The 72,089-nt window shown below is 33.7% G+C and overlaps 2 protein-coding genes, 1 long non-coding RNA gene, 1 other non-coding gene and 3 pseudogenes across 4 annotated transcripts; 3 read left to right on the forward strand and 4 right to left on the reverse strand.

The window, feature by feature from the left end:
• Positions 1 to 425: 425 nt before the first annotated feature.
• On the reverse strand, positions 426 to 2,170 carry LOC136226714 (probable UDP-glucosyl transferase 73B6; annotated as a pseudogene).
• A 10,454-nt stretch (positions 2,171 to 12,624) lies between these two features.
• LOC136226713 (scopoletin glucosyltransferase-like) lies at positions 12,625 to 14,385 on the reverse strand (annotated as a pseudogene).
• Positions 14,386 to 31,732: 17,347 nt separating this feature from the next.
• On the forward strand, positions 31,733 to 33,444 carry LOC136227345 (UDP-glucose flavonoid 3-O-glucosyltransferase 7-like). The gene is given in 1 exon segment (XM_066015986.1): positions 31,733 to 33,444. A coding segment is annotated over 1 exon segment (1,548 nt). The 5' UTR covers positions 31,733 to 31,751; the 3' UTR covers positions 33,300 to 33,444.
• An 896-nt stretch (positions 33,445 to 34,340) lies between these two features.
• On the forward strand, positions 34,341 to 36,964 carry LOC136225899 (uncharacterized). The gene is made up of 3 exons (XR_010687372.1): positions 34,341 to 34,393; positions 35,503 to 35,800; positions 36,620 to 36,964. It is a non-coding gene; the product is annotated as an uncharacterized lncRNA (long non-coding RNA).
• Positions 36,965 to 45,959: 8,995 nt separating this feature from the next.
• On the reverse strand, positions 45,960 to 48,364 carry LOC136225727 (succinate dehydrogenase subunit 7B, mitochondrial-like). Its single transcript, XM_066013830.1, has 4 exons — positions 48,216 to 48,364; positions 48,056 to 48,124; positions 47,477 to 47,597; positions 45,960 to 46,196 (listed from the first exon to the last, which is right to left on the reverse strand). Exons 1-4 carry the CDS (start codon positions 48,351 to 48,353, stop codon positions 46,099 to 46,101), a joined length of 426 nt encoding a protein of 141 aa, XP_065869902.1. The 5' UTR covers positions 48,354 to 48,364; the 3' UTR covers positions 45,960 to 46,098.
• Positions 48,365 to 53,963: 5,599 nt separating this feature from the next.
• Positions 53,964 to 57,871, forward strand: LOC136227068 (probable UDP-glucosyl transferase 73B6; annotated as a pseudogene).
• Positions 57,872 to 67,220: 9,349 nt separating this feature from the next.
• On the reverse strand, positions 67,221 to 67,294 carry TRNAN-GUU (transfer RNA asparagine (anticodon GUU)). The gene has a single exon. It is a non-coding gene; the product is annotated as a tRNA-Asn (tRNA).
• Between the last annotated feature and the right edge of the window lie 4,795 nt (positions 67,295 to 72,089).

Below are 72,089 nucleotides of genomic sequence, written 5' to 3' on the forward strand. Positions count from 1 at the left end.
AAGATATATTGTTACCCCTAATTTATTGATTCCAATATTTATTTATTCTATAATAAGTTCATTATTCTAATTAATTTTCGTAAACCCGCGTTTTATAGCAGAAAAAATGATGACTTAACGTATGCTGATCTTATAAAATGACATGTAATATTAAACAAAAAAAAATCTCTAGAAAGACATGTAATATGAAACGGAGGTAGTATTTTTTTTTCTTATAAAAAAAAATTATATTTTTTTTTTGTTAAAGTTTTTCTGCCAATGAGCATTACAAATGTGTATAGTTTTAAAACAAATCATTATAAAATAATCAGTTGGTTAAACCCAATTTCATATTAGGCTAATTTTTGTGCAAGGATTTAATCCTAAATATCATAAACTTAAATTGCATTTATAATAAAATAAAAAGTACCACTTGATATAAAACATGAACTATTTTTTTTAGAATTCAAAACAAGAACTATTTTATTGATAGAAAAACTAATTAAAAGTCCTCAAGAACCAGCATTCTAAACTGAACTAAATAACCAAATTTCATATTAAACTAATTAACTCAGAAATAACTAACTAAATTTCTTAATAAAAAACCTACTAATTCTTGTTTTTCTGAACTTCATCAATGAGATCATTAAGAGCAGAATAAGATGATCCACCTTCTTCAACAGCCTTCTTAGCCATATCCCCAAGTTGCTTCACTTTCTTCCTCATTTCATCAGCTTCTTCACCTTCCATTATCTTATTCACTGCCATTTTCACTGTCTCACTCTTGATGCTATCTCCTTCAATTTTGCTCCATTGTTCAACACCAACAGATACACCAATTTTCAGAATTTCAATCAACAACTTCTCATTGTAAAATTGTTCAGCACCAAAGGGCCAAGTCACCATTGGCAATCCAGCAGCAATTGCTTCCAATGTGGAATTCCACCCGCAATGACTCACAAATCCTCCGACTGCTTCATGTTCAAGTATAGCAACTTGCGGTGCCCATCCTCGAATTATCAGTCCTTTTCCTTGTGTTCTCTCTTCAAATCCCTCAGGCAACCAGTCTTTTTCATGTGATTCTCTTATCACCGACCAGACAAAGTCCTTCCCGGAGGATTCGAGTCCGATTGCAATCTCCTTCATCTGATCTGCACTCAAATAAGATAATGTACCAAAGGATAAATAAACAACAGAGTTTGGTTTCTTCGAGTTCAGCCATTTCATCAATGCTTCCTCGATCGATTTCTCTTCAGCATCTCTGTTGCCGAGTGAAACCGGACCGATAATCCAAGCTCCTTCCTAAAAAGTTTCTGTAATGGTCAGCATAAGCCGGTTCGAGCTCGTAAAAGCTATTCACGATTACTCCGAAACTCGTCAGTTCTGATTTTCTACATCCTCCAAGTATTTTCGCAAACTGGCTTTCAGGGTGATGAGCCGGCAATTGCTTACCGGTTATTGTTATTTCATCGGGAAGATCAGGGATAGTAAACGGCGTCGGATCGGCGTTAACATTGGGGCGCTTACGGTAAATGTTCTGCTGAACAGAAATCGCAGCACACATGGCAAACAAACCATTTCCATGGAAAACAACCCTTGGAATCCCGAATTTGGAAGCGGAATCAGTAGCCCAGGGAAAAAACTGATCGGCGACGACAAGATCTGGACGGAGTTGTTCGAGAAGCTTCTCGAGAGGATTTTGAAACAAGGACATAGCGAAGTTAAACTTGTCGAAAACGCCCCAGCCTAACTGTTGAAAATGAAGCAATATTGTAGAAAAGTTAAATTTCAGATTGATCGAAAGATGAAAAAGAAAGAAAGGAAAAGAAAAGATAATAGGTACCTGCAACACTAACTTTCTCTCAAGGATGACATCGAGATGCTCGCAGCCTTCTGGTAAACCGGCCTCGGCAGTCGGAAATTGAAGCAATTGAATATCAATTTCAGTTTGAAATCGTGATTTCTGGATTTTCCGAGAAACAAAAGGCTCATTGTGAGGAGTGGTAACAATGGTGGTTTTGAGATTTCTTGAGGCAAAAAGCTTGGCAATATCTATCATAGGAATCATGTGGCCATGAGCCATGTATGGGAACAAGAGAACATGGAGCTTAGGAGCTGAATGAGTAGCCATGATTGGATCTGAAATCTGAATAGAAAGAAAGATGGATCAACTGTAGATTTATAGAGGATAATTATTTCGTATCCATCAAGAACAAGAAAGAAGTAGAAGAAGACAAAGTTACTCTGCCCTGCCAATGTAAAATTACAACTTTCTCTCCACGCATGCACTTGATCCGTATATATTTGACGTTATCCGAGTACGGTTGAAATTGTGACTCACATCACAGCACTGATAATTTAGGATTTACATTAGATTTAATTATTCAACACTTAATTTAATTATTTTTAAAATTTAGTAATTAATTTTATTATTAGTAATTTTGTAATATTTTAATCCTATCCAATATTTAAAGGATATTCCAGGATTTTCAGAGGAAAAAGAATATATTTTTTTTTTTTATGATAGACTATATAGGCTATAGCATGTATAGTAATACATATCTGTTCCATTTTTTAATACAATATTTTGTTTTTTTATTGGAATATATTTGAAACATTTAAGTTGCTCGATATTCCACAAAAATTAAGTTATATAAACTCAATTTTTGATAACTAAATCACAATCCATTAGGCATACAAAGCCTAGGTAGGCAACGGGATTTTATTCTATTTAAGCCTAAATTTTTAACATAACCAATCAAATATCAATAGTTGGTTTTAAAAACCTATTATACATCTATAGTTGGGTTATTCCGATCTTCTATACATAAAATCATTGTCTTTAACGGTTGAGGTGGCAAATGTGCTATAGGAAAAAAAACGCATGATTCCGTCTTTCTCTGTCTCCGTCAACCTCATTCGATTAAGTCTCCCAATTGATCATTCTCTTCCAATTTTTGTGTGGTTCGACCATCAATTCCAATTTCGCTCTTTGTCTAATTTAAAGTTAACTAGTTAATTTGGAACATTGTCAATACCTGCAAATTATGATAGGAATTTAAAATTTAACTTAATTTCAAAGCTTAAAATCATGTAATTTAGATTACAAAGTTCTTTTTCTTTCGATCCATTAATAGAGTTCTTCTTCCGATTGCAATTTCTTCCAATTTGAAGGACCTAACTGCACTTTGTCACAACATATGAAACTAGTTGATGTTTTTTGTAAAACAATTTTTACAATTTATCTGCTGTTTTAACATACTGTCTATTTTAAAATTTTAATTGTTTAGATGAAGGTGGAAAGGGATAATAATTGTTCTGGTGTAGGATTTGCGAAACTTTCAATGGTGATAGTGATACTAGTTAATTTCTATTTTCAATGGTAGGTCTGCGTTCTATATTCTGGACTTGGTTTAATTCATTGGAGCACTTATAAATGTAGCAGTATTGTAAAAAATCCAAAACTTAGATGCTAGGACACATGCTTATCTTTGTTTGCTATGTATACAGTAAGAAGAGTTTCTGGTGTAACATAGCTTGTATATATTCAGTAAACTATGGATAAGAAACATGCATTACTCTTAACAAAAATATAATTTCACGCCACAAATTGCATCAAGCTATCACCTCTTGTAGTGAAGTTACGAATAATCTGGAACTTGGAGTAATTAGATGGCCAGATCCTTCCAAACCCTTTCAGAGCTAGAGAATAAAATAAAACAAGTTTCTTTACCTCAAATGCTCAATACTAACAACATAAAGGGGCCATAGATGTATTTAACCTATAAATTGTGAGGTATTCTGGAGCCCAATTTTTTACTTTTTATGTGTATGGCCTTAGAATCAAAGAGAAGAAACCGTCCAAGAAAAGTTAATAGAGAAGTAGGATAAGAAGAATGAAGAAGAAAAAGGCAAAGTAGGATTTTTTTATGAATGGAAATGTTTAACTTTTGTTATGTTTGAAATGAGGATTAGAAACTGATGGCCCAATAAACCTAAGCAATAACAATCATAAAATTAGAATTAGGAAGAAATTGCAATCGGAAAAGGAAGAGAAGAACTCAACTAATGGATGACAGAGAAAATTTAAAGAAAAAGAAAGACGTTGAAGTTAACAGAATTGAGATTTGAGTTGATTAAACATGATAACAAGTGGAGAATTTCCGGTTAGATTCTGTCTCTGTGGGGGCGTCGTTGGGTTCGACGGGGGGAAGCTCCGATGCCAAAGTCATCAGAAAATTGAAGAATAAACTGAATTGACAAAGGGAGTAGAGAATATCGAATGTGTATGTACCTTTTTATAGCCGTAGGTGTAGGCTATTTATATAGTTGGGAAGTCGTAACTCCTTGGTTCCATAAACGCTTCATTAAGGGCGAGTTACGGATTCTCTTTAAAATGGCCGTTTGGTCAATTGATAACTCATTTAATGGCTTTTACTGCCGTATTTAACCTGACCGTTATAAGGTGAATTGTGTCGTTCCAGGAGATTCGCCTTAGAGATCCGCCCGCGGATCTCATGTGGCATAGCTTTGGAGATCAGCTTATCGAATCTCTTTGATACGGTGTGTTCAGTCGATAAGCGGCATTTTTTGAGGTTAATATCCCTTTTGGACCTCGGGATAATATCACAATGTTATCAGAAGCCCTCCCGAAGTGCCTAAAAGTCCTTTAGGGCTTTTGAGTTTCTCGCGCCGTTATAATTACTAGCATTAATGAATGCTCTGTTCAAGGCGATACGATGACTGACACGTGTCGTCGGCGCGCCGCTCAAGGATGGAGAACAGAACGTCTTTTCCTCTTTCTTTTTCTTTTATTCTCTCACTTCGTTCATTTCTTCTCTCACTTCGTTCATCTGTTCCTATTCTTCTCCATTTTCTCTCAGAGCTTTTTCCTAGAGTTTCAGCTTTCATCGACATTTATTCATGTAAGTGCACCTTTTTTGTTCTATTTCTATCTTTTTCTGAATGTTTAGAAGTTGCTCATCTTCTTCCGAAGCAACTGTTGACCTGTTCGATTTGACCTCCTCTTCCGACGTCGTTTTTAGTTGGACCTCTTCTTCTTCGTCGGAAACTTTTCTTTCTTCTGACCATACAAATAGTGTTGATTTAGTTGAGTTGCGTAACTCGGCGTGTAATAGAAATAGAACTCGTTCAGGTAATTTTAGGAGATTTTCAGGGATGGATGCCTCTTCATCTGTCCCTTCTAGGAGGAAGGCCCCTCGGGCGGATTCCACTTCGTCCCGTATGAGGGACACTGATTTAGCGGATCTGGCGAACCGCTTCTCTTGGTTAAATAATTATGAAACTCAGCTAGCTGAGGCGCATCATCGACCCGCCGATCCGCCAAGCGGTTTTTTGACCGTTTATTATAGTCATGTGGAGAGAGGTTTTCAATTGCCTCTTCCAAAGATGATGGCGGACATCCTCTGTTATTTTGACATTACTGTTTGCCAATTACACCCAAACGGTTGGATAGATTTAGCTCTCGATTGTTATCTTGCTTCCAATCTAGGGGTAGTATTTACGCCGCGCATATTTCGTGCTCTTCATAAGCCGGCAAAGCGAACCTCTGAGTCTTTTTATACTTTCGCCAAGTTTGGTTCGTACGCCCCATTTTATGGTAAAATGTCCAACGTCCATTTCTGGGATGAGAAGTTTTTCTTTGTAAAGATAAAAAAGGATGAACCTTTGGGCTTTCCATCATCCTGGAACTCTAGACATCTTCATATGACTGGAGATATGCGTATTTTGATGGAAAGCGATGAGGCCACGATAGAGACTTTACTGGAGGTGAAAGCGGGCTCATGGTCGTACATCGATGCCTTAGATTTTATGATGAGTGATGTCCCCTTGATCCGCCAGGAGGAGGACAAATTAGTTTATTCAAAGATTGCTCAGTTTGATCAAGGTAACTTGGGTTTTTTCTTTGAACTTTAATTGTTGGATTGTCTTTGTTTGGCAGGGGTGTAACTAAGGCCAATGACGCTATTGCAGAGAAGCGTAGGAAACAAATGGAGAAGGCCGCTCTTAAGAAAGCGGCATGTCCCCAAAAGGACACTAGGAAGCGTCCGGTGGATGTATCGGATGATCCTTCTTTGAAGAAGAGAAAGGCTCCTCCCTCATCAAAGTTGATGGCGGATGCCTTGAAGTCTGCCTCTCCTGCGATGATGGAGGATGAGCAAGTAAGTTTTTTGCTATATTTGCCTTTCATTTTTACTTTGAATTGATTTTAAATGTTTTAACCCTGATATCGTTTGCACAGATGGCGAAGCCTGACTTGGGCAAATACTGGTCCGCCAAGTATGGGGCCCAAGGGACTTTTGAGAACGAGTCGGTTATCAACGACTTGAATGAGGCCTTTGGTCAGCTGGGTTCAGTTCAGAGCAAACAGAACCAAATTTCGGGATCTACTCATGCTCAACGATCCAAGATGGAGCTACTGGCGGTAAGTCTTTTTGTTAAAGAGGTTTCTAATAGGATGATATCCTGATAGAGATTGTTGTGCTTTCTCTTTAACAGATGTATACTCGGATTCGCGCCATGGAGTCTGAGCTTTTCCAAGGGGTGATGGATAAGTCCACCATAACGAGGTTGGAGAAGGAAGCCGCATCCGCCATCGCTCAAAAAGATGTTGAGATCGCCCGAAATAAGGCAACTGAAGATGTTTTACGGTGTTTTTCCGTTCTTCTCTTTTTATGCCTTCGCACCTCAAAACCTCCTTCGGGGAGTCCAGACCTCAGGCGTCGAGGAACGCTAGGAAATAATTCTCGATTAAGTGGTAGAACGCCAGTTGGAATGGTGGTAGTTACTAGGGAATCCGTTGCGTTTGCTTGAAGAAACGAGGAGTTCTGTGCGTTTGGGCCTAAGGCCATCTGATGTGGGTCACGGGGGAATAATCATAAACGACCGTAAGCGATTACCCATTTTCGCTCCAAATTCCCTTTCAATTGCTCCAGCACACATATCGATAAAAGCCTCAGGTGGCATACTCCCCTCCGCCTGATCAGCATGAACAACACTGGTTATTGGTTGACTGAATGGTGTTACTAATGGAGTTTCCATCCCCGAGGTGGGGTGTTGTTCTTCACTTGCCATATCCGTTCGAATGTAGTTGTATAACCCTTGATTTGGTTAAGGGTCCACGTTCACCGCACCAATTGATAACAAGTGGAGAATTTCCGGTTAGATTCCGTCTCTGTGGGGGCGTCGTTGGGTTCGACGGGGGGAAGCTCTGATGCCAAAGTCAGTAGAGAATTGAAGAATAAACTGAATTGACAAAGGGAGTAGAGAATATCGAATGTGTATGTACCTTTTTATAGCCTTAGGTGTAAGCTATTTATATAGTTGGAAAGTCGTAACTCCTTGGTTCCATAAATGCTTCATTAAGGGCGAGTTACGGATTCTCTTTAAGATGTTCGTTTGGTCAATTGATAGCTCATTTAATGGCTTTTACTGCCGTATTTAACCTGACCATTATAAGGCGAATCATGTGTTCCAGGAGATTCACCTTAGATATCCGCCCGCGGATCTTATGTGGCATAGCTTTGGAGATCAGCTTATCGAATCTCTTTGATACGTCGTGTTCAGTCGATAAGCGGCGTTTTTTGAGGTTAATATCCCTTTTGGACCTCAGGATAATATCACAATGTTATCAAAACATTAATAAAGTTGGGATTATATTTAATTACTTATTAGGATTAGGTTGACATATGTAATAAAATAAGTGGGGGACAGGGAATGGGACATATAACTTGGGATATCAGATTTTTATCCCGGCCAAAGGGTATAGTGGTCCAATTTTTTAATATATATATATATATATATATATATATATATATATATATATATATATATATATATATATATATAAAAGAGATAATGTGTGACACATTTCTTATGGTATGACAATGACAAATTTTGTAATTAACCAAGGGAAGGTGACAAATTTGTAAATAAAATGAAATAGAAAATTGTTTTATTTTTTTTTCTTTAAAATGGATTTTTCCGACTTTTACAACCTCGTTTTTCAAAAACTTTTATACTGTTGGACTCGTCTTAATTAGACGATAATTTTAAGATCCCAGAAGCTCAGGTAAAAAAAATTCCGCTAAATAGAATCCGACGATTTGTTTTTCTGTGAGAAAAAAATGCCCAGAAAATTTTTAAAAAATTCCAGAAAATGTAAAACATCATTCTAAGATAATTTAATTCTTGACTCAAAGTGATGTTTCTTACGGTTTCGTCCCAAATCAACGGAATCCGGCGATTAGGTGGGCGTTTTCCGGAAAATATAAAACATTATTTTGAGAAACTTTAATTCTTGGGTCATTATGGTTTAGTCCCAATAAAATAATTTCCTTAATTTTATCCATTTTACATGCTTCCACAAATTACTGGGTCAAAATCGTAATAAATCTCATTTTGAGCCAAGAATTAAAGTTTTTTAAAAGGCCTAACCCCTTCCCAGCCCCTTAAACTTGTAACGTTTTTTTATTTAGCCACCTAAACTTAGAGTGTTCTCATTTAGCCACTTAAACTCAACAATGTTTTTCATTTAGCCACCTAAACTTAGAGTGTTCCCATTTAGCTACTTAAACTCAACAAAATAAGACACCTTTAGCCCTTATAAGCCTACATGACACTTACATGTCACTTGTTGTCTTTCCAAACATTAGGAGGCGCGTAGGATATTAAATTTATATTCCTCTAGGCTGTATAACGGTAAAATTTCACCACCTAAAGTATCACGGAAACCCTCAAATTCGGAAAATTATTTTATGGATGTCCAAATTATGAGGTTAGTTGTTTAATAACTTAATTGGTTATCATGAATTAATAACTGCATTTGACGAATTGCTAATTTTTTAAATTTTGATTTGGAAAAAGAGGCTAAAAGAGTTATAATATTTGAGTTTAAGTGGTTAAATGGGAAGACCTAAAGTTAAAGTGGCTAAATGAAAAAAAGTTACAAGTTTAAGGGGCTGGAAAGGGGTTAGACCTTTAGTTTAAGTGGCTAAATGGGAAGATCTAAAATTAAAGTGGCTAAATGAAAAAAAAGTTACAAGTTTAAGGGGCTGGAAAGAGGTTAGGCCTTTTTAAAATAATGTTTTACATATTTAAAATTTTTTGATAATTTTCTAGACACTTTTTGGTCTCACCTTTCAGCACTATGTGTTGTAATATTTTGTTGGAACAATATAATAATTCTGTTGAAACAATATAAGTATTTTGTTGAAACAATATAAGTATTCTGTTGGAACAATATAACTATTCTGTTGGAAGAATATAAAAATTAGAATTGTTTTCTAAATAATATAACTAATATAAATTTGAAGATACTATATTAAATACTAAGAAACAAAAATGAAATTCAAGATATAAATAATAAAATTGATTTGAAACAATTGGTAAACTGATTTATTATGTTGGAACAATATAAGTATTATGCTGGAATGATAGAACTATTTTATTGGAAAAATTGGTACGCTGATTTATTCTGTTGGAACAATATAAGTATTATGTTGGAACAAATGGTGCACTGATTTGGAACAATTTCGTACACTGTCGAAACAATGTAAGTAGGACATAAAAACGTGCTCAGAAAATCATAAAAAATTCTAAAACATGTAAAACATCATTTTAATAAACTTTAATTCTTGACTCAAAATGAGATTCCTTACAGTTTTGACCCAACAAATTGTTGAAGCATGTAAAATGGATAAAATTAAAGAACAAGTTTTATTGGGACTAAAACGTAAGAAATCTCGCTTCATCCCAAGAATTAAAGTTTCTCAAAATAATGTTTACATTTTCTGAAATTGTTTGAGAATTTTCTGGGTACTTTTGTTTTCGCCAGAAAACGCTCATCCGGATTCCGTTTACCGGAATTTTTTTTACTTGAGCTTCAGGGATCTTAAAATGACCGTCTAATTTAGACATATCGGGAAAATGTATTTTAAAAAAAAGAAATAAAACAATTTTCTTTATCCTCTCTTTCCTTTTATTTATAAATTTGTCACCTTGTCCTTTTTAATTATAAATAAAACTACGTAGTTTTGTTATGTCACACAATAAACTTCTTGTCACACCCTAACCCTTTGTCACACTGGATCTCACCCCTATATATATATATATAACGCAATTTACACTAAAATTAATAAGTATCCAGTTGTTAAGCACATAACTTCGGTTTTGTTTACCTCACAAATCAAAATTTTTTAAGGCAGAAAAGTTATATTAATATTAGGAAATTTATATAGAAATTCAATTTTTTTTTCACATTTACTTTTAAAAACTTATTTATATATTCTAAACAATTGTGAAGATATTAATATTAGAAAGTTGATATAGAAATTCATTTTTAAAAACTTATTTACAATTATATCAAATGATACTTAAATTAAATTATGTAAAACTAATAAAATCATTATTTTTAATATATTTTAAAGATTAAGGTTTATAAATTAAAGATCTAAAATATATTTACTAAGGTTTAAAATTTATGAATTTGGGTTTTAAATTAGAATATAGAATAATACTTTATTTCTTATATATGAAAAATAATGATATATTCGCCCTGTTTGGAATTAGCTGTTAGCTGATTACATTAGTTGATTTGACTAGCTGTTTGGTAAAAATTAGTTGATTGATAATAGCGGTTTGTGTAAAAAGACGAATAAAGACATTTCTTTTTTATTTTGGTGCATGAGAAGAGGAGGAATCTATCTATTAGGGTTAAAGAAGTCTATTAATTTTAATATTGCAAAACGCTAATTGAAAAAGCTCCTTTTAAGAGTTTTTTCTAAATTAGCGTTTTCATCCCAAAACTATCTCCACCAAACACTCCAATCAACGGTTTCAGTGATCAAACCGCTAAAGTTGGTCAAAACCGTTCTTTTTATCCCAAAACGTTCTTTACCAAACAGGGCCATTGAAAAGTAATTTTGATGATATGATTTAATTGTAATTTTATAACCAAATGTGATATTCATGTAAAATGCCCTAAAAATTATTTACGTTTTAAAAGGTCCAAATAATTAATATTTAAAATTTAAAAGAGGTCCAATTGATTTTTTTGAATATAGATTAGAGATTAATTTAAGAATTAAACTTATATTTGACCTTTATGGTATGCAAAAAAAATTTCATATCATTTGGTAATATTTTCCCTTAAAATATTTCCATAAGTGACGTTTAACCCATTTTGGATGAAAAATTAATCGATTTGTTAAATTTTTTTGCCACATGAAACAATTTTTGACAAGTGATATATACACGTAGTAATTGATTTAATTTTTTTTACCAAATAGATTTAATACGTAAATAATAAGGAATTAATGAAATTATTATTTTCTTTTTTTTTGTAAGAAAATGAAAAGAAAAAAAACAAAACAAAACAGCCCTACAAACTAGCCCGAGATAAGCCTCGGAAAGCTCACCCCCACAAGATCATCTGAGAGTAGAGAACGGAGGAAGTCCGAAGGAAGCGAGAATGTTGAAACCCCCAATATCCTCACATGGACCTCTGCAGCCAAGCGATCAGCAACCCTGTTCTGCTCTCTGTAGATATGTCCAAAGATGATGGACTCAAAGAAAGGGCATAATCTTTTGATCCATTTTACTAAATTCTGGTTAACCAAACACATAGCTCTGTTATTGGTGATGAAATTAACCGCTTTAAGGTTATCAGATTCCACCAGAAGTTTTTTCACACTCAGACTCTTGTCAAGCCTAATCTCAAATTATTTTTTATTTATCATGTATTAAATTATTTTTTTAAGTATGATGTTTTTTTATTAAAATGGCCTTTATTTATTATTCCGTCCATGGTTCGTAAATTATCAAGACCGATCCCATTTGTCAAAGATGACAGATCAACGATTTTGCGTACAGAAAATCCAAATGAAAGTTACAAATAAATAGTCTAGATAGATAATGGATTGGATAATTGGTCTAAATATGTAAATAGACATTTCATTTGATCGATTTTTATAATTTTTTCTTTTTAAAATTTAGTAGTTACTTTTATTACTAATTTTATAATATTTTAATCCACAAGATTTTCTTAGAGGAAAAGAGATATTTTTTTTTACGATAAACACAATATCATAATAATAGCGTCTCTCTTTAATTTTTAAATGAAATATTTTGTTTATTTTTAATTGCATTATATTTGAAATATTTAAGGGGATGTTTGGTTCGTACAAGGGTAACGGAATAAAATCAAGAAAGGAAAACAAAGAAAAAAGAACGAAATGACCCTGAATTTCATTGTCTCTTTGTTTCAGTTCCACAAATGAATGATATACCGATGATTCCCTTTGTAGTTGTTTGGTTCAAATGAGTTAATAAACTACAATTGTGTTTTTAACAATAATTCTATACATATATGTATTTATATTAAAATATATCAGAATGAAAATCAATTTATTCAATCATTAAAATCAAGATGAAATAAAATAAATCAAAGAAAATATATAAATATTTTATTTTGAAATGTACATTATGAGATTCATATCTTTTGTTATTGTGAACTCTATGGTACTTCTATCTATTTGTTTTAGACTTATATTTGGTATAAATAGATAAACGGAAAATAACAAAATAGAATTATCATTTTGTATTTTACTATAACTGTCTTGTCCTAAAAGCTGAGATAAGTTCTGTAGAAAATTTAAAAACAAATAAACAAAAACAACCATAGGATTAATATTAACAAAAGAACCTCGGGATCATGTGATATGCACAGACAAAAACCAACGAAGCCACTCCAAGAGCATCAATATTAGAATAAGATGATCCACCTTTATCAACAGCTTTATTAGCCATTTTATTAAGTTGCTTCATTTTCCTCCTCATTTCTTCGGCTACTTCACCTTCCATTATCTTATTCACTGCCATTTTCAAAGTTTCACTTTTGATGTTAACTCCTCCAATCTTTGTCCATTCTTCAGCACCAACAGATACACCAATTTTCAGAATTTCAGTCAACAATTTCTCATTGTAAACTTGCTCAGCACCAAAAGGCCAAGTCACCATTGGCAATCCAGCAGCTATTGCTTCCAGTATCGAATTCCACCCGCAATGACTCACAAATCCTCCAACTGCTTCATGTTTAAGTATGCAACTTTCGGTGCCCGTCCTCGAATTATCAGTCCTTTTCCTTCCGTTCTCTCTTCGAATCCCTCAGGCAACCAATCTTTTTCATGATCTGATTCTCTTATCACCGACCAGATAAAGTCCTTCCCGGAGGATTCGAGTCCGATTGCAATCTCCTTCATCTGATCTGCACTCAAATAATAAGATAATGTATCAAAGGATAAATAAACAACAGAATTCGGTTTCTTCGAGTTCAGCCATTTCAAGCATTCATGTTTGTCCTTCGTTTTTTCTTCAACATCTCTGTTGCAGAGTGAAACCGGACCGATACTCCAAGCTCTCCTTCCTAAGAAGTTTCTGTAATGATCAGCATAACCAGATTCGAGCCCGTCAAAGCTATTCACGATTACTCCGAGACTCCTCAGTTTCACACTCTCCCTTGGAAAACGATTAGCCGGCAATTGCTTCCAGGTTATCGTTATTTCATCGGGAAGATCAGGGATGACAAAAGGCGTCGGATCTGAGTGAACATTCAGATGCTTCCGGTAAATGTTCTGCTCAACAGAAATCGCAGCACACATAGCAAAAAAACCATTTCCATAGAAAGCAACACTTGGAATCCTGAATCTGGAAGCGGAAACAGTAGCCCAAGGAAAGAGCTGATCCGCGACGACAAGATCTGGACGGAGTTTTTCCAGAAGCTTCTCCAGAGGATATTGATAAAAGGCTGTAGATCTGTCGAAAACCTCCCAGCTGCCTAACTTTTTCTCAAGGATGAAATCGAGATGCTCACAGTCTTCTGGTAATCTTGGCTCGGCCTTCCCAAATTGAAGCAATTGAATATCAATTTGAGTTTGCAATTTGGATTTCTTGATTTGCCGGGAAACAAGAGGCTCATAGAGAGGAGTGGTAACAACGGTGGTTTTGAGGTTTCTTGAAGCAAAAAGGTTAGCAATGTCTATCATAGGAATCATGTGACCATGAGCCATGTATGGGAACAAGAGAACATGGAGCTCAGGTGCTGATTGACTAGCCATGGTTGAATCTGATATCTGAGGAGGAGATAGATCTTTGGTTTTGGTACCGGAGATGGAGGAGAAAGTGTGGAGCCATGGACGGAATCTATGGAATAAAACCGGCCGTTGGCCTCCATCGACGATGGTGTAACGAGAGGAATTCAAAGCGGTGGCGCCAAATCTGAAAGCTGCGCGTGCAACATTGGAACTGGTGGCCATGGTGTTAGATAATTTGGTTTGTTGTAAGGAGAGGGAAAGAGTGTCAACGTAAATAATGTTTGGCAAATGATATATACAACCCGAAGGGTTGTATATAAGCATTAATTCTCCACGTGTTTTTAATAAAATAAAATAAAAATCTTAATTCTAAAGTATTTATTTATATTGGAAATATAATTGATTTACTAGTTTTTATAAATATTTTATAAAGTATTAATAAATTTTATTATAAAATTATCTTGAAAACCCAAATTAATACTAATAATAGTAATTAATGAATTTTTATTTCACGACCCATAATGTTTTATAGAAAAGAGATGGAGAGAGTCCTACACATACAAGGACAAGGAAAGACTAGATAAAGTAGAGGTGGCAATTTCTGACACGAAAACACGATTACAGAGCCAACCCGACTGACACGACACGATTGACATGAAAATCATTTTTCTAGCATTTATAACATATAAAGCCATATGGAACATAAATATGAGATAACACGATTTTGACACGAAACACGATAATTGCCAGGTCTAAGATAAAGTAGGATAAATAAAATAATAAAAAAATATATATATATAAAACATTATTTACGTTAAAAGGGAGGAGAAATTTTATGTATATTATGAATCAAGTCTCTGAACTTGCGTAAAATGTAATCAATTGATCACTAAGTCGTAAAAAAAAAGTAAGTTAAATGTAAAAAGTGTATTCTAGCATCTTAGAATGTTATTATATAATTAAAAAATAGATTAAAAATGAAGTTATTGCTTGCTCAACTATAAACTTGTCTTCTCTAATATTAGAATCATATACTCCGATTTTGATCTTTTATTTTTTTAAGACTCGTGGAATACATTTTCTATATTTAACTTACTTTTTTATGACTGAGTGATCAATTGATTACATTTTGTGCAAGTTTAGGAAGCTAACTGAATATTTTATGCAAGTTCAGAACTATCAAAATATTTTAAAAATTCAGAGGCCAATCAAACTTTTTGAACAAATTTAGAGAACAAATGATGTATTAAACCTACATCTTATCTAAAAACAATGGATAATATATATATTATGTCAGATGATGCATGCATAACAAACATTACCTTATTTCATCCATGTGTAAGGTTAAAACGGAAAAAAGGGTTAGGAATTCATGTACTTCCTAATAGCTTTTACATGGTAAAGGCTATGCTTACTTTGTTTTTAACAAAGTAAGTCTTACTTTGTGTGTTTTCATCATTGGATTAATTTTATAATCCATCATCCAATGGTGAAAACACACCAAGTAATGGTACTTTGTCAAAAACAAAGTAACCATAGAAGAAACCGCTTTTACATATACATGTGATATTTATTCATTTATAGATACACATGTCACACGTTAGTATGTATCAACAAATACAAGTTGGATTTTTCAACTCAACTGAATTGAATTGAACTGAACTGAATGCTATTAAAAAAATATTTATTTTAGCTTTTTTGGAAGAGCGTTGAGCATTTTACTCCAAACCGTAGAAAATATAGCGTTTGGTTAGGTTTATATAACCGCAACGTTTAGCATTTTTTCTGAAAATTGTAACGTTTTGGAGCGTTTCACGAAAAGCTTCTATTTGGAGCTTTCATAAACAACTGTTTGTAGTTATTTGTTATTGATAAAATTATCCTTCTTATTTCCATAAAATATGTTTATTTTTTTATATTATTTATATTTCTACAACATAATTACCGGGAGAACAAGGTTTTGTTGCGCTCAATAAATTTTTTATTTTTTATATAGATTATTTTTATTAATTTGTGTAACATATTTTTTATTTTATAATAATAAAGTGTAAAAATACCCCTAACATTTATAGCTAGGAGCAATTTTACCTTTAACATCTTTTTTTTTGTCATGAATATTTTCAGCCAAAAGCAATTTAACCCTAACATTGACAAATTGAGTCAATTTGAAAAATAATTTATCAAACTGTTTTTTTGGTCATGAATATTGTCATCTACACTTCACATGTGTACCATTTTATCACCGTTAATAACATATCACAAACATATGATTAGACATGAATTTTTTTTAAGAAAATAAAAAATATATATTGTCTTTTGTACAAGTTGGACAAAAAAATTCAAATATTTTGCCAAATTTATAAATATTAATTTTTAATTTTGTTATTAAATCACAAAAAATATGAAATTTTTTTTAAAACTACTGTATGTGCAATTAGTGTAGAATAAAAAATAAAATATCTATGTTTTCTAATAATATCTGCCAGCTTTATGGATAAAATTGCATCATTTTAGATGTTAAGAGTGAAATTATTCCTAGTTGTAAACATTATGAGCATATTTTCACATTTTTCCTTTTATAATTTTATCGTTGATTAATTTAAAACATGTCCATTTTAGACATTTTAAATCCAAACAACAACAGTTCAATATAATTTTCACAAACACTAGTAATTAAACAGCTAATAACTTACTGCAACTGCAAACAACTAACAACAACCACACTAGCTATCAGCTAACAGCTGAACCAAACGGCCCCTAAACTTAACTGAACTTAACAATAATGATGATATTAGACTTTAATTTTTTTTTAATGATAATATATTAGATATTAATAAGCTTATAATAATAATAATGGTTCTAATAATAATAATAATAATAATAATAATAATAATAATAATAATAATAACAAGGATTAATTATAAATAACTATCATGTGGTTTGACCAATTTGCAGACTGGTACATGTTGTATTTTTTTTACAAATGCCACCATGTGGTTTGAATTTTTTTGCAAACGCTACTCTATGGTTCGTAAAATTTTGCATTTGGTTCACTTTGTCAGAATTTGGTCGATAACGACCTCTAAATGAAAATTTTCAAGTGTTAAATTATATTTTAAGCAATTTTAATTCTTCAACTTTTTAGCTTTAATGTCATTTAAGTGTTGTTTTTTATGAAAAAGATAATGTTTAGAGAGAGAAAACTCAAAAAATGATGATTTTGAAAAATTAAAAATATGGTTCCATAGTAAATATGATACTAAACAACTTTAATTCTTGAAAATTTTCATTTTGAGGTCATTGTCGGTCAAATTTGGTAAAGTAAAAAAAACATGTAAAATTTTGCAACCACATGGTTGTGTTTGCAAGAAAAAAAATATTACAGGTACTGGTCTGCAAATCGGTCAAACCACATGATAGTTATTTATAATTAACCATAATAATAATAATAAATAAATATATTATTAAAGATAAAACTAAATTGAATATCAAATAAAAGCCCGGCTCAATAAAAGCCTATGAAATTAAATAAAAATGAGTTTTATTTTGACTAAAAATTTAAATTACACACAAACACAAATTTACATACAACTTAAAGCCTATAAAATTAAATATAAATTTCCATATGAATACAAATTTTTATTCAACGGAGAATGAAGTGGGAGCAGTGAATGAAGTGGGAGTGGAGAATGAAGATGACGATGATGAAGAAGTTAATGAAGATGATTAAAAACAATTAAAATGTAGTTGAGACATTTAACAAATTATACATAAATAATAATAATTATAATAAATAATATATAAATAATTATTATAATAAATAATGATAAATTACTGAATCAGAATCTCAGGATTTCGGAGGCTATCAACAGGATTTCGGATAGACATGCTGTTTGTCTTAAGAGTCAGAATCTCATTAAACCATCTTGAGGCTTCGTCCTGCCTTCGATTCTCTTACCTTCTCCCATATTTATAGGGAGCAAAACCGCGTGGCGGATCGCTTGGCAGCTGCTGGGCATGGGGGGATGTTAGGTGTTTCTACCCTTTCCGTTCCTCCTTCTTTTCTGTTACATTCTCTTCTTGAAGATAGGATTGGGGTCAGTCTTCCTAGACTGATCCCGGATTAGGTTTTTGTTTGTTTGTTTTTTTTCTTCCCTTCTTACCAAAAAAAAATAAAAATAAATTACTGAATGCTGAAACTGAATGCTGAACTGAGTTGAACTGAACTGATTGCTACTGCATTGAACTGAACTGATTGTTACTGAAATTAAATAATAAAGAACAGTGCCTAATTTGAAGTTTGTCAGCCACTCCAAAAGTAACTTTTTAACAGGTATGAACTTAATTTGTATGAAACATCTTAGAATCGCTTATATAATGTGATGAATGGGGTACAGTAATACCTCTATAAATTAATAAGGTTGGGACCATGAAATTTTATTAATTTATAGAGATATTAATTTATCGAGTATTAATTTACTGAACTGGTCCAAGTCGGGACCATAAGAGATTATTATTTTAAAGATGTTATTAATTTATCGAGTATTAATTTATGAAGGTTTTACTGTGATAACAACCAGATACAATTTACGGGACTAAAAGGGTAATTGACCAAACGACAGCGTATTGAGACGAACCGGAGAGCAATGGCGTATCAAGCAAGACATCCGAATGGCGGATCAACTAGATTCCACCACACGTCATCCGTAGTCAAACCTACGGGAGACTCGCCATCATGCCTCGATCCGCCCGTTGAACGGTTAAGCCGATTCCCAATGAAGGCATTCATTAATCCATTAATGAGCTAACGGTCATACTTGAATGAGATCAGTAACCGTCATTAATGAGGCATTAATGGAGACTTTCTAGCTACTAGGAGTTACGACTACATGATTATAAATAGCTTACATCCTAAGTTATTGAGGTACACACTTCCTCGCTCAAAACCCTACTTAGTCAATACAGTTTATTCACTATATCTATACTGACTTTGGCATCGGAGCTTCCCCCCGTCGAACCCAACGACGCCCCCCGCAGGGAAGGAATCCGGTCGAAAGTTCATCATCAGTTATCAATTGGTGCGGTGATCGTGGAAGTTCTAATAAAAAAAGGACTCAGTTCACAATTTAAACATGGCAAGTGGGGGGTCTAACCGCCGGGATTCGTCATTTTTTCTCTCTCAGCCTGTGGATTCAACAGTCGTTAATTCGGAGCTTGCTAGCAACCTGCCAATAAACAGAAGGTTATTTCCCGACATACCGGAGGGAAGTCGTAGGAATGATCAATCCCCCCTGAGGAACACAACAAATCCAGGGATCACAATTGGCAGATCTCGAGCTCCACCGACCAGAACGTTGGCGGATCCAAATGACACAGTGATGAATCCACCAGAAGGCGGACGTGATGGTCACAAGCATAAGAAACGAACCAGATCACATAGGAAAGGATGATCCAGATCCCGTTCATATTACAGACACAGAACCGGATCCCCCCGGCGTGGAAGGTCGCCTCCACTTACCGAGCGAAGGGAGAATGAATGCCAAGTTGGGTCACCTCGCCAGGTCATACAACATCCGCCACCAAATCGAGGTAACGGGGGACGATCTCCACCAAGGGGGCGTGACAGCGGTGGAAGAAGGTCACCATCAGAACCTTCATCAGGATCCAGCTCCTCTTCCTCACAGCGAAGCAGGTCACATAGTAGGAGACGTCCAAGGAGGGATCAAGGTTCCATAGCGGATCAGATCAGGGCAGAGATACACAGACAGAACGAATAGGCATTTTAAGATTCCAAATATACCAGCCTACTCCGACGAGGATAATCCTGAAGCCCATGCAAGCAAGTATCACATGTTGCTCGAACTTAACCGTGCAAGTGAGGCAGTGCAATGTCGAATGTTTATCACCACTCTAAAAGGTCCAGCCTACGACTGGTTCCAATCTCTTCGCTCGGGATCGATAAACAGCTGGGATCAGTTAAGTATGGAATTCTGCTCAAAATTCGCAGGAAGCATTCCCCCAGTGGTTAAATCGCGAAAGCTCTTCGAGCTGAAGCAAAAAGAAAATGAATCACTCTGGGAATATGTCGACAACTTCAATAAGTTATGTATCCGCATTGTTGATGTGGATCTCTCCATGGCAGTGGAAGCACTAGTAAAAAATACAACATGCAAGAGCTTACAGGAGGATCTAATCAGAAACAAACCAAAAAATATGGCGGAGCTGATAGAAAGGTGCAAGGATTTCATGGAGGTTGATGATATTCGAAGAGAGTCGGCATCTCCACCCAAGAGAGGAAAAGGCGAATCCTGGAGGCGGGATAAGGAAAAACAAAAGCTCCCTGACTCATCCTCCCGAAATAGGCGAAGAGGCTCTAGGAACAAATCAGCATATACGCCATCGTTTACGCCGTTAAACGCCTCCAAAAGCGAAGTGCTAATGTGGATGGAGAATAGCCAGTACAAGCGGAGCATTTCATACCCCGAACCAAAAGGGGGAGAGTACACCAATACGGGGAGAGACTCCAAGAATTATTTCAAATACCACAGGAGGAACGGTCATGAAACAGATGCGTGCTGGGAGTTGGCTATGGAGATTGAGAGGCTTATCGAGAGAGGAAAGATGGATAGGTTCGTCCATAATGATAAGAAGGGAGATGGTGATAAACCTAGAGATGAGCTGAAGAAAAAGGCTAAAGGGGTCATTAATGTTATTGCTGGCGGACCAGAATATCAGCCGACAGTGAAGAAAGCAAAAACCATCGCTCTAGATAGAGCATCACTCAACCGTCCCTTTGCAGACGTCGGTCCGGCTATCCCCCCACATGCAGACGCCCTCGTCATCACTATGATGGTGGAAGGATGGGAAATGAAGAGAGTGATGATAGACACTGGCGGTTCTTGTAATGTCATCACTAGGGGAGCATTCGCCAAACTCAAGGTTGACCCTATTCAAATCTAGACCACCATCGTAGATATTCTGGGAGTGACGGGTCACACAATCCAGACAAAGGGCCAAGTAACACTAGAATGCGAGTTAGCAGATGAAGACCAGATATGGATGGGAGATCTGGAGTTCTCCATCATAGACGAACAATTGGCATACAACATCATCTTAGGGTGGCCTTTCATCTCAGAAGTGGCGGCTCTCATATCGATACGCCATTGACGATGTACCTCCCTACTGCCAAGGGAGGCGTGATGATCAAGGGGAACCAGAAGGTTGCTCAGGAGACATACTCTGCATCCTTATCAATTCGCCCCCAGTCTAAAGATGACGAAGAAGATGAGCTTGTCATGACGGCCCTAGGAGATATAGAAATGTTCCTCATTACAGACGGGATACAGGTGCGGATTGCCAAAGGGCTAAAAGTTGAGATTAAGGAAGATGTTATGAAAGTTCTCCGCGAATCAGAAGACGTGTTTGCATGGAAAGATGAGATCCTCATAGGGGTCAGTCCAGATGTGATCACTCACAAGCTCAATATCGCCGAAGATGCGGTCCCAGTGGCTCAGAAGAGAAGGAATCATGGGCCAGAGAGACAAAAAGTGATAGAGGAAGAGATATCTAAACTGAAAAAGGCGGATGCCACAGAGGAAGTTATCTACACGCAATGGCTGGCAAATGTAGTCTTGGTTAAAAAGGCAGGCGGATCATACCACATTTGTATTGATTTCATGGACCTAAATAAGGCTTGTCCCAAAGACAACTACCCTTTGCCTTGCATTGGTATTCTAGTTGACGGAACCGCAGGACATGCAGTATATTCCTTCACAGATGTGAAGTCGAGTTATCACCAGATCCTCATGGAGCCATCAGACAGGATCAAAACTTCCTTCGTAACTCACCAGACGACTTATTGCTTCAAAGTCATGCCTTTTGGGCTTAAAAACATTGGAGCTACCTACCAGCGGATGATGAACAAAATATTCAAAGGAAGAAAAGGTGACAACTTCTTAGTTTATGTGGGTGACATGATCATTAAAACCACCACCATGGAGAGACATGCAGAGGACATAAGGGAAGTCTTAGGAGTCCTTCGTCATCACAACATCAAGCTAAATCCTGATAAGTGTACTTTTGGGGCAACTTATGGAAAATTCTTGGGATACATGATCAGTCAGAAGGGAGTAGGTCCCAATCCAGATAAAATCAAAGCGGTACTGGACATGAAGGCGCCACAAAATGTCAGAGAAGTGCAACGCCTTAATGGGCGGATCATAGCACTTGGTCGATTCATCTCATGCTCTGCTCGTAGATGCCAACCCTTTTTTGAAGTGATCAAAAAGCAGAAAGCCTTCGAGTGGAATGAAGATTGCAAGCAGGCCTTCGAAGGGATCAAACGCTTCCTCTCAGAACCGCCTCTAATGAGCAGACCTTTGGAAGGTGAGAACCTGTACATGTATGTTTCTGTTACTGACAAGGCAGTTTGCACAGTCATGATAAGGGAAGAAGATGGCCAACAGTATCCGATCTACTATGTAAGCAAAGTCCTAAAAGATGCCGAAACCCGGTATTCCAGATTGGATAAAATGGCTTTGGTCGTGGTCACCACTTCGATTCGCCTAAGACCTTATTTTCAAGCACACACGGTCATCGTTCGTACCAATATACCTATGAGGAAGGTATTACAAAAACCGGAAACTTCAGGGAGGCTGATGGAGTGGGCGATCCGCCTGGGCGAGTTTGACGTTCGTTATGAAGGCAGATCCGCCTTGAAAAGCCAAGTCTTGGCAGAATTTGTAAACGAATTCACCGAAGAGGGCATAAACCTTCCCAAACCAAAAGTGGAGGAATGGACGATGTACACGGATGGCGCTTCTTCAGCGGAAGGTGTAGGAATAGGCGTAGTGATCAAGGGACCTCACTATATCAAGTTACATTATGCCGCAAAATTAGCGTTCCCTGCAACGAATAATGCCGCAGAATATGAAGCCTTGATATTGGGGCTACGCCTGCTGAAGGAGATCACACCAGAGCGAGTTTTGATCTACAACGACTCTAAGCTAAGGGTCAATCAGGTGATCAAAAACTTTGATGTAAAAGATGAAACACTGGTCAAATATGTAGAGGAGGTCAAAAAGCTATTAAACCATCAGGAGATCAAAGAAACTAAGTGTGAGCTAGTTCACGTGTTACGAGGATCAAACACAGAAGCGGATCACTTGGCTAAGCTGGCTTCAAGCAAAGATCAGTGGGCGGACCTGCGATGCCCATTCGAGGTTAAAGCCAGACCGGCATTCGCCCTTGAAGTCATGGCTATTCTTACGCCCGCTGTTGGAGATTGGAGATCACCGATCCAGCAGTATCTCATAAATGGGACTTTGCCTCAAGACAAAGAAGAAGCCCGACGGACGGTAAGAAAAGCGGCATACTTCTCCATAATAAATGACCAACTGTACCGGAAATCTTTTGGGCACCCCTGGTTGAAATGTGTTACGATGGAAGAAGGATAAGGGATCCTTAAAGAATTACACGAAGGTGCTTGCGGAGCCCATGAAGCATCCGCCTCCATTCTAAAAAAGTCCAGGCTATCCGGATTTTATTGGCCTACGGCGGAACTCGACGCACAGAAGCTGATAGAGACGTGTCATAATTGTCAGGTTCATGCAAATGAATCTCACACGGCTAAACACCTACAAAAGTCTATTATCGAAGGACGACCTTTCGCCATCTGGGGGATCGACATTGTTGGTCCTTTTCCTCCTACCAAGAGACAAAGAAAATATGTGGTAGTAGCTGTGGACCACTTTACGAAATGGGTAGAGGCCGAAGCTGTCTCCTCCATAAATGCAGAGCGGATGGTCGAGTTTGTCAGGGACAATATCGTCGGAAGATTCGGAGTCCCCCACACGGTTATCATTGACAATGGGACGCAGTTCAATTGCGGAGAGTTCAGAGCATTCTACGAAAGTCTAGGCATTCAGAACAGGTTCGCCTCTGTTTACTACCCCCAATCCAACGGGATGACTGAAGTCACAAATCGAACGATCATCAATGGCATAAAAAAGAGATTGGGGGAGCATAACAAAAAGTGGGCGGATCAGCTGATGAATGTCCTATGGGCATATAGAACCACTCCTCGGACTGCAACAGGGGAATCGCCGTTCGCCCTCTCCTATGGCGTGGAAGTTGTGATCCCCATCGAAATTCAGGTCCCTAGCGACAGAGTCTTATTCTATTGTGAAGACAAGAATGACTAAAGGTTGAGGGAAAGCCTCGACCAACTGGAAGCAAAAAGAGAGAAAGCGTATGCACGAATGGCCGCCTATAAACAGAGGATCGCGACATATCATGACAGACACACCAAGCTCGTGGATCTGAACCTAGGAGATCTAGTGCTCCGAAAAGTGGACAAAATTAAATCCACGGAGGGCAAAGGAAAGTTGGGGATCACCTGGACGGGGCCATACAAGATAGTCACCAAAATTGGACCTGCCACTTTTAAGATCCAGGATATGGAGGGGAACACATTGCCACGGACGTGGAATATTCAGAACATCAGCAAATATTTTGCCAGAGAATAAAATATAACCAAGGTCTTGAGTACTCTTTTTCCTTTAGTAAGGTTTTATCCCATGTGGTTTTTCTTGTTAAAGGTTTTAATGAGGCTCACACATAAGACCAATTTGCTGTAATAAGGCGAATCGCCATTCAATAAAGAGAAATTTTTCCTTGCAAATTCTATCTTAAGTATTTTCTTGCAGCAATATAAATATTCCAGATTCAAAAGGGGGAGGCAACAAACGCATTCCCACGGTAGAATAATGCCATCATGGCATAACTACCTTCTCCTTAAAGATATGAGAGCAATAATCTCAGCGGCGGATCAATTTACCTCAAAGATAGGAAATTAATTGATCACCGTCAGAGACAGAGTTAAAACATTTCTCAGACGTGAGATCTTTACACTATCAAATACTCTTCCCAAAGAAGAGTTTCAAGTCCTAACGGCGGATCGATTCACCTCAAAGATAGGAAGCAAATCGATCGCCTAAGGCAGCTTAACTTCCTCAAAAGGAATAAAAGCTTCAAAGCCTTAAAAAAGGCTCACATTCCAGGGTACGGCTGGCCACCTACCTTGAGCCAACAAAATAAATCCTAAAACCTAGGAATTTACTTGCTGAAAGATATAAAGCATAAGGTAAAAATAATGGTTGAAAAAGGATTAAACCAAACAATAAATTGTACTTAGTTACATTCACGGAAAGATTACACATTTACGGAGGCATCCTCCTTAGCGTCTTTCTCTAAAGATACGCTCTCTAAAGGAATCTCATTCTCCGTAACAATAGTTCCCGCCTGAGGAGCCGTACAATCAATCACCGAATCATCGACCTTGTCACTCGCCTCTTTGGATGCTTCGCCGTGATCATCTGATTCAAGGTCGACAACAGGCTTGCTCTCCTCGCCTGACCCGCTTAGCTCCTTTTGAATTTGATCACGGATGAAGTCCTTGACGTTCAGTATCCTGTCATACCTGATGCAATCCTCAACCTCAGGGACCACGTATTCCGGATCCACAAAATCAATTTCGGGGTAGGAAAGCTTAACGTAGGCCATGATTCACTCGCCATAGTAATAGGCACGGTTACCCGCCATAATCTCTGAGTTCGATAGGGCAGCTTTGTGGTTCTTAGCATCCTCCTCCATCTTCTCCTTCAGGTCGCGAATCTCCGAGTCCTTTCTTTCATTAAGGGCAATGGCGGAAGCAGCATTTGCACTAGCAACGACAACTTCTTTCTCCAGCCTTTTTATGGTGGCTTTATCCGCCACCCCTTGAAGCAGATCCGCCTCCATAGCACGCATGTGCGTATACGCCTGGCAAAGCAAAGGACGATTTAAAAACAAAATCTCCCCAAAGGAGATCACTCTTTCATCCAAAAATGTAAGATAAGGAAAATAAAGCTTATCGAGAGGAGCTCCCTTTTCCCCATCTTGGCATGGCTGATCCGGAGAACTTGTTTTGACTCTCCTACACTTCACCTAGTTGACCGAGGGCTTCATCAAGGTCATTGATAACCGACTCGTTCCCTAAAGACCCTTTATCACCATACTTGGCGAGCCAATATCCTCCCAAGTCGGGCTTAACCACCTATGCAGGAATTGGAAGGCCAAAATCAGGATCCATGGCAGAAGGAAGACAAACGGTAAAGTAAACATACCTGCTCCAGATCCATCCTAGGCCTCCCTGCTTTCATGGCATCCGCCAATAATTTCTCTCCACTAGTAGCGGCTGATCTCTTCTTCTTAAGAGGGGGATCCGCAGCACCTTCCGCAAGGCGTTTCCCGAAGCTCTTACTAGGATCCGCCACCTGTGCGTTTTTCTGAGCCTCCAACTCCTTCTGTTTCTTACGCTTCTCTACAAGAGCTCGACTGGCCTCAGACAAGGGAACAAAAAATAATCAAGGTTCAAGGAAGAAACAAAATTACCTTCATCAAGATGAGTAAACTTTGCGTAAGTAATCACATCCCCCACACGGCGGACCAGAGGAATGTCATTCATCATGAATTCCAAAGCATCGGCGTACGTCCAAGCATCCGTCTTAATGCTCTTCATGAGATCTGCCACTTTCTCATCACTATTAGTCAGTATACGCAAATCCCCAACCATGTGTTGAGGCTTAGCGTTCCAATTTAATGGGAATCCGAGAGATTCGCCCTTTTTCACCTTAACAAAGAAAAATTTCTCGTCCCAGAGATGGACGTTTGACATCTTATCGCAAAAGGCGAATAACTCTTGAATTTGGCTAAAGTGTAGAAAGATTCGGTTTTACGCTTCGAGGGTTTGTGAAGAGACTGGAAGACATGAGGATTACAGACTAACCCCAGGTTCGAAGCTAAGTAACAATCTAGAGCAATGTCTAACCATCCATTTGGATGCACCTGGCAGACAGTGATCCCAAAAAACTCCAAAATATTCACCATCATCCGAGGAAGAGGAAGACGAAATCCTCTCTCCACGTGACTACTATACACGGACAAGTATCCTATAGGGGGATAGGCGGGTCGCTGATGAGCGGCCACCAACTCGGTCTCATAATCCTTGATCCACGGATAGCGATCCGCCAAATCAGCCAGATCTGCGGCGCTCATGCGAGACAAAGTAATCTCTGCACGAGGCTTCTTTTTCCTAATCGGAGTTGAAGGAGAAGCAACCATTCCGGGAAAGCCCCTGGGATCTACCACCGGAGCAATATGAGTCACAATGGCGGAAGGGTTCTGGATTTAAATTAAACGGGGGTGACAATTTCTACACTCCCTCACCGTGTTACTTAACTCCGACAAATCACAACTAAAGGTACTCTCGGATGAAGTCGAGTTCTCGATAGAGGACCAGCTAAATGAGGGCTTAGAGGGGGAAGTCAAATTAAAGAGTTCAGATGAAGAACCAGAGGAAGAACTCATAGAAACGCAGAGGACGGCGAAAATAGAGGGCAACTTACATGGAAAACCGGAATCTTTGAAGATTCTTGCTGCCGGAAAAACTCTGAGAAATCACAAGAAAAATCAAAAGGAAAGTAGCAAATGAGGCAGAAAGAGAAAGAGAGAGATTGAAGAAGGTACCGCCACTTACCTCGAGCTGTGCGTCCAGGACACCTGTCACACAGTGAATGGCCTAGAACAGAGTGGTAATTAATGCAACTCATCATGACGGCGCGCCAGGAAGTGCAAAAGCTCTAAAGGACTTTAACGAAACTTTAGGGGGGCTTCTGATAACAACTAGATATAATTTACAGGACTAAAAGGGTAATTGACCAAACGACAGCTTATTGAGACGAATCGGAGAGCAATGGCGTATCAAGCAAGACATCTGAATGGCGGATCAGCTAGATTCCACCACATGCCATCCATAGTCAAACCTACGGGAGACCCGCCATCATGCCTCGATCCGCCCGTTGAACGGTTAAGCCGATTCCCAATGAAGGCATTCAATAATCCATTAATGAGCTAACGGTCATACTTGAATGAGATCAGTAACCGTCATTAATGAGGCATTAATGAAGACTTTCTAGCTACTAGGAGTTACGACTACATGACTATAAATAGCTTGCATCCCAAGTTATTGAGGTACACACTTCCTCGTTCAAAACCCTACTTAGTCAATACAGTTTATTCAATATATCTATACTGACTTTGGCATCGAAGCTTCCCCCCGTCGAACCCAACGACGCCCTCCCCCGCAGGGAAGGAATCCGGTCGAAAGTTCATCATCAGTTATCATACTGTATCTATCAATAAACAGCAAACGAGAATAGATGAACCAAACGACACCAAGACGAAGTTAATGGCCCTGTTTGACAAATAGCTGTTAGCTGATTACCTTTTTGGTAAGCTGATTTGACCAGCTGTTTGTGTAAACTTATTTGATATGAGCTGATTATGTAAAATGGCAAATGAGAATATTAATATTCTATTGGTGATTTGTGTCCTGTATCGGTTCGTGGAAGTGAATATGAAGCTCTTATTGAAATTCGAAGAATACTAGCGGGTCAGGATTTGAGGGCTAAAGCAAAGTGTTGCTTGTCGAAGGTAACATGATGTGTGTCCACTTCGTTCAATTTCGTATTCTCTTTGATGGATTTCATGTTTGGTGTTTGGTTAGCAATTCTAAGTTTTACCTTTCTCTACATACAGTGTATGATTTGGGTTTTTCTTATTTTCTTAAAATTATCTAGTTAATGCATATGAAAGTGATTAGATTGATGTAATTATGCCTTTGTTATTAATGTGTTCAGTTAATTTCAAAATGAATACAAAGGTAATGGAATTAGTTTGCTTTGAAAATGGACATGATTATGAGAACTGAGGTATGAAACAACGTCGTTTTGGTGGTGTAGGGACACGGTGGCATTTTGATAAATAACTTGTATCACCTTTAATCAAAGGTTAAATGAGAAAATGGGGGAGGATGAGGGATTCGAACCTGAGATGTATTATTTATATACTTTTATATAAAGTAATTATTTTTCGTTAAAATATTAATAAAAAATAATTTTATTTTTAATTAATTTATATTTTATTTATAAATTTTGTAAATAACACTAAATAATTTTTGTAAACGGCAAATATTTTACGTGAAATTCGATTTTTGGGGAATTTATTAATATTTTAAAGAAAAATAACAACTTTACGTAAACTATGTATATCAGTAGAGGATTGATGTAAAGTTGAAAGACTTTACTTACACCTCATATTTTTCGTGAAGTTGGAAACTTTTTTTCTGTAAAATAACAATTTTACGTAAATTAAGTCTCACTTTACGTAAATTGACACTAGTTTACGTAAAATGTATAAAACCTTTAGAAATTTTCGTAACATAAAAATGACACAATTTTACACTTTCTAATATTATAGCTACTTCAATTAAGGTCTTAAAACGATCATTCTTGACCTCAAAATGAAAAATTCTAAAAAGCAATAAAATTAGAGGGTGTTTGTTTGCTCCTTTTCATGCTCCTTTTTGCCTTTTTCAGTTCAAAAAAGAGAGTTTTAGGTGTTTGGTTAATAACATCATGTTTGCCTTTTACATCTGAAAAGCAGTATTGAGTGTTTGGTTAGTGATCTACTGTTTGCCTTTTACACCCGAAAAGCAGCCTTTTACAAAAGCAGAGAATCTCTGCTTTTTGGAAAAGCAGCTTTTTCAAACAGCAAACAGCAAACCGTAACAACAAACAACAACAACAAACAGTAGGTAAAACAAACGGGCCCTTAGTTAGAACAACATTTACAAAGGAACTAAGTGTTTTATTTTCCAAAATCACAATTTTTTGAGTTTTTTTCCTCTAAACATTCAAATTAGCTCTCTTAACCAAGAAACACATAAATAACCTAAAAATGAAAAAGTTGAAGAATGAAAATTCTTTAAAATATTATAAATTTTTAATTGCTTTGAGACGAAGGCATGTGGATGTCGGTAGTAACTTTCAGTTCTGTGTGCGAGTGGATGAGTGGATGTATCATATTCTGATTGAGTGTGTTGTGGCACGTTTGGTCTAGACGCTATCTCTGATAGGGATGTATTATATTCTAATTGAGTAGCGAAGTTTGAAGTCTTGAAGCTGAAAAATAAGCACGATACGCGGTGGATGAGCATGAACTAAAGATTAGTGAGAGGAGAAAGAGATTGAGAGAGGTACTAAAATGGAAAAATAATAGGAGGTAAACTGGAAAAATAAAATTTTGCTAGAAGGTGGATCTGTAATAGGTTGAGTTCTATAATGTTTAGATATTAAGTTCGGATATTTTTATATATAAAAGTGAAGTCTAGGTAGTAAATTGTAAAATACATCAAATTCAGGTATCATATATATATATGTGTAATTACCAAATTTTTTTTGAGAAGAATTACCAAATTATTAGTATGGGGTGAATTCGGTACTTTATTTGCAAAAGCATAACTCAGAAAAATAGGTCGTAATTTACCAAATTAATAATATAAAATAAATTGAAAAAAATGAAAAAAAAAATTCTCTGGAAGGAGTGATCTGTAAGTATTATAATGTTTACAAGTGTAATTTACCAAATTAATGCTAATAATATAGAATAAATGGGAGAACACAGTTTAATTCCAAATAAAAATTTAGAGATACTTTGTAATATTAAGAACTCGTTTGTTTTATCTAACGGGAGATTGTCTAATTTTATGAAATGCTACTTTTCAGGTGTAAAAAAAATAAACAAGAGATTAGTAACTAAATACCTAAAATTCTCTATTTTGAAATTAAAAAACAAACACAAACATGAAACAAAAATTAATGAAATTAGTTATTTATAAAGCTAATTAAAATTATTTAGAATAAATAATTATATAGTCCCTGTGTTTTTACTTAACTCGGTACTAGATCCATCATGTTATTATAAACTCCTTAGGTTTTATCTTAATCAATTCTTTACTGTATTTGTTTATTTTTATACATGAAAGTACAAAATTGCCCATAATTATACAAATAAAATAACTTATCTTCTAATTTTTAAATTTAATCAAAGTAGGTTTACTGAAATTTGTGTAGTATATATACACCGAAATTCTTATACTTATATATATTAATTATATAAAAAATACATTTTCTATTCGCTTAAAACAATTACTTTTATAATTTTATTTATTCTACTTCTCTTTTCATAATTTTTACAATATTTATCATTCATTTTTTTAACGAATAAGTTCTACACTACTAAATTAAAAATTTATAATTATATGAAAATTAATAAAACGATTAACTAAGAGAGTATTATTATTAAGAAAAAAATACATAAAATAGTAAAAATTGATATTTTATTGTTAAAACATATAAAGTAATTTAGATATTTTAAATTTTATTTAGTCTAGACCATTCAGTCAATATATTATTTAGTTACCCAATTATTTATATATTAAATCACATACAAATCCTAAATGATCATCAGAAAGTTGTAATTTTCATGTGTACTCGGATGAGGCCAAAGATGTACGGTGAAGTGCATGCGTGGAGAGAAAGGCTGTAATTTTCTTGATGCATACGAAATAATTATCAGAGTTACAATTTCATCCTCTTCTTCTACTTCTTACTATTATGCTTGATGGATACGAAATAATTATCCTTTATAAATAAATCTTTGATTGCTTCAGCTTTCTTCATTCAGATTTCAGATTTCAGATTTCAGATTCCAGATTCAATCATGCCTACTCAATGCGCTCCTAAACTCCATGTTCTCTTGTTCCCATACATGGCTCATGGCCACACCATTCCAATGTTGGACATTGCCAAGCTTTTTGCTTCCAGAAACCTCAAAACCACCATTGTTACCACTCCTCTCAACGAGCCTCTTGTTTCCCGCCAAATCAAAATTTCCAAATCGGAGACCGACATCAATATTCATTTGCTTGAATTTCCGACTGCCGAGGCCGGATTACCGGAAGGCTGCGAGCATCTCGATTTCATCCTTTCCAGAAAGTTAGGCTGGGAGGTTTTCGATAGATTTTCCTTCGCTACAACCTTGCTTCAACATCCTCTGGAGAACCTTCTGGAACAACTCCGTCCAGATCTTGTCGTCGCCGATCAGTTTTTTCCTTGGGCTACTGATTCCGCTTCCAAATTCGGGATTCCAAGGGTTGTTTTCCATGGAAATGGTCTCTTGGCTATGTGCGCTCGGTTTTCCGTTGAGCAGAACATTTACTGGAAGCGTCCCAATGTCACCTCCGATCCGACGCCGTTTATCATCCCTGATCTCCCCGATGAAATAACGATAACCGGGAAGCAATTGCCGGCTTATCCTTTTCCAAGCGAGACAGTGAAACTGTTTCAGGGAGGGAGAAAAGCAGAGATGACGAGTTTCGGAGTAATCGTCAATAGTTTCTACCAGCTTGAACCTGCTTATGCTGATCATTACAGAAACATTTTAGGAAGGAGAGCTTGGATTATCGGTCCGGTTTCACTCTGCAACAGAGGTGTTGAAGAAACCAAATTCTGTTGTCTACATATCCTTTGATAGCATAACTCAGTTCAGTGCAGCTCAGCTGAAGGAGATTGCAATCGGACTCGAATCGTCTGGGAACGACTTTATCTGGTCGGTGATAAGGCAAACCGGAGACAACAATGGCTCAACTCGAAGAAACCAAATTCTGTTGTCTACATATCCTTTGGTAGCATAACTCAGTTCAGTGCAGCTCAGCTGAAGGAGATTGCAATCGGACTCGAATCGTCTGGGAACGACTTTATCTGGTCGGTGATAAGGCAAACCGGAGACAACAATGAAGAAGAAGAAGATTGGTTGCCTGAAGGATTTGAAGAGAGAACAGAAGGAAAAGGACTGATAATTCGAGGATGGGCACCACAAGTTGTGATACTTGAACATGAAGCGGTGGGAGGATTTGTGAGTCATTGCGGATGGAATTCGACATTGGAAGCAATAGCTGCTGGATTACCAATGGTTACTTGGCCTATTGGTGCTGAACAATTTTACAATGAGAGATTGTTGACTCAAGTTCTAAAGATTGGTGTATCTGTTGGTGTTGAAGAATGGACACAAATTGGAGGAGCTAATATCAAGAGTGAAACATTGAAGAATGCTGTGAATAGGATTATGGAAGGTGAAGAAGCTGAAGAGATGAGGAAGAAAGTGCAGGAACTTGGTGAAATGGCTAAGGCTGCTTGTGAAGAAGGTGGATCTTCTTATTCTGATCTTAGTGGTCTTATTGATGAACTTAAGAAGAGTAGTAACTATTAGTTTTTTAATTGTTTATGAAATTTGGTTAATTTTGTTTAGAGCTAGCTCTTGACTTATCAGTTAGTTTAGTTTTTAATGTTTTTTTTTTAGACAATCAGTTAGTTTATAAATGAGATGTGATTAGAGTAGTAATATGAGTTTCAGGTTTAAGTGATTAGAGTAGCAATTTTTTTATAAATCCCATTTGAGCCTAATAGCAACATTGCTTTCATTCTTTGAATCACTACTACTCAACAATTGCAGAAACAAAGATTAGCCCTCTTTTCTTTGTTCCCAAATATATATTTCTCTAATGTATTAGAGCTAACAACATTAATGTGACTATTCAACAATGTAACCACGGTCAATCTCCCTGGAAAATGCATCAGAGCTTTCCCAGTTGACAATGAAAAGGTTTTGAAAGGCAAATTGGTAATGGGATGGGATCCCTGCTTAATTTATAAACTTTATCTTTGCTATAATGTTATTACATAAACTTAGATAGTTGATTTCTTTACTTTAGTAGACAAAAAGATTGAAATCAGATCATCCCTCAAAAAATCAGTAATATAGGAATTTTTTGTCTGTTTCAGTTTTCATGGGGTTCCCAAAAATTGGATCATCTCCTCCATCTTAATTGCATTCTTCTCAATCCCTTGCTCTGATCTGATAATGCGATCCCTTCTTGTAGTCGAAGGGCGAACAGAGACAACTAAATCGAGAAGGGTTTTCGCTGTCATCTTCAATATAGGTGGTGCCCTGACTAGCCGGAGGAGAGTGATCTTGAAGATAGCCTAACCACGAGCTTTTACCTCTTTGTTGAATTGATACAAGCGCTCAAAGCTACAGTATAATAGTCGCAAGATCATGCGGAGAAAGTCCAAAAGTGGATGCCAAAATTTCACGGCTTATTCAGGTTTGAACTTATTTGCCATTGAGTGAAAATTGAAATTTTAATATATATGTTATTTATTTGCTTAAGTGTTTTATCTATGTAAATTTCTTGTCGATGAATTTAAATGTGATGCGAAGCGTATTATATGCAGTTACATCGATTTAATGAAAAGAAAATGAGCTAAACATGGTTCACACATCCGGACACACTGATTTTGGCGGTAAGATATGCTATATGCTCTCCCTTGCATTCTTTTAGAATATCGATGAGTTAATTAAAGATGCCAATTATAGATCTTCAAAATTTAAAATTTAAAATAGAGATATGAGAGATTGTTACAGCTTGTATGAACTTTTAGGAATTGAAACATGTTGGTTAATTTTATCCCTTTTTGGCGGATGATTTGAGGTTTTCCTTTATTAGCTTTCTCTGAATTTCAGATTAGCTAGGATGGAAATTTCTGATACATTGAGATGATTTACATAAATAACTCGACTGCCACGATCCTTGGACATGATTATCATTTTTATAGCATGCAATATATTGATAACATAATACGATTATGACACGGCAAACCAAATTTCCACCCTTAAGATTACCTGACAAAGCCATTCTCTTTTGATTCATCAGCTACATCTTCACATATGCTTATAAAGCTTTATAATGGTTTAGGATGCTTGGCATGTTCAATTAAATTGGTGCTTAAAGTTGTTTGTCATATTAAGATCTTCTCCTATTGATGTTGAGGCATGACATTAGTCTACATTCTATTTTGGTTGGTTTTAATTAAACCCATTTCTAAATGCTTTTCCATCCTCTACCTCGAAGGTCCTATCCAAATAAACCTTTTTCTTAATGATTTTCCCACTAGTCAACCTCCATCTTTTTGGCTATGGCTTTGGCTTTCAATTATTTGCTTTTCTGTCAGTGTTGGAGGAAGTTGTGGATCAAACTAAATTAGTAGGTTAGTAACTTTTATGGAAACAAAGTTTGATGCTGCTAAAAGATAATGCTTTGATACTTGTTATGGTCTTTCCTTTTACACTTAGATTTTTAGATTCATGTTACAACTTTTAGTTTATTTCATTCTTTCAGCTGAACCTGAGTTGAAATGCATAATTTGGGGTTCTGTTGTTTCCATTTTGAGATGTGCAAAAGAAATAACTTCTGATTGAAACTAAATCACATCATTTGATTTTTCAATAGGTTCACTTGATCTACCTCAAATTATTTGCTTTTTTTTTTTTTAGAATAGCTCTTTTTTTTAGATATTGTTTTCTGATTTGAATTCTCTGGCATGTCCTTTCTCTTTTTTTTTTTTTTTTGCAGTGCTCTGGTATTAGGAATTCGAATCCCTAGTAGTCATCTGTGCTTAAGTAGCCATCTATGCTTGCCAACAAGCTGCAGATGGGGAGCTGTACGCAAAGAAGAAAGAAGTAGAAGCAATTCAAGTCTTGACTCAATTCAAGTCTTAGCAAATATGCTGCATTGAGAGATCACATAATGGCAGAACAAAAGAGGCAAACGGCGGTCCTGGAGCTATGAAGGTATTGCCGGTTTGTACATTATGTTGCCTCATTTAGGATTGGGATTGAAGTAATCCGGTCAAGCTCCTCAACTATTTAAGGTAGTTTTCTCTTAGCCTGTTATGAGACTATGATTGCCGGTGAGGTCTATTTGGTCATTATATTATAGCAGTAGCTAAATATCAATCGCCATGATAAGTTTACAGAAAATGTTATTAACTGAGAAATTTTCCAAAGATAGTAGAATCTTTTAGAAAGGTTTCTGGTTTGTGTCAGGCTGGTGTAAGAAATGATCCAATAGACTCTAGTAAAATCGTTGAGGAAGAATATTAAGAAATGTCAGCTTGGAAAAATCTCGTAATAGCATTGAATGGATTCCTCACAAGTTCAGTTTTCAATGTTTTATATCTAAAACACCAGTAAGGTAGTTACATAATTGAGATGATTTTGCATTATTCTCAATTTATATATATATATATATATATATTTGAGATCTGAAGTAGAAGATCAAAGTCAGAAAGGTTATAATTAAACAATGCATTCATTTGTATTTTGCAATGCAATCTCAAGTCATGGTTCACACATCGGGACACACAAGCTGATTTTGGCGGTAAGATATGCTATATGCCAATTAAAGATGAGCTAATTAAAGATGCCAATTATAGATCTTCAAAATTTAAAATTTAAAATAGAGATATGAGAGATTGTTACAGCTTGTATGAACCTCTAGTTTCATAGATTCATGTTACAACTTTTAGTTTATTTCATTCATTCAGCTGAACCTGAGTTGAAATGCATAATTTGGGGTTGTGTTGTTTCCATTTTGAGATGTGCAAAAGAAATAACTTCTACCTCAAATTGTTTTCTGATTTGAATTCTCTGATCAAGTCATGTCCTTTTTTTTTTTTTTTTTTTTGCAGTGCTCTGGTATTAGGAATTCGAATCCCTAGTAGTCTATATGTAGGGATCTCTGGTATTCAAAAAGAATTGCAGCTATGGAAGATACATCAGTCCTCATTATGGGTATGGATGTGTCTATTGAGAATGAAGATATGAACATGATCAATATTCGCCTTCCGGGGCAGCAACTTGTAAAAACTGAAGTTGCAGAAGTATCCGAAGGACCTTTAGTTCTTGTTATCATGTCTCGATGGGGAATGAATATTTTGGTTTGTCAAGGCAAACAAGAAAAGGCATATTATGTGTTGGATACCCTGGTGTAACTTCTGTAGCTGCCACATCAGATGTTATTTTTGGTTATTACAACCCAAGTAAGTCTTAATTCTTAAAATCATTTAAATATATAGTTATTGATGAGAAAACAGTTTCATTCTGAAATTAAATATGTTTAGAATTTTCAGGTGGAAGATTTTCAATGACATGGTATCTTGAAGCATTACCTCTATCTGATTGTTGGTTTTCTGTGTCGTATAATCTATCTATTAATATTATAAAAGCTGGAACCAAACTTGCCACTTGCAAGCTAATAGGAGTTTAGCTGATGTGTAATTACCTCAAATTTTCAAATTATTTATAATTTATAAAGGTATGGATTTACACTAGTGGTGTTTTAGTTATAGTGTGTAACTAATTATTTTACCCACTCATTAAAACCACCTATTCTCACTCCCGGTAACTATTTCTTTTTTAATCTAAATTTAGTGTTGTATTTCCCTTCTCTCTTCATATGCTCTCCCTTTTCTGTTTTCTCTTCCCTTTCTTATCTCTGACTGATCTTTGTGTTTTATTTTTTTCAGGACTGAAATCAGAAATTAATCAATGAAAAACTGTGAAAAGTGATTTCAGAATATTCTAGAGTGAGTTTTAAATATTGTTTCTGTTCTTTTTATGTTCTTCCTTATGAATGTGAATTAGGATTTTGTTTTTATTCCCTTTGATTTCTCTTTTGTTTTGAGTTTTAATTTCTTCTCTGGATTGATATGTGAAAGATGGAATTTAAGTACAGTAATTTTCCAATTAGATAATTTAGAAAAAGAGAAAGGGAAAGGAAGAGCAAGTTGGAGATTTATGAGCTAAACTTGATTTTGGAGATAGGGGTAAAGAATTAATTTTTTTTTTTCTGGAAAAAATGGAAAAAAGCCATCGTGTAGTTGAATAAGTTACGGGTTTGAGGGAGAAGGTGAGTTACGGTTTTGTTTGTATTTCCTTCATTTCCAGTTTTGTTTTTTTTTCCTTGATTTCCAGTTGTTTTTTTCGAGTTTATTTAGTGTTTGTGTTCTACAGTACATCCATTGCTAAATGTCTAGCGATCTTAAAATTGGTTTACTAAATTTTAATTTTTTCCATTTCCTTCAAATCGATTTTAACTCTCATTATTCTCTTTGCATAATGATATCATATTACAAGTCTTAAAAAAAAAAAAAGTAAAACGACCAAAATCGGAGTATGTAATTCTAATATTATAGAAGACAAATTGTATATTTGAGCAAGTAATAAATTCATTTTTAATTTATTTTTTTATTATGTAATAACATCAAACGATGCGTGGAATACATCTTCCTCATTTAACTTACTTTTTTTTACGACCGAGTGATCAATTGATTACATTTTACGCAAGTTCAGGGGGCTAACTGAACATTTTATACAAGTTTAAGGGGCTATTGGAACACTTTAAAAGTTCCGGGGGCCAATTAACCTTTTTGGGCAAATTCAGGGGACAAATGATGTATTATGCCCCAAAATAATAAAGAAGAGTTAAAATAGTTGCTGTTAAAAAAAGGAGTTAAAATAGTTATAAGCATACGGCCTAATGTTCATCCAGCTCTTTAACTTGTCCAAATTGGTAATTTTATTCATCCCCAACTTATCAAATGTCATATTTACCTCATTAACTTCATAAAAGTGGCATTTCTCACCTCTTATTATCATATTTACCCCTTTAACTCTATAAAAGTTGTATTTTTTACCCTTTATGGTGCAAAATGAATAGGATTTAATCAAATGAGTTTTAAAAATGTATTTTTTTAATATCAACTTTTTTTATTTTGTTTTAATTTGATAATTATATTGCTCATTCATGTGTTTATTACAATAATATTGTATTACAATAATTAGGTAATCAAAATTTAACTAGCCAAAAAATTGAAAAGAGAATAAATGAATAAAAGATACAAATAACAAGAACATTAATATAAACAAGTTAAAGACATTATATGTAAGGATAAGGTACCAAAATAGGTCTATGATTTTTGGGGAAGTATCAATTTAGGTTCTACGTACAAAATAACACTAATATATGTTTGACGTTTAAAAAATTGTATCAATTTAGGCCTCGATAACGGATTGTATAAGGGGTGAGAAATGCCACTTTTATGGAGTTAAAGGGGTAAATAGGATATTCTGTGAGTTGGGGGGTAAATGGAGAAATTGAGGGGGGTGAGAAATACCACTTTTATAGATTTAAGAGGATAAATATGACATTCGATGAGTTGGAAGGATAAAATGACCAATTAAGATAAGTTAAGGGGGCTGAGAGAACATTAGGCATAAGCATAAAGTAAAGTAACGGGTACTAAATAAGATTTTAATCAAAGAAAAGGAAATGAAATGAAAGTATTTAGCTCGAAAATCATAATTTCATGCATGAATTGAAGTTGGTAATTGTTTCTAATTTTCAGCTTAATTTGAAACAGAGCATTCCCCACCTCTTAATAGAAATTGGTTGCTTACATATTCCTCCTCCAATACTCCCTCATTACTTCGCTTTGAACCATGTTGACTCGAGGTCTCCCAATTACCTATTGTATAGAAAATTTTTGCACACTATTTTTGGTAATATTTATAAATTGTATTTTACGTTTTTTTAATTCATTCCAAAAATATGTCTTTATATTATTTCTAAATTATATTGAAATTAATTAACTTTCATGAAATAATCAATTAATTATCGAAAATTTATCTTAATTATTTGTAAATCATTTTAAATATTAAAATTATTAATTGATCATTTCATTAAATTTACTTATTTTTTTCAATATAATTTGGAAATCGTATTTGGATATATTCAATTTATATATTCTTCAAAAAAATATATTTATATATCGATTTTTTTTTATGAATGATGCACAAGGATTTTAATTACACCGTGCAAAGCACGGGCCTTTCGCTAGTTAATAATGAATGAGGTAATGGATATTTAGTCCTGTTTGATTATTTTCTTTCTATATTTCTGTGCTAAATAAATTACACGTGAACTAATTTTAGGTGCTCTTGGATTTGCACTAGTTTGAATTAATTCACTTCTATATAGGTTTTATAGTGATTTCTTATTCATGATTTGCACAACTTAAAAGATAAAGCATGTAGTTGAGGATTTAGTAGTGTTTTGCAATTTATAGTGTTATTGTCGTTTTTGGTATCATGGTTTCCATATGGGAAAAATGTATTAATATTTTAGAGCTAGTTGAGAATTCTTTTGGGATAAGGTATCAAAATAGGTCTATGGTGTTCGGGGAAGTATCAATTTAGGCTCTACATATAAAATAACACCAATATAGGCTTAATGTTTAAAACATGTACCAATTCAGGCCTCGATAACGGAACGAGAAACGTCATTGATATTACTCTGTTAAGTTCTTTCAATTGTACGTGGAGGGAGAAATCAGAACTTGACCGGGTAATAGGAATGAGGTGTCCAATCCATTATCGAGGCCTAAATTGATACTTTTTTAAACGTTAAGCCTATATTGGTGTTATTTTGTACGTTTAGTCTAAATTGATACTTCGCCAAAAACCATAAACCTATTTTGGTACCTTATCCCATACTTCCTCAAAATTGAAGGGCATGATCTCCTTTCATCTGAAGCTGTTAGTTCTCTATAATTGGTTCCTGCTAAATGAAATTACTTACCATTTACGTCTTCGTGATTCATGAAGGTTTTGTCATACTATCGTGAGGCAAAAATTCAACCAGGGAGGAGTAGAATGTTTCCTTGCAAGAAACTTATACAGAACTAGTGAAAAGCTTGGATAAAGGTAGTTCTGGTGACTTGTTTTTCTTTTAGTTGTTTGTAAGATTAGTCTTATGCTATGATGCACGGAAACAAAAACGAACAACGGGAAACACAAAATTCAAGTCAACTTTTTAATGGCGTTTAGGTGTAAATGCTTGTTTCTTATTATAGGCAATTCTTAGTTTTTATATTGTTTGTAATATATATATATATGAGAGCTTCCTTCAATCTAAAAAAAAAAGTGACTAAAAAGAAAATATAAAAATTATTTTGAATATAATTTACAATTTCCGACCCATATCTGTCGGTAAATTATTAAATTAATATTCCAAAAATAGATCACCCAGGTTATATTCTCGGAATGTCCCACGAAATTAATATTCCAAAAAAAGATCACTAACACATAGGGGTCGGTTATATTCTCGGAATGTCCGACGAAAGCACCTACTAAAAGTAGTAATTCCGACACAAAACACCGACTAAATATTGTATCGGGAAAAAATTATCACAGCTGCTTACCAACGAGATTAACGCCGACACATCAATATCTGTCGGTGTTCCGTCGGTGATCATGATCACCGGCGCAAATTAGGGACGAATTGTTTCGTCGGTGATAGCGTTTTTGCTTGTAGTGAGAAAGCTAGAGTAAAAGCAGCCATCTATGCTTGCCAACAAGCTGCAGATGGGGAGCTGTACGAAAAGAAAAAAGAAATAGAAGCAATTCAAGCCTTGACTCAATTCAATGGCAAATATGCTGTTGAAGGTATTGCAGGTTTGTACATTATGTTGTCTCATTTAGGATTGGAATTGAAGTAATCAAGTCAAGCTCCTCAACTATTTAAGCTAGTTTTCTCTTAGCCTGTTATGAGACTATGATTGCCGGTGAGGTCTATTTGGTCATTACTTTAAAAAAAATCACAACTTCGAAAAAAAATTGAATTTCACGTACACCCTTTGAGTTTTTTAAAAAAATCAACTATATTTAGAAATAATTTACGTGAAGCGGTGCTTAATTTACGTGAAAAATTGGATTTCATATATAACCTTTGAACTTTATATAAATATTTTATTTTAGGCATAATTTACGTAAAGTTGGACTTAATTATGTAAAGTTGTATTTAAAAGAAAATCATTAAGTTTGGAAACATTTGAGTTTTACGAGTAAAATCATTGAACTTTACGTAGATGTTCTATTTTTAGACATGATTTATGTAAAGTTGGACTTAATTTAAGTAAAGGTGTCTTTTTCCAAAAAAGAAATCATTAAGTTTGCGAAAAATTGAGCTTTACGTACAATATTTGAACTTTACGTAAAGCTTTTATTTTCAGACATAATTTACTTAAAGTCGGGTTTAAGTTATGTGAAGTTCTATTTTTACAAAAAACAAAAAAGTCATTAAGTTTGCGAAAAATCGAATTTTATGTAAAACATTTAAACTTTACGTAAATCTTCTATTGTTAGACATAATTTACGTTAAGTGATACTTTATTTTTGCAAAGTTATTATTTTACAAAAAAAAAAAAAAAAAACTCCAAGTTTGCGGAAAAATTGAGGTTCATGTAAAACCTTTCAACTTTAAATAAATCTTATACTGTTAGACATAATTTACGTAAAGTTGTTATTTTATAAAGAAAATCTCCAACTGCGCGAAAAATTTAAGGTTCACGTAAAACCTTTCGACTTTACATAAATCTTATATTGTTAGACATAATTTATGTAAAACATCTATTTTGAAAATAAATCTCTAACTTTGTGAAAAAATTGAGATTCACATAAAACCTTTTAACTTTACGTAAATCTTCTATTGTCGAACATAATTTATGTAAAGATAGGAATGGCAACGGAGACTCTACTCGTGGGTACCCGACACTATCCAATCATAATGGAACTGCTTGTACCCTGTATAAAAGGGTATGAGACAGGTATGAGATCAAAACTATTACCCGTTAGGGTAATGGGACGAGTATGGGAATACCTCCAGGGAGGGTACCCATTACCCGTCATAACTCTTTTATATATTAAAAAATATTATTATGTTTTAGATATAAGATGTGAGATTTGAACACCAACCTTTTGTTCTTCAACCGTTAAATGATACCACTAAACTAATTTATTTTTATTGATTAAAGTTCAATTTGTTCAATTTTTAGATAAATTTATTTATTAAATTTATTGTTAATGGGTAAAGGTACCCGTGGGTACCTGTGAATTAAATGTGACAAGTATGGGATGCAAAACATGTACCCATTAGGGTAATGGAATGGGTACGAGTAATTTAAAAATAAACGGGTAAGGGTTTGGGATTGACACTACCCGCGGGTACCCTACCCATTGCCATCCCTATGTAAAGATGTTATTTTATCAAATAAAATCTCTAACTTTACGAAAAAATTGAGGCTTACATAAATCCTCTATTGTTAGACATAATTTCCGTAAAGTGAGACTTAATTTTCGTAAAGTTGTTATTTTACCAAAAAAATCTCTAACTTAATGAAAAAATGAGATTTACGTAAAACCTTTCAACTTTACATAAACCGTATACTGTTAGACATAATTTATGTAAAGTTATTATTTTACAAAAAAATCTTTATCTCGCAAAAAAATTGAGGTTTACGTAAAACCTTTCAACTTTACGTAAATATTATATTGTTAGACATAATTTATACAAAGTGAGGTTTAATTTATATAATGTTGTTATTTTACAAAAAAAAAAAAAAAAAAAAATCAAACGTCGCAAACAAATTGAAGTTTACGCGAAAAAAAACTTTATGTAAATCGTATATTGTTAGACATAATTTACGTAAAGTTGTTATTTTTACAAAAAAAAAACTTTAATTTCGTGAAAAAATTAAGGTACATAAAACCTTTTAACCTTGCGTAAATCTTATACATTGTTAGGCATAATTTACATAAAATGAGACTTAATTTACGTGAAGTTGTTATTTTACAAAAAAAAAAAAAAAATATCTAGCTTTGTATAAAAATTGAGGTTCACGTAAAACCTTTCAACTTTATGCAGATCCTCTATTATTAGATATAATTTACGTAATGTGGGACTTAAGTTAGTAAAGTTGTTATTTTACAAAAAAATAAATATCTAACTTCGCGGGAAAAAATGAAGTTTATCTAAAACCTTTTAACTTCACATAAAATCTTATACTGTTAGACATAATTTTCGTAAAATGGGACTTAATATACGTAAAATTATGATATTACAAAAAAAATCTCTATATTCACGAAAAAAATTGAGGTTTATGTAACATTTTTTAATTTTATGTAAATTTTCTAGTGTTAGACATAATTTAAGTAAAGTTAATTTACGTAAATCTGTTATGTTACCAAGAAATCTCAAATTTCATAAAAAAAAAAGAGGTTTAGGTAAAATATTTCAACCTTTTGTCAATAACTAACAAATTTATTATTCACAAACTACCAATTAATGCATACCAGTTGGTTTTGTGTTCATTTAACAAGAGTTTTATTGTAGCATTTGCAATTTGTACTTACTCTTACTGGAATATCTAGCAATCATAGGTTGCTTCCAAGTGTGCCAAGAGACAAGATTGTTACTAAGAAAAATACAGAAAGCATTCGTGGATCGTCTATCATCCGGGTAACCACTCCAATCACTATTAGAATAGCAATGAGTGGCTCAGATCATTTGAGAGCAAAAAAGAATGCCATGAGTACTCGAAACATGAATGTATCGAAGGACCCGTTTAACTCATTTCCAATGTTCATCAGTTGGACAATGTAGAAATTGACATAATTTGTTGACAGAAAATGCACTATCGGGATGAGTTAAAGTGAGGCACTGAAGTGCACCAACAATACTTCTATATTCGTCCTTAGGGGCAAGTGGCTTGCCATGTTCCCTAGATAAATTCGGTGTAGTAGCCATAGGAGTAAAGCATGGTTTGCAATCGTCAATTTTCACACATACTTAACTTGAGATAGGTAAATGTCCTGCTCACTGTGAGCTATCTCAAGGCTAAGAAAATACGAAGTCGGACAAATATTGCGAATAGGAAATTCAGATTCGATAGCCTGAATGGTATCGTTTATTAGAACTGAACTCGTACCAGTGACAAGAATGTCATCAATATAGCAAAGAATATAGATCTTATCTGTAGCCGAATAGCGAGTGAACAAAGAGTTGTCGACCTAAGACATGGAAACATCCAACTAATTTATGGACCAGTGATGAGCAGCCATAGTGAAAAAATAATGTGAATCGTCGTGGCCTTGACAACGAGGCTAAAAGTCTCCTTGAAATCGAGACCAAATTGTTGCATGAATCCAAGAACAACCAATCGAGAGCAGATTGAGTGTGGAAGTGCCTTTAACTGTCACTAAGACCAATTGTGTCAGGGCTAGCCCACATTCGTTGTGTCTCTAGACAGATGTTCTTTCTTGGAGGCAGAGGTACCCATCCATTTAAAAATTGAACAAATTGAACATTATCAATAAGAATAAAATAGTTTAGTGGTATTACTCAATGACTAAAAAAAAAAAGTTTGGGTTCAAAATTCACATCTTACAATAATATTTTTTAATATGTAAAAGAATTATAACGGATACCGGATATACTGAGAGTGTCCCCATACCAGTCACATGTAATGATTTTGATCTCATACCTATCCAATACCTTTTATGAATCGGCGCATCATCTTCTACCTTTATATATTAATTTCTTTTTCAATTTTTTTTATTGAAAATTTATGACTAGTAAAAATTGGTAAAGATCAATGAAACGAGAGTGAACTTCTATCTTTATTTATTATTAACTTTTTCATTTTTTTTTACTGAAAATTATGACCAGTAAAGATTAATGAATAATAGTTTTAATTTTTGTTTTTATAAAGTTCTAATTTTTTTAACATACTAATCACCAATACAAATCTGTCGGTCATTGTACAACTTTTGTGGATAACATCTCCTACAATTTTCATCTCTGACAATATATATCAGCAATGGAGCCGAAAAAAACTGGCCATATTATTTAGACATTCTATATGTGTAGGGATACTTGTCGGTCATGACACGGATAATTTTGAGGTCCATCGGTGATCAAACATTCTTTTGTAGAGTAACGGACCCAAATTAAATCTCACTTTAAGAACATTTATGGATCAAAAAGTTAATCGGTGTTCTGTCATATCTCTGACGGATAATTTTGAGGTCCATAAGTGATCAAGCATTTTTTTTTTTTGTAGCGTAACGGACCCAAATTAAATCTCACTTTAAGAACATTTACGTATTGTATAACAGAGTCATGGACCCAAATGAACAAACTGGGCAAACGAATTCCCATCCCCATTTCTAAGCATTTACTTTCACGTAGTGTTATAGATCAAATTCTAACATAAAGAGATATATTCTTTATCAAGAGTAATCAAATGGAACGATACAGTCCTTAACTCCATTATGCACTTTCCCCTGCTGGTTTCTGAGCATCCTCCTGCATCATCACTGCACTTTCCCCTGCTGGTTTCTGAGCATCCTCCTGCATCATCACTGCTCCTGCTTGTTTCCAACAACGATCGGACCCATCAGTAATTCAACTAAAACAGACATAAATCGTAAGAATGCTGATGGACAATAAGATTTAGAAACATACAATGGATGTTATCACGATATTCACAAGCTAATGTCTTCTCTTCAACAAGTTGTATTGTATCTATTGAACTATTCTGGCAATGTCATAATTACATTGATTTCCAAGTGTGCAAATTAGGATATCAATTTTCAGATACTACTGATAACAAATTAGCTTATCACTCTTCAGATATGCAGCTCATATACAATGCAAACAAGTTTTGCAAACGTCTAATAATGTGGAAATTCTTAGTGCAAACGCAACTTCAACACGCAGGTTAATCTCTGTTCGTTCCTTTATACTCATTCCCCTCAGATTCTGCCTAAATAATGGAAATAAAAAAAAAAAAAAAAAGACAAAACCAAGAACCGAAAAGGAAGAGGGCATTTGAGGTCTATAACTCTACCAGCAGGCAAGAATGTAAACTAATTCAAGGATTGTTCAGATCTCCTATCTAGTGTGTTCTCTTAGCTTTCATACTACTCGTGCAGCTCCTAGTCTCTATTATGAACCTGGGTCACAAACAAATCATCTACCTTGTCTATAGGCAGGCAATGAAGGCACAAATTTAGATACTACTTGACCTAAACATTCAAACTTTGAAAAATTAATTAAGAGAAAGAGATGAAGAAAGAAAAAACAATAGACGAGCTGCTCTTCACTGTTGCTGCTCAACTTTACCATGTTGTTTACATTGCAAAGAATGTCCCAACACCCGCACACAATAAATGCAAGAGAAGACAAGGACAAATATAATTGGCACCTTTGACAGGTTTATTGTCTGTCTGATCTTATCAGGAAGGAAACAGGTTTTACTTTAAGAAGGATGACGGAAATTTTCTGCCTCTTGCTTGAAAACTCGTGCAACAAATTTCCATGAGCAAGGTTTAAAAGATGTAGACATTTTTTCTTCTTCTGGAAACTCATAAGTGAAGAACATGTATTAGACATTTTTCCTACAGAATCAACAATTGCTTCAATTTACTCACATCCTACAATATTGCAGCCTACAACTTACTTATTGTTCACTATCCATCCTAAAAGGGTTATATATGTTCCTTCTGTTTTCAACTGAACTGAAAACAAACTAATACTACTTGTGGCATAACATTACAAATAAAGAAAAAGATTTTACTATAGAAAGAGTGGGAAAAAAACACTAATAGCCAATTCTGTTTAAATTATAGCAAAAGCAAGAGTTTACCTACGGCCAAAGTAAGCATGAACGTAAAATAAAGGTCTGTGTAGTGGCTGTCACCAAGGCCCTTCTTATTTGATTTGCCCTCCTTATTTGATTTGAATCGAGCTGGGTCTTCTGCCAAGAGCTAGAATGCAAGAACGTAGCAATGTTAAGTGTGAAAACCTCACCCATTTACACATCAAGTTCCTTTACCCACAAATTATCACAATCTTAAAGTAATGCAGCAGCCTCTTATATTGTTGTTCAAAGAAAATTCTAGCATGAATTATTCGTTCCTTTATTTCGATTTGGGTCTCAGAGTATTTTTTCTAATGCAAATAGATTACAAATAGGTATGTAATCAGGAATATAACCTGATCAAGTTAAAGATTCAGGTTTAGGAACTAAAACAATACAAACACAACCGCCTTGCAGATATTTATCGGGTAAAACAAAACAATAATATCTTTGGGACAGACACTGAAATGTTCTGATAAAACTCGTCATTGAATGAAGAAATAATCGATTAAGAAACCGCAATTAATTAACTTCAAGAATCAGAAGATAAAATCAAGGTCGAAATCATAGAAAGCAATAACTCACAGATTTCTCGGGCGGCCCCGGTTCGGCATGGAAACCTCGAAGCGAACGAGAGACTGCATCCTTTATCTTCTGTTGATTAGATGAAGAGAAAGTTCAGAAGAGATATATGAAAATGAAATAAAAACAATCTATCCATTAATTCCGTAAAAATGAAAATAACCTGAGATTGAGATCCAAAACGAGCGGAAAACATGGAATTTTTCAGTAGAAACGCCATTTCGCGGTTTTTGCAAGGATGGGGATAAAAATAGATATAAAAGTGTTTTTGCAAGGAACGGCGGCTTAATACATGATACATCAAACTTGTTCAAAAACATTATTTGGCCCTCTAAACTGTTTACCTACTATTTAGTGTTTTTGCCGTTTGCTGTTAGAAAAAGCTGATTTTTCAAAAAACAGATATTCTCTGCTTTTGTAAAAGGCTGCTTTTCAGGTGTAAAAGGCAAACAAAATCAAACACCTAATACTGTTTTTCAGATGTAAAAGGCAAACAGGATATCACTAACCAAACGCTTAAAACTCTCCCTTTTGAAGTGAAAATGTAAAAAGGAGCATGAAAAGGAGTAACCAACCACCACCTTAGCCCCTCAACTTACTTAAAATAATTTAGGCTTAATATATCATTTGCCCCTAAACTTGTCCAAAAAACTTGATTGGCCCCCTGAACTTTCAAAATGTCTTGACAACTCCCTGAACTTGTATAAAATGTTCAGTTAGCCCCCTGAACTTGCGTAAAATGTAATCAATTGATCTCTCGATCGCAAAAAAGTAAGTTAAATGCGGAAAATATATTCCACGCATATTAGAATGTTATTACATAGTTCAAAAATAGATTAAAAATGAAGTTATTGCTTGCTCAACTATACAACTTGTCTTCTCTATTCTAAGCATCGTATACTCCGATTTCAGTCGTTTTACTTTTTTTAAGACTCGTGCAATATATCTTCCGTATTTAACTTACTTTTTTTCAACCGAGTGATTAATAGATTACATTTTATGCAAGTTTAGGGGGTTAACTGAACATTTTATGCAAGTTCAGGGGGCTATCGGGACACTTTGAAAGTTCAGGGGGCCAATCAAACTTTTTGGATAAGTTCAGGGAGCAAATGATGTATTAAGCCAATAATTTATTACCCAAATGAATTTAGGGTTAATTACAAATAACTACGCTGTGGTTTGGTCGATTTGCGATGTGGTACATGTGCTATTTTTTTTTGCAAACACAATCCTATCGTTACAAAATTTTACATGTTTTTTTACTTTGCTAAATTTGGCCGATAACGACTTCGAAATGAAAATTTTCAAGAGCTAAATGATATTTTAAGTAACTTTAATTCTTCAACTTTTTAGGTTTGAGGTCATTTAGGTGTTGTTTTTTATGAGAGAGAAAAATAATGTTTAGAGAGAGAAAACTCCAAAAATGATGATTTTGAAAAATTAAGAATATGGTTCCATAGTAAATATGATACCAAACAAGTTTAATTCTTGAAAATTTTCATTTCGAAGTTGTTATCGGCCAAATTTGGCAAAGTAAAAAAAACATGTAAAATTTTGCAACCATAAGGTTGTGTTTGCAAAAAAAAATACCACATGTACCACATCGCAAATCGGCCAAACCACAGGGTAGTTATTTGTAATTAACCCTTGAATTTATTTAAAATGACATATTGATCTTCTCATGAACTTGTTTAAAGTAATCTACATTGCAATTTGTCTAAAAACGTAAAAAAATTTGAAACTTAAAAAGTAAAAGCTTAATTCGTTATTTTAAGTCTTTAAAACAAATTAACTTTTTATTTTATATATTTTTTATAGATTTAATGACACTTTAAACAAATTTAGGTAGCCAGTCAACATTTTTAGACAAATTCAAGAGGAAACTGACGTATTAACTCAAAGTTCAGCTAAACATAAAGATATAATATTGGATATAATAAAATTGGAAAGTTCAGGGGGCCAATCAAGCTTTTTGGATAAGTTCAGGGAGCAAATGATGTATTAAGCCAATAATTTATTACCCAATTGAATTTAGGGTTAATTACAAATAACTACGCTGTGGTTTGGCCGATTTGCGATGTGGTACCTGTGCTATTTTTTTTTTTTGCAAACACAACCCTATGGTTGCAAAATTTTACATGTTTTTTTACTTTGCTAAATTTGGCCGATAACGACTTCGAAATGAAAATTTTCAAGAGCTAAATGATATTTTAAGCAACTTTAATTCTTCAACTTTTTAGGTTTGAGGTCATTTAGGTGTTGTTTTTTTATGAGAGAGAAAAATAATGTTTAGAGAGAGAAAACTCCAAAAATGATGATTTTGAAAAATTAAGAATATGGTTCCATAGTAAATATGATACCAAACAAGTTTAATTCTTGAAAATTTTCATTTCGAAGTTGTTATCGGCCAAATTTGGCAAAGTAAAAAAAACATGTAAAATTTTGCAACCATAAGGTTGTGTTTGTAAAAAAAAAAAAACCACAGGTACCACATCGCAAATCGGCCAAACCACAGGGTAATTATTTGTAATTAACCCTTGAATTTATTTAAAATGACATATTGATCTTCTGAATTTGCTTTTAGTAATCCATTTGCCTCGTGAACTTGTTTAAAGTAATCTATATTGCAATTTGTCTAAAAACGTAAAAAAAATTCGAAACTTAAAAAGTAAAAGCTTAATTCGTTATTTAAGTCTTTAAAACAAATTAAATTTTTATTTTATATATTTTTATAGATTTAATGACACTTTAAATAAATTTAGGTAGCCAGTCAACATTTTTAGACAAATTCAAGAGGCAACTGTACGTATTAACTCAAAGTTCGGCTAAACATAAAGATATGATATTGGATATAATAAAATTGGATAGTTTTATTTATTGTTATTTACCAAACTTATAAATAAAATATGAATTGATTAACAAATAAAATTATTTTTTATTAATATTTTAACGAAAAATAATTACTTTACGTATACTTGTACAAAGTTACAGAAATTTATAATGGTTTTATATATTTTACATAAAGTGATGTTAATTTACGTAATGTTGAGCTAAATATAGGAATATAATATTAGTATATGATAAAATAAGATGGTTAGAAAATATTATTCTATGTTTACTTTGTTTTAAATAGTCAATAGTATACGTGGTAAATTAAATTAGGGTTAATTATAAATAACTATCCTGTGGTTTGGCCGATTTGCGATGTGGTACCTGTGGTATTTTTTTTTTTTTTTGCAAACACCTCCCTGTGGTTGTCGGCGTTAACAAAATCAAGGAAACGACAGATTGACTGTTAAATCATAGGGGCAATTTCGGAAACAAATATTTTTGACCTTTTTTTAACTTTTTGGTTGACTCTTCTTCTTCTTCTTCTTCTTCTTCTTCTTCTTCTTCTTCTTCTTCTTCTTCTTCTTCTTCTTCTTCTTCTTCTTCTCAATTTCACCATGCCCACTTCTCCTTCTTCATCTTCTTCTTCTTCCTTTCTCTTCTTCTTCTTCCTTTCTTCTCTTCTTCTTCCCCATTTCTTCTTCTTCTTCCACGTTTCTTCTTCTTCTTCTTCATTTTTTTCTTTTTTTTAATTATGGATTTTAATTCTGGAATTTCCAGAATTCTGAAAATTTTAGGATTTAAATAAAAAAGAAAATAGAGAGGAGGAGAAGAAGAAGAAGAAGAAGGGACAATGAAGAAGGAGAAAGAAGGAGGAGAGAGGAAGAAAAAATTATAAAAAAATAAAAAATCGAATTTTCTAAGTTGCCCCTGTGCCACGTCAGCTTTTTTAACAGATTTTATGTCGTCTCCTCGATTTGTATAACGGCGACAACCACATGGAGGTGTTTGCAAAAAAAAATACCACAGATACCACATCGCAAATCGGCCAAACCACAAGGTAGTTATTTGTAATTAACCCATTAAATTATAATAGAATAAAATTATATTAAAAGTTAATCTTTAATAAAACGTTACCATCTAATAAAAAAAATTAAAGTAACACAAAGTAAAATACATTTCTATCTATCAAACAACTCTACGTAAATTGATACTACTTTACATAAAATTCATAAAACCATTACAGATTTCCGTAATATTTGTACAATTTTAAGTAATTATTTTTTTTGTTAAAATATTAATATAAAATATAAAATATAAAATATAATTTTAATTGTTAATTAGTTTATATTTTATTTATAAATTTAGTAAATAACACTAAATTATTTCGTAAAAGACAAATATTTTATGTGAAACAAGATTTTTGGGGAATTTAGTAATATTTTAGAAAAAAATAACAATTTTACGTAAATTCAGTCTTACTTTACATAAACTATGTCTATTAATTGATGATTGACGTAAATTTTAAAGATTTTATGTAAATCTCATATTTTTTTGCGAAGTTGGAGATTTCTTTTTCATAAAATTACAATTTTATATAATGTAAGAAATGTTGCTATTTTTTAGAGCAAGCCTCCAAACATTCATGAGGCATTACGCTTTCTTTGGTATGCTATTCGTAGATCTGATAGAATCAGCAAAGGATCGGTATGGCATTCTGTTGCAAGCTGCTATTTTTGCAGTTTCGATTGCGAGGTCACGTGGTTGGACTCGTCTCTGGATTGAATGTGACTCGATTTACGTTATTCGAATTTTCCGTACCCGTGCGCAGATCATTCCCTAGACAATGCGAGTGGACTGGTTAAATTGTTTAGATTCAATGATGCATATACACGTGGTTGTCTCTCATGTGTTTCGTGAAGAAAATCAAGTGGCGGGCGCTCTTGCTAATTACGAACGTATGGCTTCAGATTTACAAATGTGGAATACCCTTCCGGACTACTGCTCCCTTTTAGTTAGAGATAATGACCTTGGTAGGGATATGTTTAGATTTTCTTAAAACATTCTTTGTATTGGATTCATATTTTTTTCATCTCTTTCCTTTATATATCTTGGATCTTTGCCTTCTCGGGGGTACCAACCTGGTTGGGATTTCCATTAGGCTAAGTCCGTATTTCAATAAATAAAATTAAGATCCACTTTACGTAAATTAACACTACTTTACATAACATGTATAAAATATTTACAAATTTCTGCAACATTAGTACACTTTTAAGTAAAGTAATTATTTTTCATTAAAATATTAATAAAATATAATTTTATTTGTTAATTAATTTATATTTTATTTATTTAGCAAATAATACTAGCTGATTTTTCGTAAAAGGCAAATACTTTATGTAAAACTTGATTTTCTGAGAATTTAGTAATATTTTAACAAAAAATAATAATTTTGTATAAATTTAGTTATACTTTACATAAACTATATCTATCAGTAGAGAGTTGGTGTAAAGTTGAAAGATTTTACTAAATCATCATTTTTTTTACCTAATTTTCAAGAACCATAAAATCTAAACCACCTTATATCAATGGACAATTAATCCTTCCATTTATTGCTGATAAAAAAAACTTTTTACCATGGTTGGATATGACAGCTCTCGACGGAGTTAGGAAAGAGAACTCTTATTTTGGGTTTTCCGATGGGTTCAAAAGGTCGATAGATCCTTCCCACTTTCTCTGACTCCGCCCTTGAAGCCCAATATATTAAATTTGAATCAAAACGAATAATATCTACATAATATTGGACCGATATGTTATACTCATCCATGTGACATGTGTAACTAAATAAATGAATAAATATTAGGAAGTACATGAATTCCTAACCTTTTTTTTTTTTTTTTTTGGGTTTAACCTTACACATGGATGAAATAATGTGTTTGTCACATATGCATGCATCATCTAACATCAACCAAAAAAAAAAAAAAAAGGTTTAACATAAACCCAAGATTAACACTTCCTTATATCTCCCTCCTTACAAATCAAATCATCTAACATCATGGCAAGCAATTCCAATGTTGCACGCGCCGCTTTCAGATTTGGCGCCGCCGCTTTGAATTCCTCTCATTACACCGTCGTCCATGGAGGCCAACGGCCGGTTTTATTCCACAGATTTGGTGAAGGAAGTAGTCAGTTCCTCATTCCATGGCTCAACACTTTCTCCTCCATCTCCGGTACCAAAACCAAATATCTATCTGGTCCTCATGTAATTCTCTCATCTCTCCAAAATCATGTTTGCTATATTTGCATTATCCATATATCTGCAAGAATCTTAAAATATGAGTGTCTAATTGCATTTTAAGATATAGATTAGGGGCTAATTTCAATTTAAAACCCAATAATTTCATAACTGAGACTAAAAATATTAATTATAAACTGATAAAAAAAAATAAGGTGAAAAATTCAAAAACAATTTTATCTACAACATCTAAAATGATAGAGTAATATAATATCGATATAATATTGGTCAATTTAAAAAATAATTCATCAAATTATCTTTTTTTTTAGCAACTAATGTTATCATTTCCATGTGTGTCATTTTAGTGTTAATAGTAAAAGAATACAAACATGTATATAAATAGAAAAAAATGGATTGTTACAAGTGAACAATTTTTTTTTTATCAGTTATTAATGTTAGGGATATTTTGACACTTTATTCCTACCAAAATAATTGAACGGATAATTGAAACTAAAAATATCATAAAATATTTAATAAATTCGAACTAAAATATAATAAAATTGACCAAAATTTTATTTCAATCCAGGAAGAGATGTAATTGGTATTTTCAAAATATGTTGAGAATGTAATTAATGATTTAAAAAAATTAGATAACTAAATAATTATTAAAGTAGGTCGAAGATCTAATTAATTAGTTAACGATGTTGAGAGATCAGTGAACTACTTTTTTTTTTAATGAAAATGCTTATAACCTCATTAGATTAAAACACAAGTATAACAAAAAAAACAACGGTAAAGAATCAAACCTTACGCGAATTACAAAGAGACTAAAATGACTACATAAAGCAAAAATAAAAAAGAGTCATAAAGGAATAAAAGAACACAAAACAATAATGAAACATATATTTATTAAATCGAAATCTGCAGAAAAGTAGATATAAATCCAAATTTCACCATTTACATCATTCCATAATATTAAAATTAATTTTAGAGGTAGAACGCTCCATAAATTTTGATTTTAAAAAATAAAAAAATATGGTTTTATATTAAATGTATTTCTAATTGTTGAATGTTTTCATTTTGAGATGTCAACGGTTATTTTAAAACCTTAGTATTAAAATTTAATGATCATAATACTAAAAAAAAATATAGTATTAAATTAAAATTTAGAGGGAACACTTAGAAAATGAGTCACAATTTCATATATAGTTTTTCAAAATTACGAGTCACAATTTCATACCAAGTCAGGGAATACATATATAATTTTGGCTTAATACATCATTTGCCCCTGAACTTGCCCAAAAAGCTTGATTGGCCCCCTGAACTTTCAAAGCGTCCCGATAGCTCCATGAACTTGCAAAAAAAGATTTAGTTAGCCCCCTGAACTTGCGTAAAATGTAATCATTTGATCACTCGGTCGCAAAAAAGTAAGTTAAATGCGGAATATGTATTATACGAGTCTTAAAATGTTATTACATAATTAAAAATTAAATTAAAAATGAAGTTATTACTTGCTCAACTATATAACTTGTCTTCTCTAATATTAGAACTGCATACCTCGATTTTGATCGTTTTATTTTTTTTAAGACTCGTACAATACATATTCCGCATTTAACTTACTTTTTTGCGACCGAGTGATCAAATGATTACATTTTACGCAAGTTCAGGGGGTTAACTGGACATTTTATGTAAGTTCAGGGAGCTATTGGGACACTTTGAAAGTTCAGGGGACCAATTAAGCTTGTTGGACAAGTTCAGGGGGCAAATGATGTATTAAGCCTATAATTTTTCTAAATTATGAGTCACAATTTCATCCGTATTCTGATAACGCCAGAGATGTACGGATTGCGTGGAGAGAAAGTTGTAATTTTGTTTATCAGAGTTACAATATAAGCCCTACTCTCTACTCTGTCTTCTTCTACTTCTTATCCTTTGTAAATAAATCCTGGCATTTATCATTTTTGTTCTCCAAAACTAAAACTAAAAGTACCTTAAAATATGAAAATAATCAATTAAATCCTTCAACTATATAAAAATCATCAATTGATACTAAAATAAAGAATGGTGGTTCAAAATGAGTTTGGTGAATATGGTCTAAAACTATTCAACTGAATTATTTTTTTTATTACGCGTCAATTGATGATTTTTGCTTAATTCAGAGATGTAATGGATGATTTTAATAATTTAAGGTCTTAATTAATTTTGAAATCTTACTTTAAGGACCTAAATGGGTATTATACCATAAATCTTTGATTGCTTCGTCTTTTTTTTTTTTTATTCAGATTTCAGATTCAATCATGCCTACTGAATCCGTTCCTAAGCTCCATGTTCTCCTGTTCCCATACATGGCTCATGGCCACACCATTCCAATGTTAGACATTGCCAAGCTATTCTCTTCCAGAAACCTCAAAACCACCATTCTTACCACTCCTCTCAACGAGCCTCTTGTTTCCCGCCAAATCAATAAATCCAAATCGGACACCGAAATTAATATTCAATTGCTTCAATTTCCGACTTCCGAGGCCGGTTTACCAGAAGGCTGCGAGCATCTCGATTTCATCGTTGAGAGAAAGTTAGGTTAGGAGGTTTTCGACAGATTTTCCTTCGCTACAACCTTGCTTCAACATCCTCTGGAGAACCTTCTGGAACAACTCCGTCCAGATCTTGTCGTCGCCGATCAGTTTTTTCCTTGGGCTACTGATTCCGCTTCCAAATTCGGGATTCCAAGGGTTGTTTTCCATGGAAATGGTCTATTGGCTATGTGCGCTCGGTTTTCCGTTGAGCAGAACATTTACTGGAAGCGACCCAATGTTACCTCAGATCCGACGCCGTTTATCATCCCTGATCTCCCCGATGAAATAACGATAACCGGAAAGCAATTGCCGGCTTATCCTTATCCAAGCGAGACAGTGAAACTGTTTGAGGGAGGGAGAAAAGCAGAGATGACGAGTTTCGGAGTAATCGTCAATAGTTTCTACGAGCTTGAACCTGCTTATGCTGATCTTTACAAAAACATTTTAGGAACGAGAGCTTGGATTATCGGTCCGGTTTCACTCTGCAACAGAGGTGTTGAAGAGAAATCGAGACGAGGAATCGAAGCATCAAAGGACGAACATGAATGCCTAAAATGGCTCAACTCGAAGAAACCGAATTCTGTTGTTTACATATCCTTTGGTAGCATAACTGAGCTCAGTACAGCTCAGCTGAAGGAGATTGCAATCGGACTCGAATCATCCGGGAAGGACTTTATCTGGTCGGTGATAAGGCGAACCAGAGACGACAATGAAGAAGAAGAAGATTGGTTGCCTGAAGGATTTGAAGAGAGAATAGAAGGAAAAGGACTGGTAATTCGAGGATGGGCACCACAAGTTGTGATACTTGAACATGAAGCAGTAGGAGGATTTGTGAGTCATTGCGGATGGAATTGGACACTCGAAGCAATAGCGGCTGCATTACCAATGGTTACTTGGCCTATTGGTGACGAACAATTTTATAACGAGAGATTGTTGACGCAAGTTCTAAAAATTGGCGTATCCGTTGGTGTTGAAGAATGGACACAAATTGGAAGAGCTAATATCAAGAGTGAAATTTTGAAGAATGCTGTGAATATGATTATGGAAGGTGAAGAAGCTGAAGAGATGCGGAAGAAAGCGAAGGAACTTGGTGAAATGGCTAAGAATGCTTGCGAAGAAGGTGGATCGTCCTATTCTGATGTTAGTGCTCTTATTGATGAACTTAAGAAAAGCAGGAACCACTAGTTCTTATTTATGAAATTTGGTTAATTCTGTTTATAACTAGGTTTTACTTACCATTTAGTTTAATTTTTAATATTTTTTTTTTTTTTTGAGACACTCAGTTAGTTTAATTTAAAACAAAATAGATTTATAAATGAGATGTGATTAGAGTGGTAATACAGGTTTTGGTTTAAGTGATTAGAGTAGCAATTTTTCTATTATATAAATGCAAATCCCATCTGTGACACAATTCTTCCCATTTCTCAAAACTCTACTTAATTGCACACATACAGTATTAGTTTATAAAAAAACAGATGCAATGTAATAAGCAAATTAAAATTGGATAAGGAAATTTGCTACAAAAATTGTCATTAAGCATCTATTTGAGCTTACAGTCTTGATCACATGCACCTTAATGAACACGTAGAATTTGCTCATTCACCGTTAGATCTAGGCTTATTAGAATCGTAAGGTGGAAATTCAAAGCATCCTGAAGCTTAGATTTAATAAACCTATATCTAACGGTGAATGAACAAATTCACTTGCTCATTAAGGTACATATGAAAAACAAAGTCATTAATTATTTAAATCACTACTACTCAACAAAGTCAAGGCACAATTGGAAAAACAAAGATTAGCCCTCCTTTCTTTCTTTGTTCCCAAATATATACTTCTCCATTCCATTGGAGCTAACAAGTCAACAATGCTTTGAAATGTAACTGTGATGTGGCATTTTTCAGCATTGAGGCCCGCAGCGCGGTAGGGGTCTTACTCCGCTCCTCCGACGGATCTTTTATGGCATGTCGAAGCCGTCTGCTCCCGTTCATCGACGACATCAAGGAGGTTGAGGCGCTAGCCCTTTGCGAAGCTTTGTTTTGGTGTGTTTATCTGAATTGTATTAATGTTTGTTTTGAAAGTGATTCATGCTTGTGGTTTGTTGCATTAAATCTGATGCTTTAGATTATTCTGTTTTTGGTTCAATTATTCAAGACTGTAAGCTTTTCTTAAGTAGTCGACACGATTTTACAGTGTCATTTTTTCCGCGTCTAGCGAACAGGGGGGGCCATGCTATTGCATGGCATGCCTCTGTCTAATGCTAGTGAGTTTGTGTCATTTTCTGCTCCGATTTGGTTGCAGGGAATTATCTCTTCTGATTTGATTCAATGAATGAGTTACTTTTGCCAAAAAAAAAAAAAAAAAGTCAACAATGCTAATAGATATTTAATATATAAATATACAAATTTAATTATTAATATCAATATGATGGGCCAGACCAGCTTGGTGTGTTAATTTTTTCAAATTACAATCTCGTCCAAAATATAAATAGGTTTTAACGGGTCTGAGTCTGACGCGTTCTCGGTTTACACCCGGTAGTTTGGTCATAATAAATCTGTCCAAGTAAATGATTCCTGTTTCAATTTGCACCCCTAGTCATAGGGGAGAGGCAGCCCACCTCTGGGCTAAGCTGCATTTTTTTTTATGATCTTATGACAATGTGTAATTCTATACTTTGTTGATATATTTACATAGTATTTTTTTATCTTTAATAGTCCTACAATTTAAAAATATTTTTATGTTATTTTGAAAATTAAAAATTGCTTTAAAAAGACTTCTTTATTATATTTTGTAATTGTTCTACAATTTAAAGATATTATTATATTACAAGTGTGTACGAAAGAGTGTTATTAAATGACTATTTTGATTATAGTTGTAAAAGAATATGAAAAGTGTTACTATTGGAATACTTTGATTATAAGTAACAATTTAATTATAGTTACAATAGAATGAAAATAGTGTTGTTATCAAATGTATAGTAACATATTATTTGGTGTTACATTAGATAAGAAGAGTGTCACCGTAGGCACATACGATAACAGTCTTTACCGAATGGCAATATTTAGATAAAAGTGTTACAATAAATATCTATACTAACATGCAAAAAACCTAACACATTTTTAAGAGTAAAAAGTGTTACTTTTTTTCTATTACAACACATTTATAACCTACGGTAACATTTATTAGGGCCCTGTTTGGTAAAGAGCGTTTTGGGATAAAAATAGCGGTTTTGACCAACTTGAGAGGTTTGACCACTGAAACCGTTAATTGGAGTGTTTGGTGGAGAGAGATTTGGGAGAGAGTTTTGGGATGAAAACGCTAATTTAGAAAAAGCTCTTAAAATGAGCTTTTTCAATTAACGTTTTGCAATATTAAAATTAATGGACTTCTTTAACCCCAATAGATAGACTCCATCTTCTCCTGCGCCAAAATTAATACCCTTATTCGTCTTTTTGCACAAACCGCTATTATCAATCAGCTAATTTTTACCAAATAGGTCTACACAAACAGCTAATCAAATCAGCTAATGTAATCAGCTAACAGCTAACAGCTAATGTAATCAGCTAACAGTTAACAACTAACAGCTAATTCCCAAACAGGACCTAGGTCTTTTTATTAGGCTATCTATGGTGTAAATAATGTCTAATAAACACATATCTAATATAAATATTAATCCTAGCTAAAAAAATCGACTTTCACGTAAATCCTTTGAATTTTACGTAAATCATCTATTGGTAGGTATAATTTATGTAAAGTGAGTCTTAATTTAATTTATGTAAATTTATTATTTTAGAAAAAAAGTCACTTAATTTGCAAAAAATCGAGTTCCATGTGTAAGACCTATACACTTTAAGTAAGGGGGCGTTTGTTTACCTACTTTTCACCTCCTGTTTGCCTTTTCATTTTAAAAGGCAGAGTTTTAGGTGTTTGGTTAGATTTCTCCTGTTTGCCTTTTACAGTTGAAAAGCAGCATTAAGTGTTTGGTTATTGTCCTCATGTTTGCCTTTTACACCTGAAAAATAGTCTTTTACAAAAGCAGAGAATCTCTGCTTTTTGGAAAAGCAGCCTTTTTCCAACAGCAACCAGCAACAACAAACAGCAAACCGTAACAGCAAACAGCAACAGCAAACAGTAGATAAAACAAACGGACCCTAAATCTTTTATTGTAATGTATGATTTACGTAAAGTTTATATTTTGGGTTAATTACAAAAAACTACCATGTGGTTTCGCCGATTTACGATGTGGTACCTGTGGTTTTTTTTGTTACAAACACCTCCCTGTGGTTGTCGCCGTTATACAAATCAAGAAAACGGCAAAAAATCTGTTAAATCAGAGAGGCAATTTGGGAAAGAAAAATTTTGATTTTTTTTTCTTAATTTTTATGTTGACTTCATCTTCATCTTCTCTTCTCTTCTTCGTTCTTCGTTCATCTTCTTCTTCTTCCTCCATTTCCTCTTCCATTTTCTCCTCCTCTTCTTCCTTTCTTTTCTTCTTCTTTTTCTTCCTTATTTCTTCTCTTCATCTTTCCCTTTTTTCTTTTTTTAATTCTGGAAATTCCAGATTTCTGAAAATTTCAGAAATCTGGAAATTCCAGACATGAAGAACGTTCTTCACGTCTGGAATTTCCAGAAACCTGGAAATTCCAGATTTTTGGAAATTCCAGATTCTGGAATTTCCAGATTTCCGTGAATTTCTGGATTTCTAGAATTTCCAGATTTCTAGAAATTCCAGAATCTGGAATTTCTAGAAATCTGGAATTTCCAGATTTCTGGAAATTCCAGAATTAAAAAAATTAGAAAAAAAAGGAAAAAAAATAGGAAGAAGAAGAGAAGAGAGGAGGAAGAAGAAGAAGAAAAAAGAGGAAGAGGAGGAGGAGGAGGAGGAGGAGGAAGAGCAAGAAGAAGAAGAAGAAAAGATTCTAGGTGAAGGTGAAGAAGAAGAGAATCAACGATGAAGGAGAGAGGAGGAGAGAGAAAAAAATAAAAAAATCGAATTTCCTAAATTGCCCCTGTGCCACGTTAGATTTTTAACAGATTTTTTGTCGTTTCCTTGATTTGTATAACGGCGACAACCACTGGGAGGTGTTTGTAACAAAAAAATACCACAGGTACCACATCGCAAATCGGCGAAACCACAGGGTAGTTTTTTGTAATTAACCCTTATATTTTTACAATAAAAAATCACTAACTTCGCGAAAAATCTATTGTTTTACATGAAGTGATACTTAATTTACGTAAACGTGTTACTTTACAAAAAAAAGATTACTAACTTTGCGAAATATCGAGTTTCACATAAAACCTTTGAACTTTACATAAATAAATGTATTGTTAGATCAAATTTACATGAAGTTGGATTTAATTTATATAAAATTATTATTTTACAAAAGAAAATCACTAAGTTCTCAAAATATCGAGTCCATGCAAAACCTTATAAGTTTTTGTAAATTCTATATTGTTGGACATAATTTACGCGACGTTATACTTTATTTACGCTTTAGAAAATAATCACTAACTTTACAAAAAAAAATTGAAGTTCACGTAAAACCTTTTAACTTTATGTAAATCCTGTATTTTTTAACATAATTTTTATAAAGTGAGATTTAATTTACGTAAAGTTATTATTTTGTAAAAAAAGTTAATTTAAAAAAAAAAGCCATGTAGTAAAATTGCAGATTTATCTTGACACCATCAGTTTGATGACATGCCAAAAGGTATTTTTGATAAAAAAATTCTATATTTTACAAGTCAACATATTATATATATATATATATATATATATATATTTCTCTCTTTCTCTTCGTCTACTTAAAATATATTGACATTTTTCAATAATTCATATGTATTGTAATGATCCGGTCCGGAGTGGGTGATGCGTAATAGAAGGCTCAAGGAGCGTCCCTAAGGGATAACGATGGGACATAAATGAATTGAATCTCACATCTGAAATGGAGAGAGAGAATGATTGTGACTTATTAATCCAATACATGGAGGCAGTGCCCTAGGCAAAATAAGAGATAATGGATCTTTAATAAAACAAAATGAGATAAGGGCTAAATTTAGTCTCTGACGTTTCAAACGAAGTGCATATTCATCTTTAACGCATGAAATGGTTCAAATTTATTTCTAATGTTTTCAATGAAAATCAATTTTAGCTATGCACTATCAAAATTTTAAAAAGATTGGTTTGACTGTTATGTAACTGTTAAATCAGACCTTTCAAACAAGTTTGTCTATAAATTGAATTAGTTTTGTAAATTTTTGTTTGTTATTTGTAATTATATTAATAACACACTTAATATTTTAGACAGTTTGATAAAAAAAAAATTGTGGCTAACCTATATGTAGCAAATTTAGATTTTATAATTTTAATAGAATTTTTGTAATTTTGTTAGTAATATACTAACGAGTCCCCTAACGGGCGCTCTGGGTGCAAGATAAGAAAAATAATTGTCATTAATTGCTACATTGAAAGAATAAATAAAAGGATGTCATTATTCATCATTACTCAATTTTTTTACTAATTGATCATTAATCATTTTTTTTACTAATTAATTATTAATCTTTTTTTTTGACTAATTGATTATTAATTACTCCATTTTATTCCCAACATAACATCTCATTCCCTCTATTTTCTATTCCTACCATTTGATCTTTCCTTAGAAATTTTATAATTTTAATTGAAAGAATAAATAAAGTGGTTATTAATTCATTAGAAAAAAGATAATAAATTATAAAAGAATAAATAAACTTGAGTTTCTCACTATCCCATTTCATCCATCAAAAAAAAATATCATTCCCTCCATAATATTTTCCACCATTTCACCTTCGTTTTGAAATTTTTTTTTTCAATTTCTACAGATTTTTTTCTTTCAATTCATGTTCTCACTTCCTTTCCACCAACAACAAAAAAAAAAATCAAATTGGGCTTTGAAATATAAGGCCTAAACATACTATTTTACTTCCTTCTCGCAATTTCATCCGTCCAATTTAACAATAAAAAAATGATTAAATGATTAATTAGTAAAAAAAAGATTAAAGGTTAATTAGTAAAAAAATGATTAATCATCAATAATGACATCATTTTATTTATTCTTTCAATATAGTAATTAATGACAATTATTTTTCTTATCTAGCGCCATGGAGGCGCTCGTTAGCTTTTGCCATATACTAATTAGTGATTTCTTAGAATTTCCATCGTTCATTCCGACACAAATATTTCCAACGGTGATGACGTTTTATCTTATAGTGTAAATATTTTAAATATAATTGATATTTGAAAAGTATGACGTTACAATTAAATACCAGTCAAATATATTTACAAAAATAAAATAAACCATACAAAATATAAATGGTATCATATCGTAAACGACAATATCTGCATAATATTGAAATATACTCATGTCAAATTTGTACCTAAATAAATGAATAAATATTAGGAAGTACATAAACTCCTAACCTTTTCTTTGTTTGTTTAACCTTTTAGACATGGATGAAGTAATTGTTACAAATGCACATCAACCAAAAAAAAAAAAAAAGTTCGACTTGACCTTGAGTAAACCAAAAATAGTCTCAGCTCAAGAATGGCTTGAATTCGACAATTGTTCCGGAATGATCTTCAACTCAAATTTGTACATATACATATTTTAACATTTTGTTATTTAATTTTAACATTATATAAAAGTAAAATTAATATATAGTTTCATGTATTAAAAATATTTGACTATATTCGTGAGCTTTCGAGTTGAGTTTAAAAAAGCTCAAGTTCGGCTCATTGACACTGATCTCGAACCTTCGAGTCCTGAGTTTTTTATTAAATCGCACGTGTTAAGTGTAGATGATAAAATTCATAACTAAGAAGACAATTTGATGAATTATTTCTCAAATTGATCCAATTTATTAACATTAGAAGAAAATTGCTCTTAAGTTCCAACGTTAGGGATAAAATTGTACCATTTTAGACATTATGAGTAAAATTGCTCCTGACTCAAAATGTTAATAACCCCTTTTATAATTATTTATTAATTATTGGGTTAAGGTGCAAAAATATCCCTAACGTTTTGGACCAGGAGCAATTTTACCTCTAACGTCTAAAATAGTGCAATTTTACCCCTAACGTTGGAAACCAAGAGCAATTTTACCCATAACGTTAATAAATTAGGTCAATTTGAGAAATAATTCATCAAACTGTCTTTTCGGTCATGAATCTTGTCATCTACACTTCATACGTGTATCATTTTATCACTAACAAATCATAAACATACGTTGGGATGTGAAAAAAAATAAAAAATATACTGTCCTTTGTACGAATTAGACAAAATAAATTTAAAAAATTCACCAACTTTATAAATATTAATCTCAAATTCTATTATTAAATTATAAAAAAATATGAAATCATTTTTTCAGAACGAATTGTTATGCAATTGGTGCTAAATAAAGAATAAAAATATCTGTGTTTTATAATAGCGTCTGAAATTGACCCAATTTATTAACGTTAGGGGTAAAATTGCTCTTGACTTCCAACGTTAGAGACAAAATTGCACCATTTTAGACGTTAAAAGTAAAATTGCTCCTGATCCAAAACGTTAGAGGTATTTTTACACCTTAACCCTTAATTATTTAAAACATGCCCATCTTAAATATTCATTTGACCATTTTTCCATTGTTTTCCTTTCTTTACCATTCTTATCTGTAAAAGTCAAAATCCATCAACCCTTTTGCTGTCGAAAACCAAAATTAAAAATATGGGATAAATTGGGTTACTTTGTTTTGTTTTTTTTGTTTTTTTGTTTTTTTTTTTTTTTACCAAAAGTATAGTTGAGATACCAAAATATAAAATAGGTCAAAGTTCATATACTATAAATATAATTTACCAAATTAATAATATGCAATAAATTGGAAAAATAAAATTTCATAAATAAATTTCCACTAGAAGTAGTGGTCCATAAATAATACAATGTCCAGTCATCTTAAGTTCGGATATATTTGTGTACAAAAACGTATTCCAAAATGTAAAACATGTCAAAATTCAGATACTATAAATATAATTTACCAAATTGATAATATGAAATAAATTGGAAAAATAAAATTTTGCTAGAAGGAGGGGACGATCCTTCAACCTAGTTTTTGGGATATTATTTTGAATTATTATGTTCAAAAGTATAGTCTAGATATCAAAATGTAAAACATGTTAACGTTAAGATACTATAAGTGTAATTTGCCAAATTAATAATATGAAATCAATTGGAAAATGTAAAAGAAGTAAAAAAAAATTAATAATATTGATAGATACCAACATATAAAACAGGTTAAAGTTAAGACACTATAAGTGTAATTTAGCAAATTAATAATATGGAATAAATTGCAAAATGTAAAACAGATAAAAAAAAAGTAAATTGGAAAATTTAGAAGAGTTGGACAATGTAAAACATGTAAAAAAAATTAATAATTTTTCATAAAAAAAAATTATTAATTTAGATTGATACCAAAATATAAAACAGGTTAAAGTTAAGATACTATAAGTGTAATTTACCAAATTAATAATATGAAATAAATTGGGAAATGTAAAATAGGTTAAAAAAATAATAAATTGGAAAATTAAGAGTTGGAAAATGTAAAACAGGTAAAAAAAATAAATAAGTTGGATAGATACCAAAATATAAAATAGGTTAAAGTTAGGGTAATTAATTTACTAGTCCCTATATTTTGACAAAACACACTGTTTAGTCCCTATATTTTCAAAAACACATGATAAAGTCCCTAACCTTTTTCTCGATGAACTGTTTAGTCCCTAACGTTTTTCTCGATGAACTGTTTAGTCCCTGCCGTTAGACCCTCATGAAGATTTTGTTAGTCAATTTGGATTTGCATTCTTCTTTTCCTTTATTTTCCTTTCCTTTAAACTCTAATACATCTGAAATCAACTTTGAGTGTTCTTCTTCTTGATTTTCTTCTTAATCGTTCAAATTCGTAAGCATTAAGTCTGTTCTTTTTCTTGTTTTCCATATAAATAGCTTCTTCTTCTAAATTGGATTTCCTCTTCTAAAGTTTGAAGGTAAATAGTAAAGGGTAATTTAGTCATTTTCGAAGTCATAAATGGTAAAAAATCTAACAAACAGGCGGAAGGACTAAACAGTTCACTGAGAAAAAGGTTAGGGACCTTACCATGTGTTTTTAAAAATACAAGGACTAAACAGTGTGTTTTATCAAAATACAAGGACTAATAAATTAATTACCCTTAAAGTTAAGAAATTGTAAGTGCAATTTACCAAATTAATAATAATATGGAATAAATTGGAAAATGTAAAACAAGTAAAAAAATAATAAATTGGAAAATTTAGAGGAGGTATATGTTAATTTAGCAAATTAACAGAATAAATTGAGAAAACAAAATTTAGCTAGAAGGAGGGGTCGAATAATAATAATAATATGGAATAAATTGGAAAATGTAAAACTGGTAAAAAAATAATAAATTGAAAATTTTAGAGGAGGTATATGGTAATTTAGCAAATAAACAGAATAAATTGAGAAAACAAAATTTCGCTAGAAGGAGGGGTCGAACCTCCGACCTTGTGGTTAACAGCCACACGCTCTAACCAACTGAGCTATTCCAGCAGATTGATTAATATCTTTCTGCTATTTTAATAATCCATCTTTCAAAGGCTTCTTGACCCTCTCATAAATCAAACTCAGTTTCAACTTCCACATGCATTCTGCTTCAACAACTTTTTCAATTCAATCCAAACTATATATATATATTATTATGAATTTCAGAATATTAATTTGAAGAATGAAAATACAAGTAATTAATTAATTAGTGGTATATATTATTACTTTAGGAGGATCATGAAGCCACAATTGTCAATGTGTCCAAAGGAAGAGGATAGTTCTGAATTAATTTGATTCTCCTTTGTGATCTACTTTGAGGTCCTTCTTCTTCCACTTATCGGGTTAGATTTATTATTTTTTACTTTCTTTTTAGTCTGTGTTTATATATTTTATTAGATCTCTGTATTCGCTTGAATTGTATCTACTCTCCATTATTCTGTTGTTTATATCTTTTTCGGATTTAGCAAGAGCGGAAACGATTTATTTTATACGTGGATCAATATATCTTCGTGGTTGCAACAGAAGAAATGACTCAGATCCAAATATTCGGATGGACCTAAATGATGAAGATTCGATTGCAGTTGCTTTTCTGCGGATTAAGATTTCAATGAAATATATGTTTTATTGTTTTTCTGTGTGTTTTGTACCTTTTATGGTTTTTTATGATCTTTATAGTCGTTTTCGTCTCATTGTGGATTTTGTAAGGTTTTTTACCTTTTCCGTTTCTTGTTGTACTTTTTCTTTTCATATTTAATGAAGATGTAGGCATTTTCATAAAAAAAAAATTTGATTCTCCTTGAGTTTGTATTCAAGGTATAAAAAGCTAGTGAGCCCGCTAATGGGCGTCCCGGGACGCTAGATAAGAAATATATTTTATTATATTTTATATAACATACATTAAATGGTATTGAAAAATGTTACTATTTTGTTATCCTTGATTACATTAATTAATTTTGGTACAATTATTTAAGCTTTTGTCTTTTTTTTTTTCGAACCCAAAATAAGCATTTCATATAAGAACGGGATTTGCATCCTCAATAATAACGTTTGACAGCCAATTCGGCACAACATAAGATAAAAAATCGCTAGCATTAGAATAGGCCTACCTAGCTACCAAATGTGCAGCCCTATTCGCTAAACGACTAATAAAAGAAACTGAAAAAGTAGGATTAGAACTTAGGATAACTTGACAATCATGAATAAGCGTTCCAAACTCCGAGATATCCTTTTTGTTGGAGTGAATTGCATCAATAACAAGCTTAGCATCCGATTCAAATTCAACGTTCATGTAGTCAGTGTTCTAAAAGTCGTAAGACGCTAGTCGGGCGGACAAGACCTCAAAAAATTAATCGGGGATTAATCGGATATGTACTTTTCTATTTTTTATATTTATAATTAAATAAATATAAAATATAAGCACATTTAAAATATAAATTACCACATCTAAAAATAATATTAATAAATATTATAAATATTTGCTTTAAATAAATAATAAAATATCCATAAATATTCATAAAAAAATGTGTCTAGTTTTATTTGTAAATTTAGTGCTGTGTAAATTAGTTTTATTTTTTTAGTTATGTTGTGATCATTAATTATTTGTTATGGGTAGTTTAGTTTGAGTTTTTTTTTTAAAATTTGGGTTTAAAAAATCGATTAGTTGTTATGGGTAGTTTAGTTTGGGTTTTTTTTTTTAACTTCTAATATATGTTGAAATTAGTTTTATTTGTAAATTAGTTGTTATTGTGATCATTAATTATTTGTATTATTTATTTTGTAGCAAATTTTTTATAATTTTATGATTTGATCCGATTTTTAGCCGCCTAGCCCGACTTGACCCGATTTTTAGCCGCCTAACCCGACTTACCCGCTTAACCCGACTTGCCCGCCTAGCCCGACTTGTCCTGATTTACCCCGACTTGAACCGCCTAGACGGAAATATATCGGACCCCCGATTTAACCCGCCCAGTTATAAAAAATCGCTCAGTGTTCTGAATTTCGCCGACTAGTCGGCGACTTGGCCGACTTTTAGAACACTGCATGTAGTGCATAGAAGCAAGCCATATCATACTCGTTCGTAGTGCTAATGCCTCGACCACCTTAGGTTCTCTAATGCTTGTAACAAAACTGCTGCTACAGAATAGGAATGTACCAGTATCATTTTTGACCACCGCACCCATCCCACAGCTTCCTGCTTCCCTAAAGATGGCGCCGTCGACATTACACTTCACTGACCCCTTGCTGGTGGCTTCCATATTTGTTTATCCCGGGGGTTGCGCGATGTTGTTGTTCGAACGTCGCTGATCGGTACCAGGCAGCCCTGTTGCGGTCGGCTCAGAGTTTTCATCGTTCGTTGATCTTTGCTATGGGCGTGCTGCTGGTGTCGGCTCAGAATTTCCGTTGTTCGTTGATCGTTGTTGCGGGTGTTGGAGTTTAGTGTCCTATAGACAATTGTTGCAGGATACAAACTTATTGTAAATGAATTGTTCTTTATATCATTTGTTTTAATAAGATATATGTTTTATAACTATATAAAGGCAATCCCTTTTAAAGTACTAAATAAAGTCTAATAAAAGGAAATCCGTAAGTTTGTTTAAAGTGATTATAAAGTGTTCATACAAGCATGAAGTGAGACAAAACTTTATAATAAACTAATAAACTTAAAACCACCCCAAGTCAAGTGATATGTTTAGGATTGATATATCACTGTTGAGACTTGTATGTAACAATGTCTTCTGTCCGACAGAAAGCTGATCTCACAAGCTTCATATATATAGATATCTGGACAGTTACATAGATCCGATGAAACGTCGTTCATTAGGATTGGGGATCCGATTTGAGATAACAGGATGGGTAGATTCGTCCTTGTCACCTGTTCATCTCATTGGTATTAATAGGTATAAATAATCCTCAGACTCAAAGGAATGTTAATTGGTCATCCTGAATTACTGAATGTGAGACTTTGATTGCATGGTCCCACGATCCTTAACAGAGATGACTCTGGGGTGTGAACTGCAAAGGTTGGGTGTCACAGGAGGTAATGTCAGGGTAGTTATACATTGGATTGAGCATTTATCACTCCCGACGAATGGGAGATACGTCCAAGGATCGCTTGTGGAAGACTCGACTCTAAATCCTTGCAAGGTGATAGCTTAAGAGTAGAAATACAGATTTCACTTAACCTATCTATTTGAGTTGACTCGGCCTGTACAAGTAAAACGAACGTCTCGCTATATGTGACTTGACATCATCCATAGTCATAAGATTCAGTTCAAGGATGTAGTTGATAAAGGATCGAATTATATTGTAACTAATATGGAAGGGTTAACGGCAGAATCAACCTGTCTTCTTAACGGACTCTGGGGGAATGATTACGGACATGCCGATAACATGCTCTGTTCATTATTCCGTTATGCAAGGATTAAATATAATTCTTGAAGAAATTAATTTAATAGTTGCATACGGCCAGAAGTAGTAAGGACCTAATGGATCACACATAAGACTTGGAAACAAAAGAGAGATGGATATGATTAATAGATGGAAGCCCAATTGAGCCCGATAAGGCCCACATATAGGAGGGGGTCGAAATTTATGTATATTAGGGAAGGAATTAATTTATTCCACTCTTCCTAATTTCATTAGGATTGTGAAATTAAATTAATTAAGAGATAATCAAGTTAGGAGTTTTAATTAGATTAATATACTCCTATTATTATCTAACTAGCTTATTTATTATTATCCTAATTATATTGGATATATAGTAAGATAATAATTAGAAATCCTATTCCGAATTGGATTCCTATTAAGTAACATATTCCTATCTAACTAGGGTTTAGAGACAAGCTAATATATATACCCCTTCCCTTTAGAATTTCGAGACATGCTTCTTCCTCCCCTACTTGAGTTTTTCGAAAATTGCATTTAGAGAGAGAAAGTGAATTCCCATCTCCAAGTTCGTGGACAAGAATTCATACGGCATTCCATCGATTGATTAATCTTATTCATCACTCTTTCTCTTTGATCTTGTGTTGGTTTATTAGAGGCAATATATTTTGGTTGCATCTCATAAGGGTTGATTCTAACTTAATCTCACCGTGTTCACGAAAGAAGAAAAACAATCAAAAGTGAGAAATTCGTTTTTCTTCGCCTACATCAGGTCAGTTCACTATTTCGAGGATTCCCGGAGATTGAACCATCGGATCGTCGCGATTTTTGGACAGTAGCTTCTAGACATATTCTTCCACGTTTCCACCGAAGGGATTGTCGTTCGGAGGTCTGGAAGGTCGGTTTCGGATAGGGGCAGATTGGTAAACAGTTTACATCTCGTTTGAAGTTGTGGGCACTTCGTTTGCAACGGTAGATTGATCATCGAAAGATATTTCTTCTTATCCCTATTTATATGAAATAACGATTGACGGATCCTATGGTTAAAAGGAAGTAGGCTAAAATTTTTATATTTCCGCTGCTATACCTTAGCCCTATTTCCAACAGTGGTATCAGAGCCATCGTTAAATCCGTTATTTCATATATGAAAATATAGAAGTTTTCAATAGGATTGAATAAATATTTATGGTTAGGATTAATTGACAAATAGTATTGATTGATTAATTCTAAAGATAAATAAAGTTTTGATTAATTGTTAATTAAAACTGATTATGCTTATGTTCCTAATTATTTCGGTTGATAATCATTATAACAAAATCTATTAGTTTTATGGTTAGATTAATAAAATTAGTTTTATTGATTCTAAAGATAAAACGGAAATCTATTGTAGTTTTTCCTATTTCTGAAAATCGCTTTT

Source organism: Euphorbia lathyris, chromosome 4 (assembly GCF_963576675.1).
Source record: "Euphorbia lathyris chromosome 4, ddEupLath1.1, whole genome shotgun sequence".
In the NCBI taxonomy this organism is placed as follows: Eukaryota; Viridiplantae; Streptophyta; class Magnoliopsida; order Malpighiales; family Euphorbiaceae; genus Euphorbia; species Euphorbia lathyris.

Excerpts from the sequence above, each read along its gene's own strand:
- LOC136225727 (XM_066013830.1), bottom strand. The coding sequence starts at position 48,353 with ATGTATCATGTATTAAGCCGCCGTTCCTTGCAAAAACACTTTTATATC. Across the intron at positions 47,598-48,055 it reads CGGGGCCGCCCGAGAAATCT|CTCTTGGCAGAAGACCCAGC; the intron begins GTGAGTTATTGC and ends CTTGCATTCTAG. Across the intron at positions 46,197-47,476 it reads CATGCTTACTTTGGCCGTAG|GAGCAGTGATGATGCAGGAG; the intron begins GTAAACTCTTGC and ends GGAAACAAGCAG.